This window comes from Glycine max, chromosome 14 (genome assembly GCF_000004515.6).
Source record: "Glycine max cultivar Williams 82 chromosome 14, Glycine_max_v4.0, whole genome shotgun sequence".
Taxonomy (NCBI): domain Eukaryota; kingdom Viridiplantae; phylum Streptophyta; class Magnoliopsida; order Fabales; family Fabaceae; genus Glycine; species Glycine max.
In genome coordinates this window covers 13604214-13676302 of record NC_038250.2, presented here as the reverse complement: position 1 = coordinate 13676302, position 72089 = coordinate 13604214, and the positions used below count along the sequence as shown (strand labels likewise).

Below are 72089 nucleotides of genomic sequence, written 5' to 3'. Positions count from 1 at the left end.
CAGAAAAACTCATTTCATGTGATAAGCTGCAACATATATGGATCAAGGATTCCATATACAATAGACATCATTCAATTTATTTTACCAATATTATAGAATTTCAATGTACCCCCAGAAAAGTAATATTGGTAAATATTACAAATCACACTAATTTTGAACGATTACCTAACATCTTTGATCAATGGACTGCTAATTGGACTATTAAAGGCAGCTCAAGTATCAAAATACACAATTAAGGAAAACTTGCACAAGGTGTCAAACAGCATTCAAGAAACCAAGTACAATTGTACAAGTGATCTTATTGTGTCCTTATCGCCTCTTTCTGTTGAAGGAGTTGTGAAGTTCTCATATTGATTAATCAACTCCATTCATATTAAGGAGTGACAAGAAAACAGGATTTCATAATAACAAAAATAATACAATAATAATATTGTTCTTTTCTTCAATTTAAAGTGAGATTGTCAAATTTTGCAAGAGCTACTTTCTTGACAATATTGTGACAATAAGGAACTTACATGAAGAAAAACACTAATTGGATGGCGTCCACAGATTGTATTGTCATACTCCAACAGATATTGCTTGAATGAATCTGGATCTCCTGTTTCTATGATATCCATGCCCATCTTGTCTAAGGCCTCAATAGATTTGTATATAGGCCCATGTTTCTTGTCATAGTGCATGTAATTGAATCTGACACCAAAGGTCAGTCAGAAGGTTAAAGGAATGAATAAAAAACCTTAAATGTACAATAATCAACATCTGCTTCAAACAAATAACCATGAACAATAAGCAGAGATAGTGCGATATATATTGGTAAGAAAACATTCAAACCACCGAAGCATATCTTAACAAAAACTTCCATAATCACCAATTAAGCTTATTTTTTAAACAGCATAAGTATCACATAAAGAAGCCTACGGAAAACATTACCAGACTGTGAATGTTTGTTTTTGTGTGTGTTTTGTTAGCACATAGTAATAAGACTTTTTTTTTATTTTGTGGGGGGGAAGGGGGAGGTAGTTGAATGCGGAAAAACAGTACATACCGAGATCCCCAGTGACAAAAGTCTGATGAAATAGAGAAGAAGTTATTGGAATCATCAACATATTTGGCAAGAATCTGCCCATACATAGCTTCATTTTCAGCACTAACAGCACCAACTAAAATGGGTACAATTTTCACCTGGTGCCTGCATCAATATTTGAATTTAGTCCCTGCTGCATAGTTTCAAAACAGGAAGCTCAATATAACAAAACTTACCCTTCAAATACTTTGGCAAGATATGGCAGGTGCATTTCCATGCTATGTTCAGCTTCATCAACACGAATATCCATCAGCTCAAATTTCCCCGTAGCTTTAAGCTCCTCAGTTACTGGTAAAATAACAAAGTGCCAAATGTGAGCAATGAGGAAAGAAAGAATCAATATCAAAGTCAAAATGAATCAGTTCTCAGTAAATCAAATAATCTACCATCTTCGCAACTCAAAGAGAACTAACATCACAGAAGTTTGACTTCACATATCAATACCATTAATTTATTTCCATTTTCACATTCATAGATAACCCCCTCATTAATATTCTGCAAAGAAAAGCCTACATTCAAAACAAAATGTAACATTGTAATCCTTGGTAAGAAGATTAACAAGAATGATCAATGAACTACATTAACAAAGGAGGTTTGAAACTGCAGACAATATCATGTGATGCAGCAACAGCAACATCTCAGTCACAGTGACTACAACAACCACACTATCAACCAATCCATGATTGTGAATCACACTGGCCACAATTGGCCCACTTCAGCCCACATTGTAACCACAATTTAAAACCTTTAAAAAAGATTCCATAATCCGGTACCTTCCAAATCAATAGGCAGGTCCCCTATGGGTGTCTTGTAGACAGTTGCAGTCGTAAGAGCACATTTTGGAGTGTAATAGTGGTGAGAAGGACCAAGAAGGAACACACGTGTACTGAAACCGCCATAAAATACAGAGAAAAAAAAAATCCATAGTTAGCAGGGATAACAACAGCACAAGAAAAAAGAGCAAGGAAGAAGCAAGAGGGCACATAGGAATATGAGAGTAGTAAGAAAAGCAAACAAGAAACAAACCCACATATTTGATGGATCAATGTTTCCGAAGGCATAAGCAGCAGCTCTTCCTGAATAGGAATAACCAGCATGTCTAAAGCATCATAACATTCCGGTTGCACCACATGAACACATTAGGATTGTTACTTCATCTCAAAAACCAACATCACCAAAACTCAGAAACCAAAATCAATAATAAAAAATAAGCCACTTCCACTTACGGTGCTATCACTCCCCGCACATCAGAAGATTTGGTCAAACCACACGATTGCAACCACCCTTCAAGCTCCTCTGAAAGCTGCTTAGCTGAAAATAAACATTAAAATTAAAAAAAAAATGTTACTTAAAGTGAGACTTTCCTCTCTGACTGAGAAGTAGAAGAGTGATAACTGACGAGTGAACCAAAAGAACATGAAGCTGAGAACTTTCACTGTTCAGGAAGAAATTCCGAACAATCAAACAATTTCTTTATAAAAAAATTCAACCCAGTTGGAAGAATCGTGGGAAAAATCGATTGAAAGAATAAAAAACTGATCTTTTGAACCTGATCGGCGAAACTGAATCGAAATTGGTGAATCGTGAATTCTAATTTGAGGGACTTACGATTGTCGGTGTACCAAGAGCCAGCATGGGAGGGTCTCCTAACCTTGGTGCCCATGATTGAGGATTTTAGTTTGTGATAAAACCCTAAAATTGAAGAGAAGGGGCTGAACGATTGAGTGAGAGTGGGAGTGACACGCTTCAGGATTCGTTTCTTTCAAAATAGTTTAAGCTGTGCAACAAAGTGACTGAATGCAATGTTCTAAAAACTGTTTTATTCTTCTTTCTCTGTCCAACTGCTTCACAAGTTGCTTTTGGAACATTATATATAACCTATTATGTGATCTTATTTATTATTTTGAGATTAATCATGGTGATGTTTACACTATCTTTTAATTATAGATTATTCTTGATAAGATTTTTAATATAATTATCATAAAGATTAACAAACTTATCATATATTATCATATATAATTTAATAGATTATCAAAGAATAATCTATTTTGTAACATATTTTAAAGTTGAGATTAAAGAGTATCACACGAATTTAAAAATATAATTATATAATAAATTTCACTTGAAGATTAGAACAATTAACTATTTTAACTAAATTTAATGCTCCTAATGGTATTTATTGAAGAATTAAGTTATTGATATTAATGTTATTTTTATATTTAGTTTTGATAATTAAATAATAATTTTGATCATTTTAATATTATGTAATTGTAAAGACCAATATCATAAAAAGAGAGCTTGAATTCTCATTTTAAGAATTTTCTCATTTTTATTTTTTTTGTAAAGGTTTTGATAAAATAGTTAGCTATTTTTTCACAAAGAAACTAGAGACTAGATCACACATTTTAAAATAAAAAATCAAATTTAAACCTTAGATTAGTTTAAAGCACAAGTGATATAAAATTATTTTTTAAAATATTTTAATATAATGTATAACTAAGAGGCAATGGTTCAAGAATCAATGGTTCAACAGAATCGATTTTAATAAACTATTTTTTAAAATATTTTAATATAATATCCTAATAATATTGAGAGAGAAAACATAATGTGCATAAATATATAATAATAAAAAATAAATTTCACTTAAAAGTGTTATAAATTATAATATTTCTTTTTTCTTTCTATTTTTTAATACCAAAAGTAAAAAAATAATTTAAAGCAAAACTGGTTAACCCACACCGGGTTTACCGATTTTCGACCGGTTTTATGATGAATTAATTTTCATGAAGCATCAGTTGGACACATGACTCGTTCACGATCAAACCGGCCGGTCCAATCCGATTTTCAAAATAGTGCTTTCAAGTCACCAGGAACTGATGGATCTCAACTTGTCTTCTTTCAAACTTATTGGGATGTTGTGGGTTCGGAGGTTTGGGAGATGATAGCTCAAAATTTCAACATAGGTAATATCAATTCAGCCTTGGTGGAAACTCTTATTTTTCTGATTCCCAAGATTGATAGCCCAGTGAGCCTTGGAGATTGTAGGCCAATCGGTCTATGCAATGTCTTGCTCAAAGTTATTTCAAAAGGTTCTTGTTCTCAGAATTAGACCTCATTTGAATTCTCTGATTGGCCTCTCCATAGAAGCTTTATTCAAGGAAGAGGGACTTGGGATAATGCTTTGATAGCCCAAGAGATTGTTCATAGCATGCATAAAAAGAAGGTTAAGTCTGGATTCATCATGTACAAAATTGATTTTGAAAACACTATGATCAATTTGATTGGGATTGTATGAGACTTACTTTGGCTGAAGTTGGATACCCTTCATCTACTATTAATTTGATTATGAATTGTATTACTTCAACTTCTCTTTCTTTGAGATGGAACAGTGAGGTGTTAGAGAGTTTTGCTCCTAATAGAGGTTTGAGACATGGGGACCCATTGTCTCCTTAGGGTGTGTTTGGTTTGTATTTTCATTTTCTAGAAACTATTTTCATTTTCAAAATATTTGAATTCTGAAAACATGTTTGGTTTGACTTTTTATTTTCTATTTTCAGGAAATAAAAACACTGAAAATTTATGATATATTGACTTCATGTCTTTTTTTATTTTTAGATTTGCTTAAAATTACATTCCTTGCCACCGCGTTTTTATTTTACCCAAAAAATAAAGTTCTTGTTTTCAGCTGAAAACACTGAAAATGAGATTTTTATTGTTTTCATTTTCTGGTTGTTTTCTGTTTTCATTTTCCCTAAAAATGTTTTCAAAAATCCAACTAAACACATTTTCATCACCATTTTCTGTTTTCAGTGAAAATGAAAACAGAAAACAACCAAACCAAACACCCCCTTATTTGTTTGTTCTTTGTATGGAGAAATTAGCTATTTTGATTCAGCAGCATGAGCAATCTTCCACTTGGCACCCTATGAAATTTTTTGCAAAAGCTCTAGTTATTTCTTACTTATTTTTTGTAGATGATTGTCTGTTTTTTACCTCAGCCAAGACTTCTAAGGTGAAGATGGTCCATAAGGTTTTGGATATTTTTTGTAAGGCTTCAGGTCTTAAGATAAATGTTCAAAAATCCAGAATTATGGTTTCTAAAAACATCCCTAGAAGAAAGTCTAATAAGTTTGCAGATGTTCTTGGTTTTCAAGCTACCAAGAATATTGGTAAGTACTTAGTCTTTTAGTTACTTGTTGGTAGATTGAAAAATAATGACTTCTCTTTCCTTCTTGTGTAAAACTTTAAGGGATTTCCTAGACTATCAATTATAGGAAACAATAGGATCTTGAAACCTATGATTCTCACAAACAATCAATAAACAAATAGATAATAATGCGTATCTTTCTCCATAGGAAGACTTCTCTCCGGTGTACTTTGATTTCCTTGAAATATGAGAGAGATAAGATTTCACTTCCTTAGACCTTTCTTTTCTGCCTCTCTCCATTCGTGATGACTATGGTGAGAGAGAACACTTTTCTGTCAGGAAGGGGACCTTATTTCACGTTAGTGGGTATCAATCCCCTTTTATAACTACTACTCCCATCAAGTAGCAGTTACCTCTAGAAACTTCTCCTAATTAACCCAATTACAATTTAGCCCTTAATTATTAATTATTTATTTATTAATCCCTACATAAGTCACATGTCTCTCACATGAGACATTAATTCTAACATTCTCCCACTTGTCTCATGTGACATTAATAAACATTATGGACTAAATAAATAAATAGATTAACTAACATAATGCACATTAAAATTGACTAAATTGTTCTATACATTGGGTACATCATAATTTCATGATTAAGAATAGGAACCACTTCGATTCATAGAGGTTGTACATTATCTAATCGACATAGTCCCTTCCATGTACTGCAAATTAGTCTTCTCCTTAATATGACCATTAGTTAGGAGTAAATAATTGGTCCAACATAATGTCTTCATTCAAGACAAAACCTGTTAACATTACTCTAATACAAACATGCATGCAAACATAAAGAACAGGTAATCAGAAACATATCATAATTGAGCTCAGAGTGTCACTAAAATGCATAAGATAAATTACACTTAATGATCATTAATAACAATAATGCTCATACTTCCAACATGTTCTTTAATATCTTAGGCGGTAATCCCTTATTCAAAGGGCCAACTATCATAAGGTTTGTGCTAATTTATTCTATTGACACACTTTGTTTCTGAATTTCTTCCTTCACGACAAAATACTTCAATTCCACATGCTTAGCACTCTTAAAGTACTTGTCGTTCTTACAAAATAATGCTGCAGAGTTATCACAATACATTTTCAGCGGCCTAGCAATACTATCGACAATTCCAAGCCTTGAAATAAAGTTCCGTAGCCAATTAGCCTGAATTGTAGCCTCAAAACATGCTGCAAATTCATCTTTCAGATGCAACAACAACTGATGCATACAAAATAGCTTCCATTTGTTTTCGCTCCATATCATTTCTAGGACATTGTGCAAGACTAAATTTGTCTCCTTTCTAGATTGGAATAAGTGATGCTAATCACATTTCCATCCTGAATCTCTCTAGTACTTTATTGATATATGCTTTCTGAGATAAGCCTAACAATCATTATGATCTATTACAAAATATTTCTATCCCTATCACATAGCTTACATCACCCATATCTTTCACTTCAAAGTTTCTAGAGAGAAATTTCTTAGTCTCATGAAGAAAACCAAGATCATTAGTTGCAAGCAAGATATCATCAACATACATAATTAGAAACATAACCTTACTCCCACTAACCTTTAGATACATACATTGATCAATAGTATTTTCCTTAACTCTAAAGGAAACAATGGTATCATTAAACCTCAAATACTATTGGCAGGAAGCTTTCTTTAAGATTGTATATTAATTTCTTTAGTTTACACACCATGTGTTCCTTTCCCTCAACTGAGAACCCCATTGGTTGGTCCATATAAACATTCTCCTCTAAATCTCCATTAAGAAAGGCGGTTTTCACATCCATCTGATGTAGCCCTAAGTCATAATGGGCCACTAATGCCATGATAATCCTGAAAGAATCCTTTCATGAGATCGATGAAAACGTCTCTTTATAATAAATGTCATCTTTCTGAGTAAATCCCTTAGCAACAAGTCTAGCCTTGTAACATTCAATGTTGCCATGAGAGTCACGTTTAGTCTTAAAGACTCACTTACAACCAACTCTCTTACAACCCTTTGGTAATTGGAGAAGGTCCCAAACATCATTATGTTCCATAGAATTTATCTCTTCTTTCATGACATTTAACCACTTCTCAAAATTATCACAGCTTGTGAAAACGAAACTGGATCATTATCATTAATGCTTAAGTCTATTTCTGTTTCGTGTAGGTAGACTACATAGTCATTCAAAATAGCTGGTCTCCTTTCTCTTTAAGACCTCCTTAATGCTACTTCATGTGGTTCTTCCACAATAGGTTCATTATGTATCATGGGCTCATTATTGTGTTGTGCTTCTTCATTATTGTTTGTAACAATAACTAAAGGAGCAATCACCTTACTGCTAGAGGCACAAGCTAAAGGGACTTGCACTCTAACTTCTTTAATTTCCACTTCTTGTGAAACTGTACTCCCACTAATTTCACCATTTTCAATGAACCTTGCATTTCCAATTTCGACAATTCTCATACTATGATTAGGACAATAAAACATATACCCCTTTAACTTTTTTGTATAACCAATAAAATATCCACTGATTTTTTTATGCATCCAATGTCCTTTCTTGCGGATTATGAATCCTTATTTCTGCCTAGCAACCCTAAACATGCAGGTGCCTTATACTAGGTATCCTAGGTGTCCTATTTGTCCATAGTTCAAAAGGTGTCTTTGGAACTGCCTTACTATGAACCATATTCAACAAATACATGACAATTTTCAAAGCATACATTCACAAAGATACGGGTATAGTCAAATTGATTAACATACTCCTAACCATATCCATTAAAGTTCTATTACGCCTTTCTGATACATCATTTTGTTGTGGTGTACCGAGCATTGTGTATTGCGCACAAATGCCACGTTTCTGAAGAAGCATAGCAAATGGACCTGGGTGTTTCCCAGTTTCATCATATCTTCTGTCATACTCACCACCTCTATCATATCTAATAATTTTCACATTTCTGTCTAATTGCCTTTTTTACTTCATTCTAGTAAATTTCTAAGGCATCCATTGCCTGAGAAATCTCAGGCAGTAAGTAGACATAATTGTAACGTGAATAATGATCAATAATGGTGATAAAGTATCCTTCCCTTCCAAAAGAACTAACATCAAAAGGTCCACAAATATCAGTATGCACAATTTCAAGAAGCTGAGTGCTTCTTGTAGCTCTTTTCTTTGTACGTTTTGCTTATTTTCCCTTAATACAACCCACACAAATATTTAGATCCGTAAAATCTAGATAAGGAAGAATTTCATTCTTTATTAATCTTTCCATTCTTTCTCTAGAAATGTGACCTAAACGTTTATGCCATAAGAAAACAGATCGTTCATTCACTAAACTATGTTTAGTGCCAACATTATGATGCAGAGTTAAAACAGTTTCAGCATACAAACTGCCTAATTTCAATTTATATAAACCATAAAAAAAAAATACTAGTACCAATGAGATGATTATGCTTAAATAAATTGAAACATCCATTACCAAAATTAAAAGAGTATCCAGTAACATCAAGTTTAGATAATGAAACTAAATTCCTAGATAAACTAGGTACATAAAGAGTTTTCAGTAAATCTAAACGATGTCTAGTGTCGAGTTTTAAACAATAAGTCTTAACTGCTTCCATTGGAGCTTTCACTCTATTCCCCATGAAAATGAACTTCTCATTTGAGCTTATGATTTGGATTGTAAAGAATCTCTGCATAATGTTAGAAACATGAGTCGTACATCCAGAATTAATCCATCATGTATTATGGGGAACTTTAGTTAAGTTTGATTCAAAATATACATGAGCATTAAGCTCATCTTTCTTTTCGAACCAAGACTTACACTTTAGGCAATCCTTCTAGAAACGTCTTGATTTTCTACAAAATTGACAATTATTACCCTTTGATACCTTTTTCTGGATTTGCAAAGAGTCGTCATTGATCTTTAATGACCATTTGCCTTTATCATGTTTCTTCATAAATTTCTTTCCAGCTCTTTGATTCCCTTGGTGGCTTACATAATGAACTAAGTGACTTCCTTGATTCTTAAGTCCCATTTCTTTATGAACTAACATACTGTGCAATTCATGCACATTCCATTTATCTTTCATGGTATTATAGCTCATTTGGAACGGGTCATACTCAGATGGTAATGATTTTAGAATAAACTGAACAAGAAAGTTCTCATTCACAATCATTCCCAAGGTCTTAAGTCTTACTGCAATGTTTGTCATCTCAATGACATGTTCATGCATAGTACGAAACCATCAAACTTCATGGTGGTCAATGTACTCATTAATGTCCCAGAAACAGACTTATTAGCTGTTTGAGAGTGTTCTCCCACTAATCCCATAAACCTTTTAGCACTTTCAATTTTAGGAAGAGTTATCTTAATACTGTCTGCAACAGTCATTCTCATCAACAATAGACTGAGTTTGTTAGATCTTTCCCAAGCTTTATAATGAACTTTCTCTTCATTGCTACTATACTCACTTTGGCTTTTTGTTGATGCCAAAGGGGGAGAGAAATGGGATTAAATCAAGAATTCACATGAATAATCAACTTATTTTTAAAGATAAGCATAAATTCAAAACACAAAGGGGGAGAATTTATGTGAGTGATCGACTAGGAAAAAGTGTGTGTGTTTCTTGATTTCAAAAGTTGTCATCATCAAAAAGGGGGAGATTGTAGAAGCAAATCTTCATGGTGAATCAAAGGTGATTCAAAGGTGTTTTGATGATAACAATGATGATGACAAAAGATGATGACAAAGGTGATGACAAAAAGCTCAAAGATCAATCAAAGAACAACTCAAGTGAATCAAAGATCAATCAAAGAACAACTCAAGTGAATCAAGAACAATTCAAGAGTTCAAGATAAGAATCAAGAAGAATTCAAGACTCAAGAAGAAAGTTTAGAGTCAAGAATCAAGATTCAAGGTTCAAGATCTCTAGAATCAAGATCAAGATTCAAGACTCAAGATTCAAGAATCAAGAGAAGGCTTAATCAAGATAAGTATGAAAAGTTTTTCTCAAAAATTGAGTAGTACATGATTTTTCACAAAACATGTTTACCAAAGAGTTTTTACTCTCTGGTAATCGATTACCAGATTGCTGTAATCGATTACCAGTAGCAAAATGTTTTTGAAAAAGTTTTCAAATTGAATTTACAACGTTCCAATTAATTTCAAAAAGCTGTAATCAATTACAATGTTTTGGTAATCGATTACCAGTGCCTTTGAACGTTGAAATTCAAATTCAAATGTGAAGAGTCACATCCTTTCACATAAAAGCCTTGTGTAATCGATTACACTGATTTAGTAATCGATTACCAGTGGTTGTTTCTGAATAAATCAAAAGATGTAACTCTTCAAATAGTTTTTGACTTTTTCAAATTGGTTTTTAAGTTTTTCTAAAAGTCATAACTCTTCTAATGGTTGTCTTGACCAGACATGAAGAGTCTATAAAAGCAAGGCTTTGATATGCTTTTCAATACACTTTTACACTTATTCAATCAATCTTTTACAAGCCCTGAATCTCTTTGAACTTCTTCTTCTTCTTTGTACCAAAGGCTTTCCAAAGTTTTCTGGTTTTCTAAACCTTGAAAACTTGTGCTATTCATCTTTTCATTCTCTTCTCCCTTTGCCAAAAAGAATTCACCAAGGACTAACCGCCTGAATTCTTTTTGAGTCTCTCTTCTCCCTTTTCCAAAAGAATAAAGGACTAACTGCCTGAATTCTTTTGTGTCTCCCTTCTCCCTTGTCAAAGAATTCAAAACGACACAGTCTGAGAATTCTTTTGATTCTTCCCTTTCCCTAATACAAAAGTGTTCAAAGGACTAACCGCCTGAAAATTCTTTTGTATCCCCATTCACAAAGTATCAAAGGTTTAATCGCCTGAGATCTTTGTCTTAACACATTGAAGGGTACATCCTTTGTGGTACAAGTAGAGGGTACATCTACTTGGGTTGTTGACTGAGAACAAGAGAGGGTACATCTCTTGTGGATCAGTTCTAGTGGAGGTTATATCCACTAGGGTTTCAAAGAGAATAAGGGAGGGTACATCCCTTGTGGATCTTTGCTTGTGAAAGGAGTTTTACAAGGTTGAAAGAAATCTCAAGGACTGCAAGTCGCTTGGGGACTGGATGTAGGCACAGGTTGTTGCCGAACCAGTATAAAAACTCTTGTGTGTTTATTTCCTTCTTCCCTACTCTTTTACTTTCCGTTGTGCATTTAATTTCCGCTTTTGCTTTCTGTTAAGTTTCTCTTCTACTCCTCATTCTCTTAACAATTTAGTAAAAACCTTATGAGAGTAATTTTTAATTAGTAAAGGTTTAGGAATAATTAATTCAACCCCCCTTCTTAATTATTCTAAGGCCACTTGATCCAACAGCTACTAGCATCAATAATAGTAACAAACTTCTCATCCAACATAGCAAGATCATGATCCAAAACACCGAGGTGAAATTGGACTTGCTCATTTCAGTCAGAGAAGTTAAGCCCATTAAAATTGGCACAGATGATGCATTAGAATTCAATGAATTCAGAACATGTATTACATAATAAAATTCACATAAGTGTTTTGAGACATAAAATACATGTCATACATATGATTCATTCAAATAACGGTCAATGTATATTGATGTTCTCATTTGGGTGATACACCAACACACAACATACAAACATAATGATGCTAATAAAAATTCTTAACATTAGTTGGCAATTAAATATGCACCAATTAGTAGTATCTATTTCCTTTGGGTATATAAATAAAACTAATGATGCACACAAATCGCCTACAATTATATTCATTAACTTTAAGAACAACTAATCAACCTTTGGGCGATCCATAAATGCCTTACAACAATGAATTTCAATTACCCATAAACCAATAATCATATAATTTAGCATCCATTATTCTATGAGTAATTGAAATAATCATTGATTTGGAATTAAATAACCTTACAAATTTGGCCACTTTGGTGACTAGCAAATTCAACATACATTTAATTCCAACCAAATATATATGGCTTGCACATACTTATTGCTATTAACAATTCATAGTCATTTTATCAATTTCATTTCAGGCCATAAAATAATATTCACATTTATTTGTGTTTTGAATTCAAGCACGTTCAAAGAAATGTGCAGCATATACATATCTACTGCTACCAATAATTGCAAAGCATTTACGTTAATTTAATTACAGAACATAAACTTTCAATCCTTTAATCACGTTTAATAATCATTTTCGGGGAAAAAAATAAGCAAGTGGGATTGGAAATAACAAAAATAAGGTTGCAAATAGCAATCTCCAAAATTTCCGTGCCAACGCAGTTTTTACAAAAAGCATTCGAAACTTGTCGTGGGTTCACTTTCTCCACATTATATGTTAAAGGGAAATATATATATATATATATATATATATCAACAGCAACTGCCATTGATAACCCAGAGGGATTTTGCTTTTTCTTACTTTTCTTCCATTAAGAAAAAAAACGCACATGGTAGCAATCACGAGAACATGATGATGATTGATATCATGCCCATAACTCCATAATTTTTTTATTGAATACAATTAAAATAATATAATTTTACGCATTCATACTTATGATTTGAAAGCCAACTTAATTGATACCCTTTTCAATAAAAGATTTCATACTTGCAGCGGAAAAAAAAATCCTTAAATTTCATAATTAGGGTTCATGCATAATTGGGAGAAATTAAATCATTCTTGGATAATCATAAATTTCATAACATATGTTGTGATACCACATGTAAAACTTTAAGGGATTTGCTAGACTATTAATTATAGGAAATAACAAGATCTTGAAACCTATGATTCTCACAAATAATCAATAAACAAATAGATAATAATGTGTACCTTTCTTCATAGGAAGACTTTTCTCCGATGTACTTAGATTTCCTTGAAAGATGAGATAAATAAGATTTCACTTCCTTAGACCTTTCTTTTTTGCCTCTCTCCGTTCGTGATAACTATGGTGAGAGAGAACATTTTTCTGTCAGGAAAAGAACTTTATTTCACGTTAGTGGATATTAACCCCTTTTATAACCACTTCTCATAATTAACCCAATTACAATTTAGTCCTTAATTATTAATTATTTATTTATTAGTCCCACATGTCTCTCACATAAGACATTAATTCTAACATCTTGATCACGTGAATGATAAATTAATTGGCTCGAAAGCTAACCTCTTATACAGGGCGAGAAGAATCACATTAACAAAGTCAATCTTGAATGTTATTCCTGTTTATGTGATGCAAAATTTATGAATACCTCAAGAAATGTGTGATCCTATTGATGCTACCTCTAGGAGATTTATTTGGGGAAATGCTTCTAACCATTGGGTTAATTGGAACACAATTACGCAGCCAAGGAAGAATGAAGGCCTAGGAGTTAGGAGGGCTAGAGATTCTAATGTTGTCATGCTAGGGAAAAAGGTTTGGGCCTTGCTTCATGATCCAGACAGCTTATGGGTGCAACTTCTGGCCAATAAATATTTGAAAGGTGATTCGGTTTTGAAGGATAAATAGTACAAAAATTGTTATTATACTTGGGCTTCTATTAAAAAACTTCTCAGTTATTGAGTCTGGGATTTAAAATTCAATTGGGGAACGAAATGTTTTTGTTTGGTATGAGAAATGGTCTTCTAAAAGTGTTATTGGGACTTCTTTACATTATATTCACATCCAGGATTCGATGCTTCTTATAAAAGATATCTTCGAGGATGGAGGGTGCAATTTAAACTTATAGGCTACTCCTATTCCTGATTGGCTGAAACATGAGCTTGAAAGTGTTGTGCTAAATGATAATGTGGAGGATATTGTCATTTGGGATAATGCTTGTGATGGAGAATACTCAGCTAAATCTGCATACTGTTGTTTGACTTGAGCCCGATCCCCCACTACTGCTACAACAAGAAGCAAAGCTTGGCTCTGGTCTCTTCAATTACCAGAAAACTTCAATTTCTTTCTTTGCCTCCTTGATCACCAAAGTATACCAGCTAAATTATTTTGTACTAACCGCCATTTCGCTTTAGATTCCTCTTGTTGTAGGTGTGAAGCTTCTGTTGAAACCATCTTTCATTTGTTAATCCACTATCCAGAGTCTGACAGAATTTAGAGAATGCTTCATATGGATGTGCATCCTACTAACACTAATGATGTTCCCAGTTGGCTGCACAAGCATATCAAGGCATATTATGGTGCCTTTTTTGCGGTGATCTGTTGGCACATTCGGAAGGCTCGAAATATAAAGATTTTTCAAGATAAAGTTCAAGTGGGTTGTTCTCAACCAAATTCAAAACCTCAATAATTTAATTCATTAAACTTTGAAGACTAACCACAGGGAACATATCCCAATGCCCATATCTTGGAGCCCCCCACAAGAAGATGTTATTAAACTAAACACGGATGGAAGTTCCTATGGTACCCAGGTCGATTAGAATTTGGTGGCATCCTTACAAATGACAATAGTAGTTGGCTTCTTGGCTATTCGAGATTTTGTGGAGTTATTGCAATTCAGAATGTTGAGCTTTAGGCAATCCTTCACGGTATCGAATTGGCTTTGACATAACTTAATGTGTCTCTAAGACTCCAAAGTGGCAATTGATCTCATCAATAAGGGTGTTTCGGTTTTCCATCCTTATTTTCCATTGGTGGAGCAGATTCGATCCTTCATGTCTATGCAAGGCAATATAACCTTCAATCATTGCTCTAGGGAAAGCAACTTTTGTGTTGGAGTTCAGAACAATTATCTTCTTACTATTTGGAACCCATGTCCAACGGATGTTTCTTTTTCCCATTGATAAAAATATATATTATAACTATCTTAAAAGTCATATCAATAGTATAAAAATTATTTTACACTATCAATGCATGACCATTAATCTCTATTTTTAAAAGCTCTTTCAAACACTCTCATAAACTCCTACAGTAAAAATAAGATGTTGATGAGCTCTTCCAAACAAAATCTTTATCTAATATCATAAAATAATATCATTATGCACCTTTTTCTAATATATTTATACATATTTTTCATTTTTCCTTGTTGTACTACTCGGACTCGGCAAGCTTCCATACTCGATGGTCGGCCAAGTGGCTTACTTGATATCCAGAGAACCTTGCAGAGCTAATTAAGGTAAGAGGTAAACTTTATCTTTTATCAGGAAGATAAAGATATTCCATAAAATCATAAGTTATTTATCATTAGAGGAAAGATAAGATTATATAATTCCCTAATTATATTACCTAATGAGGGAAATTGATATTAGAGATCCAATTTTCACCTCTATAAAAAGGGTCATCAAGGTTTAGGTAAACCAACTTTATTCCTATCTATTCTTGATACTTGCTCTTACCTCTGCATGGCTAACCTGAGTGTTAGAGTGTCTTCTCAAATACACCATGCAACCGTTCTTGGAGGAGCTCATGGAGTAAGATCACCATGAGGATCTTCTGCTAAATCTAGTAAGAACATTTGGCGCCCACTATGGGGTCGAAGGAAAACTTTCCTTTTGATCACAATTCTTCAAAGGCAACAACTGATGATGACATCAGGTCGACCATGGAAAACGACCACAAGGACAGGAATCCACTGTACTAAGGATGCCTCCCAAAGGTGACCCTCAAAAGGGAAATCTAGAAAATATGGCAAATTTCTCACGTAAAGAGCTTGATGATCACTCATTGATCATCGTCTTGCAAAGAGAGATGAACATCTTGAAGCAAAATTGTGACACCCTCTACCCCAATTGCATATAAATGGGAAAAACATATAAAACGTGAAATCTAATTAAATCAATTTTATTCAATAAAATCGTAAGTAAATCCATGTGGATAAAAAGTCCACATTTGTTTCACTATTACAAATAAAATTTCTCAAAAACATTTCCAGCGCAAAACAAAGCCATTCAAGTTTACAAAAGAACTCAAGTTAAGCAGCATAATAAAATAAAGTAAAATAATATGTTTGGAAAATCACACAATTGAAATAGAAACACATGCCCTAATGTCAGATCCTATCAAAGCATTGTGTCCCAACGTCCTCCAACATGAGGTTCCTTAAAGCAATCCACCTAGCCATCTACTCCGATGAGCACAAGTTTTAAGATTATCACATGATCCAAACACAAATAACACATAAGGAGTGAGTCATCACATTCCTCAATGAATAGAGATAAATGAAAGCATACAGGTATGATATAAATATAACAATAATATAATTATAACAATAAAATAGGTATAACAAGCCTCAACTTTGACACAGTTCGCATCATTTCAACACTCAACATGTAACATCACTTGTCCTGGAATTTAATCACAAATCACATTCAATGTCTTCACGATTAATCACATATTCAAAACAACACATCTCAAATACAATATCGCATCTCACACTTACACAATTCATTACATAACATCACATAACAAGTCACGATGATCATTACACAAGGTTATGCAATAGGTACACTAAGACTCAATCCTATCTGCAATGTGATATCATGTTAGTGAAAAACAACACCAGGGCACCTAGGACTACATACCAAGACATGCCACACAATGGATATGTCAGGTAACTCTCACTAAGTGAAAGCATAAGGTGACCCGTCAAGGTCACTTTGTTCTACGAGAATGCTCTAACCACATGGGATCAATATAGGCTTAAAAGAGCACTCAAACCAAGTGTATTTACCCCCAAGGCCTAGATTTCGAAGAATCCGTTTGGGTCTCACCTTCCTGATTCAAGTTCAACCCTAAAATAACTTTTGCACCCAGATATTCCTCGTGAATTATACAATACTCATGACTTCACCCTTGTTTTCAAACACGTTTAACACATTATGCTATAATTTAACACCTCAGGTTCCTAACTTGGAACCCTACACTTTCCTTTTAACACCTCGCGCATAAACATTTTTCTCACGGTAAACACCAGTCAGGTTATTGTATAATTCACAATTCACAAGTAATATCACATCAAGTATTAACCAAACACTTATTCACAACCATATTCCATATCCACAATTTAACATCTCACAAAGTCACAATCCACCATCACATGTTCACATGTATTTCAAAAATTAACACATACTCAACTTTCCACTTATACTCAATCTCAATCACAATTTCATAATCCCAAAATGGCATATTATTATGCCTCATGAATCATATACACATCACACAGTAGTAATATTTAATTGACACAAAACACACACATATATCATACAATAGCAATCTTCCAACATTTAAGGCATATAATCATTCACTTATTCTTTCATTTAATAGCAACCAAACGTACATGTATAGTAAGCAAGTATATCATTACATTTCCTCTTAAGTTACTACAACATTTGTAGAGCAAAATTAAAAGTACACAGGATGCACTAATCCTATTAAGTTCATATTTATCTTGTTTGAAATTTAATACAATTATCTACAACTCTTATGTTGATCAAAAAAACCGATTTAACCATTAACTATGTCTAAACCAAATATAAACATTGGAGCATTGCTTAATCCTGACAGCTCGACCTTTGCTCAATGATTTGACTCTCTAGGAGGCTATACAACTCCAAATTGGGTGAAACCAACGGAATTTGTTAGCTAACATCTAGGGCTACAACTTTCCTTAAGATCAAAAAACCTAATTCAATCACTTTATTAGTAATTTTTAGGATAAAAGTTAACTCACATTGTAAAAAAAAATAGGATGGGCTTAAAACAATTGATTTTCACTAAGCACTGGCATGCTATCATCAAGCACAATTGTGCTTCACGAAAAACCTTCATTTTGTGAAGCGAAAGAGACACAATTCATAATTCAAAACACACCCAAATTCAAAAAGAATATCAGAGAATATGTGATCATATCATGGGGAACAAAACCCCTTAATCAATTTCAAGAAAATATGCAAGAATCAAGAATTCTCAAATTTCTAGGTTTCTAACATTTAAAGCCAAACACTCAATTAAACCTTCCAATTCACATTATGGCATCAATTGACCCATCAAACATGGGCAATTTGTAGTTATCATTATACAAAAAAAATTAAAATGCATAAAATACCCCAAAATTAACCCCAATTTGATCCTCTAAGGATTCCTACACATATTCGCTCCTATCCAAATTACGATAAACTCATCCCATACCTTTAATTGGGCTCACGTGTGTAGTCCGACAGCGATAAAGGCGTCTCTAGTGGTTCCCTAAGATTCCTTGAGCTTTTCCTTTGGTTGCTATGCTAGGATTTCCAAACATTAAAGAGAAGGACAAGAGATTGGACCCTCAATTTCATTGTTTCTGTATAAGAGTTATTTCTATTTCTATATACATTATTTCACAAATCCCAATAGTGAAAATGTGAGAAAATTAGTTCGGCAGGTAGTGTACAAATTTAAGGACGATCCAACGGTTAAAGAGTACGGGATCATATATTTATTAGGACAGATTTGGGTGTATGCGGGAAAAAGAAAAGGTTTTGGGAGAGCAAGAAAGGAGAACGAATTTGGGAGGAAGAGAGAGTGTAGAAACATATCGTAAATGTAAAAATGATCTAATATATCTCTTATAACTAGGGTAATCAGAGCCTATTATTTACTCAATTGGACATCCCAAAGAGCAATATACAACCATTCCTAGAATAACTCATAGGCTTCTCGGGAGAAATGGTTGGCATAAGATACATCAATCTACTGACCACGTTTAGGGATGAGAATGGGTCAAAAACCATTAACGTAGGTACCTCCTAGTCAATGATCTTACTTATAAAATATTGATTGGTTGACTTGGACTTAACGAGTTAGGAGCTGTCATTTCAACTCCCCACCAAGCGATGAAATTCCTAAACGTGGGTGGAAAAATCATCAATCTGAAAGCTGACCAAGTGACATCACAGGAATGTTATGTAGAAAGCCTCAAAATCACAAAGGGAAAAATAGGTCGCAGAGCCTAGAGTACACCAAGTGGCATACACCTTTTTTGTAAAAACCATAAAATAAATAGAACTTGAAGCTAGACCGATCTCCCAAAGAAAAAGAAAACTTGAAGCCGAGAGAGGAAATACAATTGAAGAAGAAGTGAATAAACTCTTGAACGCAAGGTTCATTGAGAAGTACAATACACCACGTGGCTGGCTAACATGGTAATGGTGAAAAAGGCCAACAACAAGTGGAGAATATGCATGGACTACACTGATTTGAATAAAGCATTCTTAAGGACTCGTATCCCCTTCCAAGTATTGACTGGTTATTAGATGGAGCCTCTGGATTTCACATCCTTAGCTTTTTTTACGTGTACACCTGATACAACTAGATCTGGTTAGTATACGACATTCATGACAGACACTACCAACTATTGCTACTTAATTATGCCATTTGGTCTCAAGAATGCTGACGAGACATATCAAAGACTGATGGATAAGCTATTCACCAAGAAACTTGGATGAAACCTTGAGGTCTATGTTGCGACATGGTTGTCAAAAGCACAAATATTGGCTCTCATGCAAAATACTTAGCAAAAAACTTTTACAAAGATAAGAAAATACAACATGAGGCTAAACCCAAAAAAGTGCATTTTCGAGGTGCAAGGAGGAAATTTCTTGGGGTTTGTGCTGACTTACAGAGGAATCAAAGCAAATCATGAGAAGTGTGTGACTATCATTGTAATGAGAAGTTTGAAAAACTTGAAGGAAGTCCAAAGACTTATTGGCCAGTCAATAGCTTTATCCAAATGCTTGCTAGAAAACTCTAGGAGAAACTTTCATCTTAAAAAGTTTCCCAAAATTTGAGTTATCCATATAGGTAGATGAGGGAGGCCCAAAGTCATTCATCCCAATGTCACTTGTGGAAGACCACAATAAAGGAATGGGATGTCACTTCCATAGAGAGGTCATGTCATTGTGATCAAGATTGATTACTTGTCCTAGGCTAGGAACATCACCTTTTGATGTTGTTGAAGAAACATCAGCTTCCACAATAGTAACTCTGGCTAGTGGGTTGGCAAGTATGAAATAAATTTAAGACTAATTCTTTCTTTTATATAAATTAGAATAACTATATTGAATAATAGAATTTTTTGGAGTCATTCTTCAACAAAAGTGTTTTAAATAAAAGCATTCAAAGGTCAATGAGACTTTTCAATTTATTAATTATTTATTTATTATAATTTAAAGTCAAATGTGAATAGTATTGGATAAGAAAAAAAATTTAATTTTTTGTATTAAGCTTTTTTATTACCTGGATATATTTCAAATAAGTAAAAAAAAAGTCATGAATAATATTGTTAAAATAAATTTAAATTTTTTTATTGATAGAAAATTTTCTTAGTGAGAGAAAACTCTTCTAATAGTGATTTTTTTTATCTGGACCTCAAGTATCTTTTATTGGAGGCATCTTGTTCAAGTTGGGTAAAATCATTATTAAAAACTCTTTCTTTTCAAGTATTTAATACAACTACATATTTAGTACTCGAAACCGAGATATATGATTAAACTAGAACAACTTCATGTCAATTGATTAACGCATTTGATGTAACATCCCAATTTTTCATGTGTGTGTGGTAGACAATGTTATTGCTTTGTTGTGTGATTGTGTAGTATTTTTAGACTATTGAAATGGTAGAAAATGAGATGTTATCATAGGATATCTAAGCAAGTTTAAGCTCTTAACTTTTTAACCTTAAGACTAGAAAGAATAAGGATAATTAAGAGAAAATCCTCTGGTCAAATAATGGTCAACTCATTAATGACCTAGATATTAATAATTGAATTTTGGTCTAAAAATAGAAATTAGAAGCTTGAAAGAAGAAAATTAGTAATTAATGTAAGTAAAGTTAGAAATTAAGTGGGGATAATTAAGGTTAATTAATGGTGATCTAGATTTCATAGAATTAGAAAAGGGTAATTAAGTCATAAGAATTTAAAGTGGAGGTATTTTTGTAAATGACTAGACAACTAGTTTAAAATTAAAATTTTAGTATAATTAGTTGGTGACTAATTAAATTGTATGATTATATGATGTAGCATAATTAAAATAAGTTAGAGTTGTAACACCTTAAAAAATTACAACTCAGACTAACAGAGAAAACTTTGTATTGTGTCATTTGTGCATGTATGAATTTAATTTTAATAGTTATATGTTTTTAATCATAGAATTTTGTGCTATATATGTCTATATTTAGTCAAAATAATTTGTTTAGTCTAGCTTGACAGGTATATGGAAACTGCCTTAACGAAAATTTTATCTATAACAAAATTACATTGTACACTGAGTGACAATGTAATTTAGCTCCGTGTGAAAATGATCTCTATGTGAGGTTCACTCTGATTACACATAATCTTAGAGAGATTAGCACAGTAATCAAGGCCTTTAGGATAGAATTTACTATTTTTTCTAAAAAGTAAGAATACGCATTTTTGGCAAAACTATACTTTAACCATTTTTAGTAGAAAATTCAAAAGGAAACCATGCCAATTATGGGCTTGATGTACACGGTTTCCATGGACTGCCAAGAGTCATTCATGAGTTAAATTTGAGTGATTAAGATAAGCCAACACCTTAATCCATTAGACCAACGCCTTAAGCACATTTACAAGCTTCATTAAAAACTGAAAACCTTGTCATTTCCTCTCATTTTAATATCAGCTTCTAGGGGAGTTTAGAGCAGCAAAACTTCTTCTTCTTTCTCTTGAGGGCTGGTCTAGAAACTTTGAAGCCTAGAAGTGTTGGTAAGCAAGTTCACCCTTCACTCTAGCCTTGTTCATTCTTCTTCATCACTTGAATCTTCTCTCATGTTCTTAAATTTTGTTGAAGCTTGTTTTTGACTCAAGATAACTTCATTCTTGGTTGTACCCTTCTCTTTCACGTGGAGACTACAATAGGTAAAGGGGTGGTAGGGGGGTCCACTTCTTGAACCCTAACCTTGTTGTCTTTGGAAGGTAGGTTTCATTGCATATTGTTTTGTTGTTTGAATTTTGTATATGCTGCCATGACTGGAACTAGATGATATGTTGTTTTTCTGGAAGTTATAAGGTTAAAAATGAGTTCTTTGAGTGTTAAAACATAGGTTTAGCCTTAAATTTCACTTAAATTGGAGTTTTTTTTTTTTTTGCAAAAGTTATGAACAAAACCAGTTTAAGTATATTTTGTAGGGTTAAAATCTTTCAAGAAATTGAACTAATTGTTATAGCTGTATGGAAAATTTTTCCTTAAGGTTTTGACCTCAAAAATGAGTTTTTTAGGTGTGAAAATGTAAGGTAGCATATAAGATTTATGAAAAAACCGATTTCCGGAACACTTAGAAATTTGAAGACGAGTTTAAGAGTGAAACTTTGTGAAACAGGGAACAAGCTTGATACTAGACATTACATGACTTAATTTGGTAATTCTAAGACTAAAAATAGATTTAGAATGAAGAAAACCTTAGCGAAAGTGTTAGGGAGCCCTGGGAAACACTCTAGGATCCACTATGAATTTGTAAGCTAAGACAAACAAAATTACTAAACCCATTAGGATCATCTTGTATTAATTCTCTAATTTGTAAGTTGATGTTGTATGTAATATTTGTGGATTGTATGATCAATGCTTAAATTAATTGCAATTATTCTCTGAGGGTTACTATTATGCCTTTAAATGTTATGGATACCATTAATGTGATTGTTGAGATATAAGGTAAATGTCATGTTCAATGTTGAGATTGATTGTAGGCATGCTCGATGACTATTATTACGCTTTAAGTGAATATATTTCCTACTAGTGTGACTTTTAAGATATGAATGAACAACGAAATTTTATTATTTCTTATGAAGACCTAAGACCAAGAGAGTGTGAACTCCAACACTTGTATATATGGCGTGTGATTTATATTTATGCAATATGTTGATATTCACCTGTATATGCTTTGGTTTGAGTCAAAAGTGTCCGACCCTTGGTGAATTGCTTGTTATAAATTTTATGATGTTGTAAATATAGTCGTTATGCTTCCTAATTTTTGTTAGATTTGTGTGAAAAGTTATTTCTATCACTTAGGGGCCTAGAATGGTTCCCTGAGAGTAGTACATACGCTTAAGCCTCATCTCTATATATATGTGTGTGTGTGTGTGTGTATGAATGTTTGTTTTGTGTGATGTATGCAGCATAAAGATTGAAGGGAGAGTAAGGAACTGTTAGTTTTGTCCAATCTGTGAGATTACGTGTTTTGTTATTAGGTTTCATGTGTGAGAGTGTGGTTATGGTTAGATTTCGTCTATGAGATGGTGAGGTATATAATTATGGTCTATTTGTGAGATGGTGAGGTATGTGGTTATGTTCCATCTGTGAGATTGTGAGGTTTATGTTGAGAAATAGATTATTTACAAGGTACAGTGGGGTATGATGGGAGAAGAGGTTCGAAGAACCTAGAAGAATTAGTGAAGGGTGACTACCCGACATTTGGTACACTAATTTGGCGTGAAGAACTCATATGGCTCACTTTGCTACTCTTGACAGGCTCTAAAACTATACTTTTTGGAGTTGAGAGCTTAGGGATCGGTATATATTGTACCCGTATGTGATGATCCCTCCCAATTGTCATCCATGTGGTTGTGTAAGACCACCAATGCATGGGAGGCTTGGTGGCATTGTTGGGCCCTATTATGTGTCGTGTGACAACCAGTTGTGTTCAGTGTGGTTATCAATGTAGTATTTGACTATTTCAAGAGTGATAGTCAGTGGTGTTAAGTACTATAGTCATTTATTTCTAGTGTGATAGTTTTGCACTCTAGGGCATCAATAATGTTGTTTGCCTAAAAAAACTATATGTCATGCATATGTAAATGTATGCTTTGTGTGTGTGTTTGTGGCATTTAAGGAGGGGATGACTCACCCCTACATCCAACAACTTTCAGGTACCGACGTCAAAGAAGACCATGATGGTTTCATGCCTACGAAGATAGAGGAGTACAAATAATTGTCGTGGTAGTTGGAGTCTTTTATCTAAAGAAGATGAGGATGATTTTCGAGCATCCATCTTAGATACAAATTGGTACATTGGGTTGGATAAATGTCTACTCTAAGACTTAGGTTTTCTTTTGGATGTATCTGTTTTAGAGTTGGGTGTACCTAGGTTCAAATAGTCATATTTGTTATAGATTTACATGTTACACTTACTTTCAGACATTTATGGGTTGTAATTACCTTTTATTTTCCTACGACACGATATGATGGTACTTTTATTATTATGTATCAAGACTATGTTGTTTCACCCTTGTATTTAATTATTCTACTGGAAGATTCATATCTTTTCGAAGGTTGCAATTATTGTAAAAATGTTACGAAAAATTATTTTATTGTACTGACTTTCAAAAAATGATGTTAATGTACTTTTATACATTTTTAATGGAATTTATTTACATGAGTTTTATAATAAAATTTATTTATATATTTTTATTTTTTTTTAAATATCACTCGAGTTTGGAAGAAAGTACTAATTTATTGACATGTATTTTAAGAATAAAAAAATTAACGAGAGTTTTGCGAGTAATATTTTGAACTTAGGTGTTACATTTGATGGTTTACTCTTGGTGATTATGAGTGAAAATCACACTAAAAGAAGAGAATAAATAAAATATATAGAGGGGATTAATCGAGAGAGTGAAAAATTTAAGAATCTCACTTTTCATGTTATGCACTCTAATGTATTTATAAACAATATAAAAACATATATGCAGGCACACACAATAATGTATAATGTATAATGTATAATGCATATGCAATATTACATATCATATATAAGATTTATATATTCAATCTGTCTACGTTTAAAAAAATTGATATAAAATTTAAATTTTAAAAATTTATTAAGTATAAACCATTCAAATGTTTTTAAAATTTATAACGATAAGATTAAGGATAATAATATTTATGAATATTATATTGTAATAAAAAGAATAAAATATAAAATATATTTAATATTCAAGACATGTTAAAGTATCAAAGGCGTGCGCACGTTCACATACATCTCTGTACTCGCAAGTTATACGAGTTTACTTGAATTTGTGTGTTGCTTTTTCCTCTCCTCATAATGTTATCAAAAGTATAAACTTTAGAATATATCAAAGTGAAATACGAGGAAGGCAACACTTGTACAAATATATTAGTCTCCCGTAGTCTAACTTTACAACATTCTCTTTATGGGTAAAAAAAAAACTTTGCAATATTTTTTTTGGTGGAATACCATTCCTCCTGGTTTTATTCAAAAGGAATTCCTTAGGAACAAATTGGGTCTTTCCAATTACAGAATTGTTTGACCTGTTCATGGGCCTTTTTTTTTTCATGGATTTGGTTTATGTCCCATGTTTACCTTTTTTTAATATTATTGCTATGTGCTGCAAAAAATTAATATAATAATAATAATTTAGACTTGTATTAGATATATGTTGAAGAAAATGAATTTTTATCTTTAAGATGAATTTATATTTAAAAAATTATAATAAAAATTAACAAAACATATTTAACTCCAATCATTTTAGATTCAAATTGATCTACCTTTAGAACAAAATGATCGGGGAGTGTTATAATAAAATTGACTAAAATCAATTATTTTTTGTTCAAAATGCATCAAATTAATACACAAATACCCCAAACATGAGTAGGTACGAATTGAATATTTTGTTTCATAATTTTCAATCAAGTCATTATCGATAAGGTTGAAAAAGTAAATATGTAATATTTTTTTACATGAAAAGTAAATAAGAAACCGACAAAACATCTATAGTATTCCAAAAATATATTAATAATATTAAATTTTTTTCAAAGTAAATAATCAACAATTTTATTTTCATACATTATTGTGAAAAATTTTACACTATCAACTAATTAAAAATAACTTTAGATATGTCTTTTAACAATATACAATTAGATAATGAAAAAAATATACATTTTAATTAAATTCAATAATTAATTCCTATAGTTTTCATCCCATTCAAATTCGAATCTTATAATTTTTTGCTAGTCTATAATTTTGCACTTCTAAAATTTTGATCCTCAATATCAATATCATAATGACTAAAAACAATAAGAGAATTCCAAATAAATGAAAAATATAAGGGCGACTACCTAAATAGTAGAGACTAAAATCTAAAAACTTGTTCATACAAAGGAAAAATAATATCCCAAAATACAATGAAATAGGACTCAATTAAAATTGGGAGAAATTGTAAGAAATCATTTAGAAAAGGGTAATTTAAAATTTTAAAATTCTGAATTGTGAGCAAAGAGTGTGAATGAGCAATGTGATGTACCAACGGTCACATCATTAAGACAAAATCATTAATTTAATTGATCAATATACATAAGACATCGATGATATTCCTAAATTGATGTTTAATTTACACGATAAATGGATCTTTTTTTAGGGTTTTCTTTTGCCTCAAGTCAACGTTGAGAGGAGGAGGAGAGAAAGAAAGAATTGGTGTGGTTTGGAATGAATGAAATGACTGTGATATGAAAGAAAGAATGGGTGCTTTATTAGGGGAAAATAAAATGAAATAATAAAGAACACAGCACAAAAGCATGTGGAGTAGGGGAGGGTGGGCTTGAGTTGATTTAAAATTGTCCCACCTAAAATAGGTAGAAACGACGTTGTTTGGGCCCACGTCTTGTTTGGGTGGGGATATTCGGCGAGGGAAGAGAACAAACTAAAACTACCAAGGTAAGCTCGTTCTTGAATGTAGATTTGGGTGTATTTAATTCTCACGTGTGGACCTTTTCCTTCACATTAAGCAATATTTCTTATTTTATTTTTAGATCATATGTCTTTTTTTTATCAGAAACAATTGTGTTTAAAATACTAAGGATAATAAAAAATTTCATTTGAATATAATACCGTTATATATTTAATATTCAAATTTAAAACTATTAATTAAATTAAAATAATTATACGTCACTTGTGAGTTTGGTGTATATGCAGTATTTATTTTGGTATTTTTCTTTTCCTCATGTTTTTTTCTTTAACATTTGAGGCTTTGACGACTTTTTAATGAGATCAGAGGACACACGGGACAATAGAGATACTACTCGACCGTTTTTATTGTTGTCCTTGCCTTGGCGGTTATACTAGTAGTGGTACTGTATATTTGTTGGCCAATTCTAATTACTGCGGAAATTTGTTAGAGGTATATTCTTTGTTATGTATTTTTATTATTTGCTGAGATTTATGTAAAATTATGAAATTATAGATAAATTGTGTTTGTCTCTTCCATTAAATGCTTTCCTGTAATCAGGAGGATTAAATAGTCGGATGTTTAAAAGAGTGGAATAGGCAGAAATTTGAAAATATCATACTGATATTAGATAATGATAACACTAATAAAAAAAATTTCTAAATCAGTTATTTTTTATTTTTTATAATGATTTTCAATTGTCTATAAAATTATTGTTGTGAAAAGTCAACACTTTTACACAGTTTTAAATCTTTTTATAAATTCAATTTTTACATTGTTTTACATAGAAACTGTCTTAGAATATTTTTTGTTTTAAAAATTTAAAAAATTGAAGATTTTAAGACGATTTTCTTAAAAATCATTTTAAAAAGACAGACGTTCTAAGACGATTTTTTTTAGAACTGTCTTAAAAAATAAAAAATCTTTCTACTTTGTGACATAATGTTTCAAACAATCATCTTAAAAAGTCTATTATCTAAGACGATTTTTGAATGAACTGTCTTCAATCTTCAATGTTTAATCATGAGTTTTTATTTTGATTTCTTTCACTCTTATTAGAGACAATATTTAGTGATTGGCTTGTAAAACACTAGCATTCACACAAGAAGTAATTATTTAGTAATTACAACACAAATGTAACTAAATGCACCAAAATCATTCAATTGAATAAAGTCAGGTTACCAACTTCCAAAAATTTTCAATAAAATATGAATTGTTCACAAACAAAAAGAAAAAATTAAAGAAGGGGTAAGTAAAAAAATTCAAAAGACAAATGGTCAAATGCACACCAATTAAAAGCAGACACCAAGATGAAAATTGAAAAACTATCTTCATCTTTCACTGGAATAAATTACCTTGGAACAAAAAAAGTTGAACAGAAAGACTTTGCCATATTAAATGGAAAATGAACCAAAATGGACAACGATATGAACACTTTACAGTCTAAGAGGAGCTCGAACCAGTCAAGCAAAGACTGCCCCTTTACGATCTCCAACAACCTGGAACAAAATAGTTGATATTGAGAATCAATTCATGAATGAAGAAAGCAAAAATTAGAAATTAGTCTTACTGATTAAAGGACACAATAATGCATATATCTTTGCTAATCCAGATAAGAGCAAGCAAACCCATCATAAAATAACAGAATTCCAAGACATGCCTTTATAATTGGATAGCATAACCTTCTTACTAGTAAACTTACAAACATGGAAATTCAACACGTAGTCATCTTAAACTATTGCAATCTACTATAGTACTATTAATTAGAATGTTAAAATTTATTTGATATACAAACTACACTGCAATCTCTGTAGAATTTGATAATCATTTATAGCTCAAATCTAAAGGCAAGAGAATTCTATTAAGGTACCACAACCATATGTCAGTATTCATTTGTTCAATAAGTTTCAATAATAAAAAAAAAGGTCGTTGTCACCTAATGTAATAGTTGTTTCTTTCTGCTTTTGGCAAATTCAAATCAACAACAGCTTGTTCATGTTTAAAATTTTGTCAAATTGGAAAAACCATGAAAGTTTTAAGTAAGTTGAAAGTAAGCATGACGTAAAACCTATCTCCAATTCAATGTACCACTCCATTTATCAATCAAATAAAATCCAAGCAATCATCAACTAGTCTACAAAGAAAGGGGAAAAAGAAGTGTTTTTGACTGTTCCTACTTGTTTATTTTATACAAAAGAATTCGCAAATGAAGAATATACACAATTAATTATCACAACTCAATGAGAGGTCAATAATAGATAACTAATTGCATCATAGACCTTCAAATGCAAAGCTCTACTCTTAATTTATAAGCAAAATTGAAGCTATAGAAATGAGGCAGAGTGTATGCAAGTAATAATAATAATGTGTGTGTGTGAGTGTGTGTGTGTGTTCTCTAGTGAACTTGCATAATTTATACATGACTAGATACAAGAATATAAGCATAAAGATGAAGCCTAATTATATTCGATTACATGATAGCATGACAATCTTTTTAATTGTTCAATTTAGAAACTATTAACACCAAAAGAGGCAGTGAATGAAAATGATTTAAAATTGCAATATATCTAAACTCAACTATTTCTTAAAATAAGAAAAGAATAACTCTTCCACCCATATACTTCTTCCCCAACAAAAAAGTTACCAACTTCAAACAGAATCATGCCCCACATAAGAGGGAAGGTCAATTTCTCAAATCAAACCTTTGAATCAAGCTTCTGCCTCGGGTCCCCATAACCACAATATGAAGTCTGAAGATATATGACAAATGAAAATACTTGTGGCCAAATTGCCAAATGTAGTTTCGTTTGTGGTTAATAATTTCAACAATTATTTTGTGTAACTACTGTAGGATTTAAATAATAGTTTGAAAAAGGAAAAAAGAAAATGAGATGTTAACCATTAGTACTTGAAAGGCCTCAACAGCTAATTTCTCCATAAGCCCTTGGGTTATCTCGTAAACAACTTGGTTCTTCAAGTCTAGAAAAAATTATTCAATAAATTTCCACAATAAAAAAAGAGAAAAAAAGAGAAGAAAATGTGAAGGAACCGAAAACGACATGAAGAAGATGGATAGTATTAGTGAATCTGCAAAGGTTGATGAGAGCCCAACTTAAACCATATTTGCTATTAGGCCTATGATCTATGGCTATTAGTATGTCCCTTCCTTGTCTCCTTTCCCCTGTATCTTTCTAGCTCTGGCTCCGCAACCATAGTTATTAGAGAAGGAAGCCTCACTTCTCTGGCAGTGGTGGTGCGCGATAGAGACGACCTCAACAAAACCCCAAAACCCAAATATGATTGGCCAAGGCGGCATGCAATAGATTCAATGCCCTCACTCATCATCATCGCCGAAGTTGAGTACAGCAACGACAGCGAGCGCAAAAGTGACAGCGAAGGAGATCGTGAGAGTGACAACGAGGGAAAGCACTAGCTAGGTTAAGTTGAAAGTAATAAGGGTATGAGTGAGAGGGAAGATGAGTGTGTCCTAGGTCGAAAATTAGAAAGCATTCCATGATGGTTTTGTTGTTAAACAACGTTGCATTCCTCATCCATGACATTTTTTTAAATAGCCGTCTTTGTAGATTGATATTCCACAACGATTTTATCGAAACCAATGTCGTCACATGCCACTTATTTACAAAATTACCACCGCATCTTCATTTACGATGGTTTTATCAGAACTGACCTTGATTAAGCGTTGTGGAATGGATGTTATGTAGTAGTGCAAGGATTACAAGTGCAGTTTGAATTTTATTTAAATGTATTTTCTTAGGATAATTTGTTTATTATTATTATCAGTTGTTTGTTATGCAACAGAGTACAGTTGCATACGAATTGTTTAGCAATAACTATGTATTAGCTTCCTATATATATATATATATATATATATATCATCATCATCATTGGATCCATGATTAATAATATCGAAACCTATTTTATCCATTCCTCTATATGGTAGCAACAGCTTTTGCTTAACAACACAAGATCATAAACCCTAATCATGAATTCTTCTGCCATTTCTTACACAAACACCATCCCAATCAATGACAACCAATTGGTGGTTATCATTAACACTCATGCCTCCATCAAACTCAATGGCACCAACTATCCAGCTTAGAGAGTTCAACTCAATGTTCTCCTTGTCGAGTACATCTTAGTTGAGTTTATTGATTGCACAAACACATGCCCCGCAGCCAATCATCAAGACTTTCGCTAGTGGAGACGATAAGACCACCTCATCATGCAAGTCATCATCTCTTCTGTGGATTAGAATGTGGTTACCATGTTTGGCAATGTCTTGACCTCCAAACAAGCATGGGACACCTTTAAAAAGATGTTTGCGAGCAAAACTAAAGCTCACATCATGTATCTAAAAGAGTGTCTATCGTGTTGCTCCAAGGAGACCAAGACTGTCTTTGAATACCTTTATGGCATTAAGTCTTTATCTTATGAGCTTGTCATTATCACCTCTCCATTTTTGGATGATGATGACCCTATCATTCATACTTTCAATGGACCCGAGCCTAACTACAAAGAGATCACTACTGCTCTTTGCACACGCAAAAACCCCATTGGCTATGAGGAACTCCATGATCTCCTCACAAACTTTGAAAGCTACCTAAAACATGATGAATCCAAACAAGACTCCGCTACAGTCACTACTACCTATGCAACTCACAAAGTTAAATCCTTTTTCTAAAAATTGTGGCTTCACATCAGGCAACAACTCTCCTCTCTCTTCTAGATGACCCATGTCTCCTGGCTCATCCAAAAGAGTCATTTGGTAGTACTGTGAAAAGTTTGGTGATAACTGCAAAATTTCATAGTCAATTTTGGCTAATAATGATTGTAATTTATTCACTTTACTATTATTTTTAATGAAATAACGAAGAAATTAACATCTTTTCAATTTTTTATTAGCAGAAGTCAAAAGAAGAAGACTTCAAGTGCTTTAGAGGAAAATTGATGCAAAAACTGGAAGAAAAAAAGCTTTGAAGAAAAGTTGGAAGAATTGTACAGCTCGCTTAGCGTGCACTGCAGGCTTAGCACGAAAGCCCGCGCTAAGCGTGAAGCTATCGTGAAAAGTAAGTTACCTGGAGCCTATATAAGGAGGAGGAAGTAGAAAGGAAAGACACACCGAGTCTCAGAGCTATCCAAAGCCTGGGCCTATCCCTTAGGGGAAACCCTCCATCTTTAGTCATTCATCCCTTTCTATTAGTCATCCAGTCCATTCTTCCATCCACATTAGCCCCTGAAGTGTAAAACCTCTCATGACTATGAGAGGCTAAACCCCCATTGTTGGGAGCCTGACAGGCCACCATCCTTGTAATGTAATTGTTCTTATTATCTATTAAATGTAATTTTTGTTTCTATTACTTCTTTTATGCTCTTCATCTTTATTGTATGGTTTGATCATCCATGCATTAATTTTAGGGATTATACATTGGGAAATGATAATTTTTAAAGAACTAGGAAATGACATCTAAACAATTCATTGCTTGGGATAGAGTGACTTTGTTTTGCCTCTGCATACATGATACAATCCTACCCCGCAAGGGCATTGGATAGAAGACTTCAAGTAGATTGGGCCAAAGATGCAAGAGAAGGCCCTAGGGTTCTTATGAGCCTTAGGGTAGATTTCGGGTCCATGGGCTAAGTACGAGCCCACTTATCTTTGTACATATTACAATAAGGTTTCATTAATTTTGGGTCTTGTATTTAGGGCTCCATAATGTAGGTAGGGTATCCTAGAAATATAAGGATTTTCAGCCCTTGTACTTTAGGACACCTAGACTAGTTTTTGTATTAAGGGTATTTTTGTAATTTCACATGCACTAAGTGAATATATGATGTGTGTGGTTGGAAATAAATTTAATTGAATTGGTAGATGACCAATCCAATTAAATTTTAGAGGGGGAGGTGAGCATTTGCTTACTACACCCCATTGCCACATCATATAGTCACACTTTGTGCATGTCCTTCATGCTTTACATGCCTCATGACACCTAAGCACACTTAGTGGAGAATCTTAGAATTGATCTTGGATTAGTGGGCTGAACCATAACTAAAATTCACTAATCATAATTAGTGAAATTTTGGCTCCACAAATTTGAATTTCAATTCAAGTAAACTTCATGATGTAAGCTCCATTGGAGCTTGTAGGCCTAGGATCTTCTTCATCAATGGATTCCTTTGCTTCTTGGAAGATGAATGGCAGCGGAATGGAGAAAGGAAGAGAGGGAGGAGATGCCACTTCAAGGAGAAGAGGAGTCTAGAAGAAGCTCACCACCATAGGAGGCCATGGATAAGAGCTTGGAGGAAGAAGGAGATGAATGAAGGGAGAGGGATAGAAGAGCACGAAATTTTGTGCTCTAAATGAGCTTTGAAATCTGAAGTTTAATATTCAAATGATCAAAGTTCCAAAAAATGCACACACATGACCTCTATTTATAGCCTAAGTGTCACACAAAATTGGAGGGAAATTTGAATTTCAATTCAAATTTTACTTGAATTTGAAATTGAATTTGTGGAGCCAAAATTTCACTAATTATGATTAGTGAATTTTAGTTATGGTTCAGCCCACTAATCCAAGATCAATTCCAAAATTCTCCACTAACTGTGCTTAGGTGTCATGAGGCATGTAAAGCATGAAGGACATGCACAAAGTGTGACTATATGATGTGGCAATGGGGTGTAGTAAGCAAATGCTCACCTCCCCCTCTAAAATTTAATTGGATTGGGCTTCTACCAATTCAATTAAATTTATTTCCAACCACACACATCATAGATTCACTTAGTGCATGTGAAATTACAAAAATACCCCTAATACAAAAACTAGTCTAGGTGCCCTAAAATACAAGGGCTAAAAATCCCTATATTTCTAGGGTACCCTACCTACATTATGGAGCCCTAAATACAAGACCCAAAATTAATGAAACCTTATTCTAATATGTACAAAGATAAGTGGGCTCGTACTTAGCCCATGGGCCCGAAATCTACCCTAAGGCTCATAAGAACCCTAGGGCCTTCTCTTACATCTTTGGCTCAATCTACTTGGAGTCTTCTATCCAATGCCCTTGCGGGGTAGGATTGCATCATTCCCTCCCCCTTGAAAAGGATTTGACCTCAAATCCTGATGTTCTTGAAACTCTGGGCTTTTTTCCTCAACACCCGTAAAAAGAACAAAAACATACATATTAGTGGTGTTTGGGAAGTTGAAGTAAGGTAAGGTCTGAAAACCCATTTCCTAGGCATCTTCCCATGAAGGAACATGGTTCCTCACCAACTCAATGAGTGGTGCTACAAGTATAGAAAAATATGGGACAAACCTTTTGTAAAAGTTTGTTAAGTCATGGAAGCCCCAAATTTTCCTTATACTTGGTGGAGTGGGCCACTCAAGAATGACCTTTATTCTCTTAGAGTTCATGGGAACCCCTTGATCACTATTTAAAAAATTAAGAAAAGTAATGCAATAAAACATACCTTTTTTTCTGTATTTTCATGTTGATTATTCCTACCAAAAAGTATGACAAACCTAAGGTTTCCCATATGAGTACCTAAGTTTGTATTAAAACCAAAAATAAGAACAAATCTACCTAATGAGTCCCTATGTACACACACCATGAAGATGTTAGGTGGATGAATGATTTTACAAAAGAGGGTTGCACCACTCAAAACATTCATCATACCACCTATTTTAGGGACTTGGTGCCTAATAATACCTATTTTGGGCACCAACAAAGCACAAGGATTTAAGCTCTTGCGAACCAAACCCTCATCCAACAACTTCTTTACTTGAGGAATAAACTCAAGCCCAAGAGGTGTGGCAATGCTAGCAAGTGTCTTTTTACAAAAGAGAAAATGTGGAGGTTGTCTAAGAGGGAAAATTTCTTTAATGTTTGTCTTTATTGTAAAATGAGTTTCCTTCTTAGCTAACCTCTTGGAGGAGACACTTACCTCCTTACACTTCTCTTTAACCACTAATGGTTGTCCATCTTCTTGGGGGTAGATTTCTTCACTAGATTCTTCCCATTTTGCTTCTTCACTTTCACTAGAGGAAGGTGAAGTAGTAGCCTCATCTTGGCTACTATAAATGTCTTGGCCCCTCATAATCATGGTTTTTGTGGTGGGGCATTGAGAAGTAATGTGTCCTCTTCCAAGACATTTAAAGCACTTTATAGAGCTAGTTTTCTCTTGCATACTAGCCTTAGGGGCTTGCTTTTCTATTGCCTTCCCCTTATCATCTTTGGGCTTAGAAGGTGTCACCCCTAAGATGCCTTAACCTTGGTCTTTCTTTGGATAAGAGTGAGAGCCATAAGATTTTGAAGTAGACTTCTTTTTAAGTTGTTGCTCTACCCTTATTTCCCAATCTAAGTTAGCCTCTACATTGTCCTTCCCATGGAAGTATGAGAGGTTAATGTTAGCCTCTTGAGGCTTTCTTTCCTTTTCTCTTCTATGGGAGTGAGGTCTAAGATGTGACCTATGCCTTTCTTCGTAATAGTCACGAAGTTCTTTACTTAGGCTCTTGCAAGAGTTATGACTACTATAGGAGGCATGTTTTTCTCTTTTCATTTCTTTCATTATTTTTCTTCTTTCTTCCTATCTTATTTTCTTTCTTTCATCTTGACTTATTTCTTCCACTCTTTTTTTCCCTTTTTCTTTTCTCTCTTGTTTTTCTTTCCATAACTTGAGGGAACTCAACTCATCTAAGATTCTAGATAAAGGTTCTTTATGACTAGTACCCTTGCCATTAACACTAGATGAATGATGACTCATGTTGGTTCCTAAGTTGTGGTTCTTTCTAGTTGGAGGTTTTAAAACAAAAGGTAAAAGAAACTATGGTTGAAACTAGCCAACATAAACACTAAAAGAGGTGTGAAAGATAAGGTAAAAAACTAATTGGTAAAAGGAAAGCTATCTAGGTGGTTTGACAATGGAAGGTAAAGGAAATAAGCTATGAAAGTAAGCAAGAAAAGTAAACTAGGTGAATCCTAAGAGTGTTTTGATGACCACATTCAAGGTTCCCAACAAAACACTCACTATCCTAAGGAAAAATTTCCTAAAATTATTACACACAAATGAAAGTTTGGTAACCTATTGGAGGATCCCAACACACTTCCAATGAAAGACCTTTTTGTTACAAAACTTGAAAGCAATGAAGGTAAGTAAATTGCAAATTACAAAATTACAAAACAATCCTCAATTTTGGTGGTTGTTCTCTCTTTGGTGATTCACTTAATTTGGAGTGCTTCTTAATCCAATAGCTCTTAAGGTGGTTGGCCCCTTGCTTCTTGACTCAAATTCTTCAAGGGATGACACCAATCCTCCTTCCAATTCCCTATATGGCAACCCACAAACAAGGAAACAAGGAGACAAGCAATAACCAAAGACCAAAAAAAATGAAATGAAAGCTAAACCAATGGAGTTTTAACAAGACAATTTTTCAAGGATTATTCAACAATTAAAGTAATGAAAAGGACATAGAAGCAAGCTAGGACTCAAAGAAAAACTTAGAATGGCTCTAGAGTAAAGTAAAAAAACTAAAAAAAAAAGACTCAAAAAACCTCTAGCTTTGGCACTTGTCTTCACACTAATTTTCAATTGAAATTTCCAATTATAGAATAAATTTTGAGCCAAAACAAGAAGCACACTTCCCTTTCACCTTTTTTTTTCTGCATACTGATTTTCCTTCCAACTTGTGTGATTTTTCGTATTTTTTCCTTTTATCCAAATCACTTGTTTCTTTTTTTCTAACTTTTTTCCAGATGTCTAGAAAATTCAGTAAAAATTTAAGCTCAAAATTCGAAGTAACCAATTCTCAGTAATTTTTACAACTTTGTATGTCCAAGCTGCCAAAACCAGCGATTTTTTTTAAGCATGGTATATTGATTGCCTTGGGCTTACTTTCAACCTTCCTATGTATGTTGAACTCACTAGGATTGTTTACCATAGTTTTAGGAGTTAAATATTCACTTAGGATCAACATTTTAGCCAGCAATTCAATCACCAAAACTCAAATTCACAATAGACACAATCATAAGGAAACCTAAAAGTTCAAGAAAAGGTTCACAATCAAAGACTCTCTAAGAATTTTGCGTGAACATGAAAGATTTGACTCAAATCAAATAATAGGCTAAAAGAATTTCATACACTCATGAACAAATGAGTTAGACAAAAAACAAGAAAATAAAATTCAGCACAACATAAGAAATCTTATGTGACAAGTTTCATGACTAGACATGACTTATATGACAAAACTACAATAGGTGAACAAGTCACTCTAGATTTTTTAGGTTTTCTTCTACTTTAATATTTTTGTAAGAATTTTATGGTTTAGGTTTCAGCCACAAAAAATAACAAGACAAAACTCAAAGGAACCTAAACTCAACACAATTCATGGTTCAAGAACAAGAACAAGAAAATCAAATCTAGCTTCTATAGCAAGTTTAATCGGAGGAAACTCTAAAGAATCATGTTAAAAACATTTAGAACAACACATGTGAGGAGATACATGGAGAAAAATGAAGAAACAACAATGGAAGAGAAGGTAAAGCAAAAAATTAATGGAGGTTTAAGGAGCACCTACTTGAAGCTCTTGTGCTCTGATACCACATGATGTAAGCTCCATTGGAGCTTGTAGGCTTAGGATCTTCTTCATCAATGGATTCCTTTGCTTCTTAGAAGATGAATGGTAGCGGAATGGAGAAAGGAATAGAGAGAGAGGAGATGCCACTTCAAGGAGAAGATGAGTCTAGAAGAAGCTCACCACCATAGGAGGCCATAGATAAGAGCTTGGAGGAAGAAGGAGATGAATGAAGGGAGAGGGAGAGAAGAGCACGAAATTTTGTGCTCTAAATGAGCTTTAAAATCTGAATTTTAATATTCAAATGATCAAAGTTCCAAAAAATGCACACACATGACCTCTATTTATAGCCTAAGTGTCACACAAAATTGGAGGGAAATTTGAATTTCAATTCAAATTTTACTTGAATTTGAAATTGAATTTGTGGAGCCAAAATTTTACTAATTATGATTAGTGAATTTTAGTTATGGTTCAGCCCACTTATCCAAGATCAATTCCAAGATTCTCCACTAAGTGTGCTTAGGTGTCATGAGGCATGTAAAGCATGAAGGACATGCACAAAGTGTGACTATATGATGTGGCAATGGGGTGTAGTAAGCAAATGCTCACCTCCCCCTCTAAAATTTAATAGGATTGGGCTTCTACCAATTCAATTAAATTTATTTCCAACCACACACATCATAGATTCACTTAGTGCATATGAAATTACAAAAATACCCCTCATACAAAAACTAGTCTAGGTGCCCTAAAATACAAGGGGTAAAAATCCCTATATTTCTAGGATACCTTACCTACATTATGGAGCCCTAAATACAAGACCCAAAATTAATGAAACCTTATTCTAATATGTACAAAGATAAGTGGGCTCGTACTTAGTCCATGGGCCCGAAATCTACCCTAAGGTTCATGAGAACCCTAGGGCCTTCTTTAGTAGCTCTAGCCCAAGCCTCTTGGAGTCTTCTATCCAATACCCTTGGGGGGTAGGATTGAATCAATACATCTCCATTTCTAGGGAAAAAGCATCTAAACAATTCATTGAGTGTCTTAGTAGATGTGGATGGAAATTGGGAAAATATTTAATAGAGAAAAACATTAATATTGCATCAAGGGTAATTTGGCATGCTAGGCCCCAACATTATCACATTCTGACTTCATCTTTTTGCATTTAAATTGTTATTTATTTTTCATGTTATCTTTTTCTTTGCCTTACTCCAAATTTCACACTTCCAATTACTTGTATTTTCTTCTTTTACTTCTTCTCATTGCTTAATAATTGGGCTTGCATCACTTAAGTACAACCAAAGTCCCCATGGATTCAACACTTGGACTTTCATTTTAATCTTTACTACTTATGATAAAATTGGTACACTTGCCAATGAGTTAACAAGTTTTTGGCCTCGTTGCCGAGGACTTTGGTTCTCGTACTTGGTTGTTACAAATCCCAATTTGAGAGCAATCATTCTTTAATTTTTTATCTTTTAATTTTCTTTATTTAATTTTTCAAAAAAAAAAGTATTTTCAATTTTTCTTTATTCTCTTATTTTATTCTATTTTTAAAAAAAATTAAAAAATTGTTTTAAATTTTATTATGTGATAACCTGCATGGTAGTGTTTCTCTTTCTTGTATGCGAGGTACATGTACTGGGGAAAATCTTATTCCCTTGAATCTAGAGATTGAAGCGACTTGCAGAAGGAACAACGCTGCAAAAAGAAGGAGAGAGCTATAAGAGGTGCAGATTAATCAAGGAGAGAGAGGACCCTCATCCAAATTATCCTCTCCCTCTCTTGTGACCAGTCCACATCCCTTCTTTGAAGAACGCATCATGGTAGAGGACTTCCCATAGAGGATGACGCTAGAGGACTACTCTAGCTCTGCTGCACCTTAGTACTTCACCAACATAGCTAAACTGGACATTCAAGTGGCCAACATCACTTATCCACATTCCCTCATCCAGTTGATTCAAGGGAATCTATTCCATGGCTTGCCGAGTGTAGATCCACATGCGCACCTTGCCACATACATTGAGATCTGCAACACGTTGAAGATAACAGGAGTTCCAGAAGATGCCATCCGCCTAAACTTATTCTCTTTCTCCTTGGTCGATGAAGCAAAGAGATGGCTTCACTCATTCAATGGGAATAGCCTGCGAACATGGGAAGAGGTGGTGGAGAAGTTCCTGAAGAAGTATTTTCCAGAGTCCAAGACTGTTGAGGGAAAGGTGGGAATCTCATCCTTCCACCAACTCCTTGATGAAGCACTAAGTGAAGCACTTGATTGCTTTCATGGGTTACTCCAAAAGACTCCTACACATGGGTTTTGCGAGCTAGTCTAGCTCAATATCTTCATTGATGGCTTGCGACCCCATTCTAAGCAGCTCCTCAATGCCTCCACCGGTGGGAAGATTAAGCTAAAGACGCCAGAAGAAGCCATGGAGCTAATAGAGAATATGGCAGCCAGTGATCACACCATCCTCCATGATCGAGCTTACACAAAGAAAAGTCTTCTGGAGCTCACTTCTCAAGATGCTATGTTGGCTCAAAACAAGTTCCTGGCCAAGACCTTAGAGACCCTCATAGCAACTCTGAGTAATCTCCCTCAACAACTGCATGCAGTGCAATCTTCTCCATCTTCAATCGTGTACATTGGGAGATGCAACATCTGTGGTGGCACTCATAAGTCAGGCTCATGCATGGTCCAAGACGATGCAACTAACAAAGTTAACTACATAGGCAATCAGAATCATCAAGGATTCCATCAAAGAGGACCACCAGGATTCAATCAAAGAGGAAATTTCTCTCAGGGCCAAGGTTAGAGATCCCATCCATGGAATAATTTCAACCAAGGAGGTTCATCTCATCATCCTCCCAGGCAAGAGCCTAGCCTATATGAGAAAATCACCGAGCTAGAAGAAATGTTGGCATAGTTCATGCAAACTACCTTGTCACACCAAAAGAGCACTGATTTAGCAATCAAAAATCTGGAGGTACAGATGGGCCAATTAACTAAGCATTTGGCTGAAAGGCCCACTAGAATCTTTGGGGCCAACATCGGCAAGAATCTCAAAGAGGAGTGCAAGGTAATTTTCACTAGGAAGGAAAGTGCTAAGAAGGAAAAGAGAATTAAGGAGGATGCGAGTGATGAGGAGGGAGAAAAGAAAAAGAAAGAAGAAGGAGAATAAGATAAGAGTAAGGAGAGTGGTAATGAGGTCTCAACCACTAAGACCAAGACCAAGAGCCAGTTAGCTCAGGAGGCTAGAAAGGAGAAACCTTCAGTCCTAGTGAAGAAAGCTCCATATCCTTTGGTGTCATCCAAGAATGACAAGGAGTGATACTTTGCTTGTTTTCTTGACATCTTCAATAAGTTGTAGATCACCATTCCCTTTAGAGAGGTTTTACACCAGATGCCTTCATATACCAAATTCCTGAAGAACTTTCTCACAAAGAAAGGGAAATATATCAACAATGAGAGCATAGTGGTAGAGGGCAATTGCAGTGCAGTGATCCAGAGGAAGCTACCACACAAGCTCAAAGATCCAGGAAATGTGATCATCCCATGCTCCATTGGGAATGTGCCCAAGGCTCTCCTTGACTTAGGAGCAAGCATCAACTTGATGCCCCTGTCCATGTGCCAAAGAATCAAAAATCTAAAGATAGCTCCTATGAAGATGACACTACAACTAGCAAACTGTTCCATCACAAGACTGTTCGGGGTAGTTGAAGACGTCATGGTCAAAGTCCACCAACTCACTTTTTTGGTGGACTTTGTAATCGTGGACATTGAAGAAGATGATGAGATCCCCTTAATTATGGGTTGGCCATTCATGCTGACTGCAAAGTGTGTTGTGGACATGGGAAATGGAAACTTGGAGATGAGTGTGGAGGACCAGAAAGTCACATTCAACTTGTTTGGGCGATTGAGCACCCCAGTAATAACAAGACTTGTTTTAAGGTTGAAGAAATTAAGCAAAAAGCTAATCTTGTTGGGGGGCACTTGAATTTTGTGTTTCTAGAAGAAGATGAAGCCAAACCAGTTGTGAATCCTACTGAAGCTTCTAGTGTCTTCCTGGGGCCAAAACAAGTTAGGACCCGAGCCAATCCAGACATTCCACCAGCTCCTCCACCAACGGTCCCTCCTCCAGACGTCTCTCCTCCACCTACTGGCCAGACTTCTCTGCCTTTTTCTCAACCGGAACAGCTCCTACCTATGTTGCATAGCCTCCACCACAACCAGTACCTACTGATGTAGAGCCTCCACAATCTCTCCCTCCAGCAGCCGGTGATAACACCAGAGGTATTCCTAGCCCAAGTATCTTGGCCAGGAGTCCCACTTCCTTCTATTAGGGGGGGGTGACACCTCTGGCATTGTTGATGATGATGCCACAGATGTTGAAGCTGATGATGATTATGTTCTAAACATCAGTGATGCTCATAGAGCTTGGGATCCAGGGCCCACACAGGATTGAGGCCCATTTTGACCAGGATTATTTTTCTTTTCGTTTCTTTATTTTCTTCTTTAACTTTTCTTTTTCTTTATTTTTATTTATTTTAATTTCAACAGCTAATTCCTGTAGTTTAATTTCAGTCATTGAATAAAAATTGCATCATAGAGACAGGAAATCAATAATTGGCCACGACTTGTTCTGGATGAATTGATGAATGCGATATACTGTGTACTGATTGAGAAAATTTTGATTCTTGTGTGAGCAAGCATTATTATGAGTGATGAAGTATGAATCAAAAGCACAAGAGTGAAGATGTTAGCATGTCTGAACGGAAATCATAGTATGGTAAGCTTAAGTACTTCATAAATGTCCGGTGAGTTATGCGAACCTTTGATTGTGAGAGAACGACTGTCTTTAAACTTCCTAATTTTGCATGATTCTTAGACTATTTGAGTATATACAGAATGTGGAAATGATCAAGGCCATGTTTGTATTAAATTGTTTCAGCCACTTAGCCAGATAGCCACCCTATCATGAACTAATACATCCCTTGCACCCTGTTGAGCCTAAAGTGAATAAATTGTCATTGAAACCCAAGCTGAATGAAAGTGATATTGAATAACCACCCTATCTTAGGTTGTAGGAGAGCACTTATGGGTTAAGACAAATTTTCCCCTAATTTGGGGAAGGATTCTTGGGTGATTTTTGTTGTAGGGACATTAATAATAGCACACAACCAAAGGTAAATTGCAACATGTGATCAGTTACTATAGTGCCATTGTTAGTTCAAAAAAAAAAAAGTGTATTTCAAATAAAGAGTTGAAAGCAACTAAGGGCTAAATAAATTTTGTGTGTTGTTAAGAGTAGAAAACATAGAAGTTGGGGCTGTGAAATATGAGCCATGGGTTATCAGGAAAATTTGGGTGTGTGCTCTCTTAGAACCTAACTTTGAATCCAAATAAAAACCATAGGTTCCTTGTTAGCCTGGCCACATTACAAGCCTATAAAGTCCATAGTGATCCACAATATGTGTGTATGATTACATTAACTGAGATGAAGTGCAAATTTGGGAATATTATTTTTAGTTGTTGGATTAAAAACACTCTTAGTCGAGACACTTGTGTGCTGAGGGAAACACTAACCTTGTGAGGAATGAAGTGTGGTAAGTCTGCCTTGATGAAGCTTTTACTTGCTAACCTTTTTCATTTCTATGTGCATTCCTTCATGCTTCCATCACAAGATCAAGACAAATGCAAGCTCAGGGTCAGTTATTGAAAGGTTTGAAAAGGTTGTGCAGTTATCTCATGGGTTAGTAAATTCAAAACTTGTCTTTTGCTTAAGGACAAGCAAAGATTTTATTTTGGAGGAGTTGATAACTGTGAAATCTGAGTTAATTTGATAGTCAATTTTGGCTAATAATTATTGTAATTTATTCACTTTACTATTGTTTTTAATGAAATAATGAAGAAATTAACATCTTTGCAATTTTTGATTAGCAGAAGTCAAAAAGCAGAAGATTTCAAGTGCTTTAGAGGAAAATTGATACAAAAACTGGAAGAAGAAAAAAGCCTTGAAGAAAAGTTGGAAGAATTAGACATCTTGCTTAGTGCACACTGCAGGCTTGGCGCACAGAAAGCCCACAGCGAATCCCAAAGGCGCACTTAGGATGAAAGCCTGCGCTAAGCACGAGGCTAGCGTCAAAAGTAAGCTACTTGGAGCCTATATAAGGAGGAAGAAGTAGAAAGGAAAGACACACCGAGTCTCAAAGCTATCCAAAGCCTGGGCCTATCCCTTAAGGGAAACCCTCCATCTTTACTCATTTCTCCCTTTCTATTAGTCATCTAGCCCTTTCTTCTATCCACATTAGCCCCTGAAGTGTAAAGCCTCTCATAAATATGAGAGGCTAAATCGTCATTATTGAGAGCCTGGCAGGCCAACATCCTTGTAATGTAATTGTTCTTATTATCTATTAAATTCAATTTCTATTTCTATTGCTTCTTTTTTGTTCTTCATCTTTATTGTATGGTCTAAACATCCATGCATTAGTTTTAGGGATTATACATTGGGAAATGGTAATTTCTAAAGAACTAGAAAATGACATCTAAACAATTCATTGCTAGGGATAAAGTGACTTTGTTTTGTCTCTCCATACATCTCCATTGCCAGGGAAAAAGCATCTAAACAATTCATTGAATGTCTTAGTAGATGTGAGTGGAAATTGGGAAAACATTTAATAGAGAAAAATATTAATATTGCTTCAAGGGTAATTTGGCATGCTAGGCCCCAACATTATCACATTCTGACTTCATCTTTTTACATTTAAATTATTATTTATTTTTATGTTATCTTTTTCTTTGCCTTACTCCAAATTTCACACTTCCAATTACTTGTATTTTCTTCTTCTACTTCTTCTCATTGCTTAATAATTGGACTTGCATCACTTAAGTACAATTAAAGTCCCTGTGGATTCGACACTTGGACTTTCATTTTAATCTTTACTACTTATGATAAAATTGGTACACTTGCCAATGAGTTAACAAGTTTTTGGCCCCGTTGCCGAGGACTTTGGTTCTCGTACTTGGTTGTTACAAATCCCAATTTGAGAGCAATCATTCTTTAATTTTTATCTTTTAATTTTCTTTTATTCTCTTATTTTATTCTATTTTTAAAAAAAATTAAAAAATTGTTTTAAATTTTATTATGTGATAACCTGCATGGTAGTGTTTCTCTTTCTTGTATGCGAGGTACATCTACTGGGGAAAATCTTATTCCCTTGAATCTAGAGATTGAAGTGACTTGCAGAAAGAACAACGTTGCAAAAAGAAGGAGAGAGCTACAAGAGGTGTAGATTAATCAAGGAGAGAGAGGACTCTCATCCGAATTATCCTCTCCCTCTCTTGTGACCAGTCCACATCCCTTCTTTGAAGAACGCATCATGGCAGAGGACTTCCATAGAGGATGACGCTAGAGGACTACTCTAGTTCTGCTGCACCTCAGTACTTCACCAACATAGCTAAACTAGACGTTCAAGTGGCCAACATCACGTATCCACATTCCCTCATCCAGTTGATTCAGGGGAATCTATTCCATGGCTTGTCGAGTGTAGATCCGTATGCGCACCTTGCCACATACATTGAGATCTACAACATGGTGAAGACTTGTATTCTCTAGTATCATCAACACCAAACCACTTGAACATGTTTATGCATACGTATGAGGCCCAGGTCCCACTAGATCTTTAGACAATTTTTTGTATCACTTAGTACTAGTTGATCACTTGTAAAAGTACATTTGGTTGTACCCAATAAAATTCAAGTCAAATGTTTCAGTTATATTTTCGCAATTTAAAAGTGTTGGTAAGAAATATTTCAATCTTTTGCTTGTTCCTTTGTACTCTGATAATGATCGAAAGTTCATTAAACTCAGACTTTGCCTCTTAAACAATATGATCTCATACTACACAACCCCAATGCATACACTTGAGTTGAATGCCATAGCAGAGCGGCATCACTGTCATATTATTGAACCTGACCAAGCCCTACTACACCAAGCCAAATTACCACTTGAGTTTTGGTCGTTTGCATTCAAAACAACAACGTATCTCATAAATCGCTTACCCACACCAATACTCAACATGCAATCCCCATATCAATTACTCCACAAAACTAATGTCAATCCTAACCACTTACACTCATTTGATTAGCTTTGTTTCCCATGATTACGTCCCTACACCAACAATAAACTCCAAAACCGATCCAGCCCATGTATCTTTCTTAGTTACTCACCCAACCAATATGCATACCATTGCCTTGACCCAACACTACTAAAAACATTATTTTTTGCGACATATATTCTAAGACGGTTATGCAGAACCATCTTAGAATATAACACGGTGGCAATTTTGTAAATATGAGATTGTTAAACGAAGATAGTTGTACAAAAACTGTCTTAGAAACTACCGTTCTACAACGATTTTATAAAAATCGTCTTAGAATAGTTGTCATTCCAAGATGGATTCTCAAAAACCGTCTTAGAAGGTTGTCATTGTGATCTTTAAAGCCATTTTTTCTTTGGCTCTCGCGAAACCCAGTAGTACGTGGCTAGACTCACACTCACAAACCCTAATCATATTTTCTCGCTTCCCCCTCCCTTCAGTCGTGCTCGATGACAACAGCCTTGGTCCGGCGTAGGAGGCGGTTGTGGCTGCAAGGCCTAAGACTAAGCAAAAGGCTCAAGATTATCTTCAGTTTGCTCATTTACAGATTGTTCCGACACTTCTTCTATGACGATGACATTTTGGACATCGAAGGATCCGATTCTTCTGCACTTTTGTTCATCATAAATAGTTATCTCTCTTTATTTCCCCTATTTTTCCTTTTCGCAAATAGGAAAATTAATGTTTGTGCTTCTCGCTCCTCTCCTTTCTCTCCTCTTCGCTCACGCTCTCCACTCCTTCTTCCACTTCCTCTCCAAGAATGGACTCAAAGCCACGCTCCTAGGGTTTCTCATTAACTCCATCAAGTACAACACATCACTCCATGCAATGTTATTATATGCTAACTACTCTTTTCAATATGTTTTCTTAACTAATTTTTGCTCTCTGTTTCAATTCGTAGATTGGCCCCTGGCGTGAATGGATACATAGATGCCGAAAAACAAAAGGTCAGGTTCAGTGTAATTCTCTGTTGAATTAGATTCAACTGAACTTTGGTTGTTTGTCTCTTGAATGGATTCAACTTCGCATGCATGCCTTTGTTTCTTTCATCAAGCTCTGATTTTGTTTGTTGTGATTTATTTGAGTAGTGGAAATCAATTTGATTTGATTCTCAGAGAGTATATTCATTTCAATTGGTAGACCACATGAGAACTGTCCATCATTTAACAACTTGTATATGCTAGATGTAAGAACATGCACCTCATTTGTGTGTTGTTCTCTAAAACATTCACCTAGAGAGTTGATGATTAGATGGATTTCGGGTTACCCTCTTATTTGAATTTGCATTTATCTACTACTTAAAAAAATCTCTATCATTATAATACTCTTAAAAGGATAATGTAAACAAAATTTATCTATGACGGTGGCCTGGGATCATTTAGAGATTGTTCGATTTCTTTTTTTTAGTTTTAAAGATAAAAGAACAAAAAAGAAACATGTTTGAGCATTAATTTAGCTAATTTTAAAAAAAATGATCTTAAACAAATTTCAAAACAGTTTTAAAAGTTAAAAAAAAAAACAGATATCAAACAAGGCATTAATTTGTAGACAGGTAATAATTTTGATGCTTTGCTGACATATCATTGATGTAGGGACAACAAATATCCATATCAAGTCCTAGATTTATCTATGAACCCTATGAACCTCGTGAGAAAATCCCATTTTGGAAGAGGTTAGATCTTAGTGGTTTTAAATCTCCATTGTTTATACATGGCTTTTTATGTTGACATACTCTCTCTTTCTCTGTCTCATTCTCTCTCATACTTACATGTGTGAGTGTGTTTATGGGTTTATTTTAACATTTAGAATTTTGGGTAAAATATGTCTTTGCAGCTCAAAAGTGCCTATGCCACTGGGAAGTTAAGAAAAAAGGGTTATTCTTTTTCGGATATGGGAGTAAGCTTACTATATTAAAATACATCATCCATCTTATACCTTCACTTGTATAAATATAAATATATAAAAATAATAATAATAATTAAAGTTTGAAGTTATTTAAGATATTTTAATTTGAGTTAAAATTTACGTTTTTTATTTTTTTAATTTTTTTACATCAATAATTAATTTTAGTACTAATCATACAATTATTGGGACTCTGTCGGACAATCAAAACATTGTTTGAAGTTTTGAATATTGTTTCTTGTTTATTTATGTATAAATGTTATAACATAGCAGCTCATGCATGATGAGTATGACGGATTGGATTTGATGCTTTGTGGAAATTTGTCCTATTTTTTATAAATGGTGTACTTGACTATTATTTGATATTATAACATAGCAATACATACGGCTTTGTAGAATAGAATTGAAGGATAATAACTTCGGTTAGAGTTACAATAATGGTTTAGGTACTTGTATTGATATCTAGAATGCATAGTGGTACATGTATTGCAATGATACAACTATACAGTAAGACCATAGGGGATATGCCAATATATTTGAATTTTTGAAGATTATGTGTTTTACTATTTAATTGTAACCTTGCTATTTCAACTTATTTCACTTTTGGAAATGACTTGGTATTTATTCTTCTTCAATAATTAACCGTGTTCTCACTTTCAATATTAGTGTACTTACATCATATGCCAGTATCCAACATTATATTGATGACAAGAAATGTTGTTGTTCTCACTACTTGCTAGAACTCCTTTTCTAACTTACAATAAGAATGACAAAAAGCAATTCAACATTTTGAAGAATCTTAAACTGATTTTGGGAAAAAAATTAAAGGGGTTGACACTGAACTTTTGTAGTTTTTTATCTGTAGAATTCTCTTGCAGATTGCATAATAATTTTTAGTTTCTTATATGTTGCTTTGCTTTGGATGCAAATAGAATATGGAATAAATTGTATCACTATTTCATAATGAATCTTCATGTTTATAAAATGAAAATGAAATTTATGTTTACAGACTAGAACCTATATTTGTTTTACTTGGTGGTTAGTGAAATCCCATAATGCGTCAGAATGTAAGCAAGATAACTAGCATTTACATTTCGGGTAATTTAATTATTGTTATTATTATTATTTGGGACTCTATATCATCATATGTAAATACAAATTATTTTGTTTGATTTCAAGCATATTGATGCTCCTCATTAAGTAGGGATCCCTAGAATCTACTTCATTCATTAAGTAGATTATTATTTTAGGATTTGAGATAAACTATGATCTAATTTGTTTGCTTGCCTTTTTTTTTTTGTTTTTGTAACGTATTTTTTTCTATTTTTAATTTTTTTTTCTAAAAATAAAACATTCTAAGAAGGTTCTTAGATAAAATCCGTCTTAGAAGGACAATCTTCCAAGACGGTTCTTAGTTAACAACCATCTTAGAAGAGTACCTTTCTAAGATAGTTTTTCTAAGAATCATCTTAGAAAGATATCCTTCTAAAACGGTTTTTATCTAAAAACCGTTTTAGAATGATACCTTTTTCTAAAACGGTTTTTTATGAAACCATCGTCGAAAGTTTTGACTTTCGACGACATTGGCTTTAAAGACAGTTCAAAACAGTCTTTGAAAGTGGTTTATAACCGTCATTGTAGGGTCTTTTTGCAGTAGTGCAACCACCAATAAAATCTACACCTCACAACATGTTGTGTTCCATGATACTATCGTCCCATATTAGTCCTTATCTCGTAGACCAAAAATCGATATAGTACAACCATATCACCTCCCCCACCTGACATTATACTTATCGTACCACAAGAAACATCGACCGTAGTGTCATCTCCTACGTGTCCTCCTTCAGTAGAAGCTATGCCTGAGACAGTTTTGTCATAAGACCCTCCATCAGGTAATGAATCTCAACCCTCACCTTTAATTCAAGATAATTCTCTTGCCACTAACCCACCTACAACACCACCACGTCAACACCTAATGGTCACAAGATCTCAAAACAACATCTTCAAGCCTAAAAAATCTTTTATTGCATCCAAACATCTATTACCTAATAACCTTGAACCTTCCAATGTCAGGCAAACCATGCAACATGCACATTGGCATTAAGAAATCTTTGATGAGTTTGATGCAGTTACAAAAAATAGAACCTGATCTTTGGTACTAGCACCCAAAAACAAGAATATCTTGGGATATGAGTGGTTGTTTTGCATCAAAAGCAATCCAGATGGCATAATTGCGCAATACAAGGCGCAACTTGTGGCCAAGGGCTTTACAAAGTGTCCTAGTATCGACTTTCAGGAGATGTTTGCACCTGTTGTTAGGCCTTAAACTATTAAAATCATCCTCACACTTGCCCTCGGATGTCATTGGCCAATGTACCAAGTTGATGTTAACAATGCCTTCCTTCAAGGCTTACTCAAGGAAGATGTTTTCATGGCTCAACCTCGTGGTTTCAAGGATTCCCAACACCCAGATTATGTTTGCAAGCTTCATAAGGCTATCTATGGGCTAAGGCAGGCACTTAGAGCTTGGCATGATGCTCTCAAATCATTTATAACATCATATGGTTTCACAACCAGAAGAAGCAACCCTTCTCTCTTTATCTACATCTCGGGTAACATAACTGTCTATTTTTTGGTGTATGTTGATGACCTCCTTCTCACAGGAAATAACACTACATTCATAGACACATTCATTGAGTTCTTATCTAATCGGTTGTCACTCAAAAACATGGGGGCACCATACTACTTTATGGGTATTGAACTTATACCCATGAACTCAAGCATGTTCCTCTCACAACACAAATACATCAAGGATGTACTTGAGAAATTTGAGATGCAGGATGTGAAGTCGTCACCCACACCACTTGCCTCGACGACTACACTCATGTTGCATGATGGTACACCAACCAATAATGCTACTCAATATCAAAGAATTATTGGTGCATTACAATACCTTACCCTAACAAGACCTGGCCTCTCATTCTCCATCAACAAACTCTCAATATTCATGCACAAACCAACCTCCCTTCATCTTCCACATCTCAGGCGCCTTCTCGAATACTTGAAGTCAACTATTAACTTTGCTATTGTGATAAGGAAACCCCACTCCTTCAATATGATAGCCTACACAGATGCAAACTGGGGAGAAATCGTTGATGACAACACCTTAACTTTAGCATACATAATCTTTTTTGGAGGCAACCCAATCTCTTGGCTTTCCAAGAAACAAAGAACTATGGACAAGTCCTCCTCTAAGGCAAAATATTGAGTAGTTGCAACAACCACTGTAGATATTATATGGCTCACCAATCTTCTCTCAAAACTTTGTGTCACTGCTAGAACCCAACCGACACTGCTATGCGACAGCGTAGGTGATACCTACTTATGTTCCAACCCAATATTACACTCCCGGATGAAACACATAGCACTAGACTATCACTTTGTTCGTGACCATGTACAAGTTGGGAAACTTCATGTATTGCATGTCTCCACCAAGTACCAACTAGCTGACATTTTGACTAAGCCACTTGCCACATCACGATTCAGAGAACTTACAACTAAGATACAAGTTACTGATGACAACTTGATCTTGATGGGGCATATTAGATAATGATAAAAATCGCAACTTCAATTTGAATTTTTATTTAAATGTTTCAAATGTATTTCCTTAGGATAGCTTGTTTATCATTCTCAGTAGTTTGTTATGGAACAGAATGCAACTGTATATCGTCTATTTAGCAAAAAATGTGTATTAGCTTCCTATATATACGTCATCAATGGGATCCACGATTAATAATAAAAACCTATTTGTTCCATTACTCTCTATAATTGAGATTTACAAAATTTGTTTATGATTTTTGGTTGAAAAGAGGATTAAACAAGGCTATTAATTATTTTTGTCATAAGGTTAAAATATATTAGCATTATTTTTTCCTTCCTTTTTTTACTAAATTTTTTCTTGATCTCTTATCTTTTAAAAGATTTTTTCTATTCTTTAACTCCCAATTTAAGTTAATGTTATCATTTTAGATTTTAGGAACAATTTTAAACCTTTTTTATTAATTTAAAATATAAAACTTGTATCATTAATTCATCTACATAAAAACTATGAAACTAACTAATGATCGCAACAAAAATAAGTCATAAACTTTGTGAAAATCACTTGAAAAGGGAGTTTCACAGGTAACAAAAAAAATACATTAGACTTTTAGTCTCTCAGTTACTCATCGGACTTTGTTTTGATGCGATTTTTATTATGTTTGTGGTTTTCATTTCAAATATTAACTAGATTCGTAGTTTTCGTGTAAGTGAATTTAATAACCTATAAAGGTTGGCTTAATGATGGAAAGTTGGTGTAATATACATTAGATCATAGATTCAAACATCAATGTGATCATTATACATACACACAAAAAATGTAAGTGGATTAAATTGGACAAATTTCAAGTCTTGAATCACTTGAAAGGATAGAAAATCATGCCACAAGAAAACTCAAAATCAATCAGTGTTTTGAGAAAACCACATTAACTCAAATTTGAGAGTCAAAAAGACCAAAGTAAATCTTTTAAAAAATAAAGAACCTTAACAAAATTTAATAATAAGATGAAAGAACAAAATATATTTTAATCTAATCATGAGGAAGAAACCTATAATATTGTCATTGCTCATGATTATTTTGGTCGATTGATCTTCCAATATGAGTTTCAACAATTCTTGTTCTTTACATTTCTTCTAGTAGGTATTTGGTTATCAATCTTTAATACAGATGTAGTCAACAATTCAATCTTCAAGTCCATGTATATGAAAAACATTTGTTGGAAAACTAATCCTTTTAAGTGAACCTTGATACCTCAAAATTACTTTGAACCGAAGGATATTCCAAATTCAGTGAAAAATCATAATCAACATATATGGATAGAAAGGAATACAAAGATTTTGTAATATATTGGATACTTAAATATCTTTTTAGTTCTTGTAATTTAGTATTTTTTTTTTTGTTTTTCATTCTTGTAAAAAAAATTTTTTTGTTTTTAGTTCTTGTAAACTATGTTTTTATTTTTTGTCCTTATAACACTTTAAATAATATTTTTTAACTATCCAAAGCACTATCTAAAATGTTTTAAGGTCTAAAAACAAAAAAAAACATAATTTACAAGAACTTAAAAAATAATAATTTGGCAGAATAGAAAACAAAAAAAAAGATTTAATTACAAATAGTAAAAAGATATTTAAACTTATATTCGATGCCTTGTAATTTACTCCTCTGCTTTTCTCCTCAAGGCTAACATCTCACCCATACAGCAATACCTAGGTACTGCATTGCATCAACATACATTGAAAATATTGTATAGTAGGCGTTCATAGTAGATTTACTACGATAGAAATCCTTAATAGTGTGTTTGGATGGAACAATTCAGCAAGGGAATTCATTTTTTTCAAGGAATTTAAAAGGATTCATGATAAAATAGCTTGTTTGGATAAAGTATTTGAAAGAAGATTTAATTTTTGGTATTTTTATGAATCATTTTGATTGACTAAAACAGTGAGATTTCAAATTCTCTCAAAAAATATAGAATTTGAAATTCTTTTTTCAGAGATTTTCACTCTAACTCGCGTTCTTGCTTGCGATTCTTTCTCGCTCAACACTCACAACTACGAGTGACCAAAGTTTTTACGGTCAACATCAACATAAGTTGTTTTTCACTAACGTTGGCCGAGGTTTGGGTTATTTTCTCACTGATGTCAAACATGGGAAATTTTTGCTAACGTCGGCCAAGGATTTTTTTTGTCGTTGTAATCTAGGTTTTTTCAGTTGATGTTGACCAATGATTTTTTTGACTGACATTGACTAGATTTTTTTGACTGACGTTGGTCATGACTAACTTTTGAGTAGACACCTGCTAGGGTTTTTTAGCTGACGTCTGCTAGGTTTTTCCAGCGAACATCAGCCAAAGCTATTTTTTAGCCAATATCGGCTAGAGTTATTTTTTAGTCGATGTTAGCTAAGGTGTTTTGGCTAATGTCAACTAGATTTTCTTAGCCGACGTCAGTTAGGATTTTTTTGCTGACATCGACTAGGGTTTTCTGGCTGATACTAGCCAGAGCTATTTCTTAACCACATTAGCTAGGTTTTTTGGTTGATGTTGGCTAGGGTTTTTTTTGCTAATACCAGCTAGGTATTTTTGACCGACATTGGACATGAATATTTTTAGTCAACATCGACTAGGTTCTTATAATCGACATCCACTAGAGTTTTTTCGGTCGACATCGATCAGAGCTATTTTTTAGTCAACATCAGCCAAGGCTATTTTATAGTCAATGTTGGGTAGGTTTTTTGTTCAACATTGGTCAGGGTTATTTTTTAGCCAACTTTGACTAGAGATTTTTCATCCAACATTAACCAATGATGTTTTTTGATCGACATCGGGTAGGTTCTATTGGTGGCATCGACCAAGCTATTTTTTAGCCGATATTGGGTAGATTTTTTTGTCAACGCCTGCTAGAATTTTTTAGGTCGACGTTGGCTAAAAATAGTGTTGGTCAATGTCGTTTGAAAAGACCCTAACCGATGTCGACAAAACAAACCCAAGCCGACGTTGGTAAAAAAACCTAGCCAACATCGACTGAATAATAGACTCAACCAATGTTAGCCGAAAAATAGCCCCAGCTGACAAATATTCCCGACATACTTTGACAAAAAAAACCCTATTTGATGTCGACCGAAAAATAGTCTTGGTTGGTGTCGGTTTAAAAACATCACTGATTGTGGTCAGGCAAAACAACCCTAGTTAAAATTATCAATATTTTGTATTTATAAATTATTAAAAATTGAAAAATATTTTTTAATTAATATTTCAAAAGTAGATTGTATTTATTTTCTATAAAGTTTAATATTAAAATTTCATCTATTTAAAATATAAAATTGAAATTTTGCATATGGAGGAAATTGAATTGCCCTATCCAAACAAAAAATTTAAAACGGAAGAAATTTGAATTGATTTATCCAAATAAAGTATTTAAAAAATGAAAAAAATTAAAATCAAATCAATTCAAATTCCCTGAAATTTTGAAATTCCTGATCCAAACACAAGGTAAGAGTGTGTTTGGATAGATAATTTTAACTGAGGAAAGAATTTATCAGAGAATTTAAATTTCTTTAATCTAAAATTCATTGTTTGGATGTTTTTTATGAAGAATTTAAATTTATGGAATTTTAAACAACTAAAAATGTGGAATTTTAATTTTCTTCTAAAAGGTGAGAAATTGAAATTCTCTTCTTGATAGAAGAACCTTTCAAAACGTTCGTGTATTTCCTTTATAACCTTCATCCTTCTTCTACCTGAAAGTTCCCGAAATCCCGTTCTCAAACTCACGACTCTTCCCTCACGCCGATGATCCTCTTCTTCAAGAAACACCATTTGAGCTCGTGAAGCGTTGATCAGGTGCGGGCGTAGGGAGACACATAGAATTGCACCCGCCAGTCATGGGAATAGTCGTCGCTGCCTATCACGCGGTGGAGATGCTCACTAGCACAGAGGACCTGGGTCATGCCCTGCGTCGTTGACTGAATGTTGTGGTCGAGTATGGTGGTGTATGCTATTATGTCCCGGTTTCCCTGGAACTTCCCATGCCGCATCAATATTCTTCTCTTTGGAAGCACACCAACCATATCTTTTTTTTTTTTTTGCATTCATTTTCTTTCACCCTCAATTTTAATTTTTTTTATCCAAACACAATTTTGAAAATAAAAGAATTTCAATTGAAATATTTGAAATTCTTAGAATTTAAAATTTCTCATAATTTTAAATTCTCTCATACAAACACACTCTAAAATATTTCATTGAACAGAACGAGTTGAGTACAAAGCTGGGGTACATACATGGCAAAATAGTTCCAGGTGTTGGGTATCAGCAATCAACCCAAAATCAACCGCACAAAGGGGGATAAACAGGTGACCACCTCAGTGATACATATTGACTATACAACATACTTGTTTGATATTTCCAAGCTATTAAAAAGTAGATTATTTATGTGTCCATCTTTTCTTTAAGGGTGCTGCAAAATAAGGTGATATCAGGAAGATCTGTGCTTGGCACACAAATGCATTTTATGGGAAGCTTCCAGTTCCAGACCAACAATCACAACCCATCTTTTCCTTTGTTTTTCTTTCATTTTTCTCTTCCCATCAAGGGTTCCAATCCATTTTGTTATGTCTGTTCTTGAAATGTTTGTGAAATTAACTTTTCTGCATCAGGAAAACATCCATGAAGATAAAGGGTTATGCATACGATTCCCGCCACAAGACAACCAGCCCATTATTCCTGTCTCCACGGGCTGTGCAACATCCTTTTCACGCTTGTGTAGCACTCTAACAAACTCATCAAAACTTAGGTTTCCATCCCGATTTGCATCAAACAAATGGAAAACAATTTCAACCACAATGTTCGAGAGAGATATGCCATATACCTGAAATTATAACAATCAGACAATATAAGAATTTGTTGTCCTCTTCATATAATCTACAAAAATTGCCCAAGGAAAGAATACTAGAAAAACACTTTGGTTAATCTAAAGTCCACACTCCAGATCATGTAATCAAACAATTGATAGCAGAAAAAAGGCTTAATTGCAAATTTGGTCCCCCTATTTATCTCAACTCACAAATTTGGTCTCCCTGTAATTTAATTCACCAATTGAGTCTCCCATTTTTTTGCAATCCAATAATTTTAGTCCCCAATCTCGAATTTGAACGTTGTGTGTCATGTTTTTATTGGACATTGATTAGGTGCACGAAATTCAATTTCCAATAAGAGCATGACACGTGACGGTCAATGTAAAAAATTAACGGTCAACGTCCAAATTTGGAGTTGGGGACTAAAATTACCGAATTGCAAAAAAATGGGGAACTCAATTGGTGAATTAAATTATAAGGGGACCAAATTCAAAAACTAAGACAAATAGGAGGACTAAATTTGCAATTAAGCCCAGAAAAAAAGATTTGTAACATTGTTTAGATGATATGAATATCTTATCCTCTATTACTACTATGTTGAGCACAAAATCAAAGATAAATGCCATACATGTGATGCTGCTCTCTGAAAATCGTCTCTTGTCAACAGGCCATTTACTTCTCCAAAACTGAAAAGGGCCAAAGAAAATGGCAGTAACTTTTTCCGTAGCTCTGCAAAGTTTTTTAAGTCCTCAAATGTGAGACGTGCATCCTTAAGGCGTGGATCATCATTCAATCCATCAACCCGTTCAAGCAACCTGCCTAGATGACTCATGTCGGCAGAAGCAACCATGGAGAGCGCAAAGTCCTTGGCTGATATGGTTTGTCGAGATTGGTAGTCATAATGAGCAAACTCCAGCCTCAGAATCTGCATAAAATATTACAATTGTCATGCATAACCACTTCTAAGGTCACTATAGAAAAGAATCTACATAAATGAATGGAAAAGAATAATCTAGTATATATAAAATTTATGGCAGGGATTCAAATCCACACAATCTTTTATGTAGAAGCATAAGTGTCAAGTTATCTCAATAAATCACAACCACATGTCACATACCGGTAGATAAACCCCCATAAGTAGTTAGTTACAATAGGTTGATTAGTTAGCATTTGTTAGTTATGTGAGATTGTTTGAACAAGGCCTGTGCCTATGAATAAAAAAAAGGGGGGGTTGAGACTTGAGAGAGGGGATCTTATCAAGTTGGAAAGGTTTGGACTCTTGAAGAGTGGGAGGAGGTCAGTCTTTCGAATACCCTGGCATTAGAGTAAGTAATTCATCTCTGGCTCTGTTACCAGAGTCCAGAGCGGTACTAGAGAATATTACACATTTTATCCCTTTTCTTCTCTATCCTGATCCAGTACTATCCCATAGACACACACCAAGCAGAATTCTAAGTATTTTCACTATCCTTGTGCTTGCTTTTCCCTTTCTAAGATCAAAATAGATCTAAAAGATAGCATGCCAGACCCACAAGTACAATCACCATATCTGACAAAGTTCCAAAGAATTATTGGCTTCCAAACAACTAGTCAGCATGATTCCTAATTCCTATAGTATTTAACATAACTAAGAAACTTAAATTTGCAAACAATAAAATTTCTTAAAACTATCTCAGATTACACATAAAAGCAAAATCAGTTTTTTGCAGTTCTTAATGCTATTATCACAAGTCTCAACTACCTCCAGATTAATGATATTAAAAACATAAAAGTATAAAGATCTTTTTCCACATGCATAATTATGCAATATATCATAAATGTTCAGACAACTTATAATACATGGTTTTCAAAATATGCGGAGCAGAAATGACAAGCAAACCATAGCCAAAACACCAGAAACCAAAAATCAAACTTATGATTTTACCTTTCCCTGCATTTTGGAGAGGGTGTTTAAAGAAAAAAAAAATTACCAAGACAAAAGACAAGAGCTTACCGTGCATTTGGAGGATGAGGAATCCTCCCTAACATAAGAGCGAAACACCGAATAAAATTATATAAACAGGATTAAGAAGAAAACTTAAGTGGAGTGTAGCTGCTTAATCCCTCAAAATATCATTCCCTACAAAATAAAAATAAATCAAACCCCATAATGACATGTTGTGATTGAAGCAACTAGAAATTTACCTCATCATGCAACTCTCAAAAAAATTTCAAATTTATCATGCTGGAGGCATCCATTTCCATCTTTATCAAAAAAGTATTCCACTCTCCATCTTCCACAGAATCACTCACCTTTAGGCCAATACGCAGTCCATCCCTGTGGTGAACACCCTGTCAATGACAAGATCGCATCAATGCCATCACTTTCTTGAATTCTTCCTTATTTATCTCCCTTCAAAATGGGGAAAACGAATTAATGTCATCAGAAGAGAGGTATAATTATAACAGTGGAAAAGCAAGCACCCACAGGGATGCAAATCCAATTCATATGTAGCTAGAATTACAATGCAACATTTTGTGTAGCCTTGAAATTGATGCCATCACAAGTTCACAACAAACTAATTGCAATATCCTCATGCTCAAAAAAATTACTGATTAATATAATGGTTAAAATGAGTAAAGAGAAGAATATACTGTAAAAGAAAGAATCACAATTTACAAAATATTAACTCGGGCTATATATACATTGAGACTACCAAGTGATACTTCACTTTCAAAGGAGTAGCACGAACAATAACCCATTATTGTGGACATCAAACATTTTAAATGCCACTGAAAAGCTTGATTCCAGGATGCTGAGTAGTGTTACAAAAAGGATATACCTGCTCCAGAGAAAAATAACAGCATTTGGACACACATACAAACATATAGATCATGAGGAGACAGATTGAAAAGAAAATGCAAAATAGAAGAAAAATAGCCAAATAACCTTAGTTAAAGTGGCAGAAAGCCCCTTTGAGGACTGCTTCATCCTCAAATCAAATCCTACATAAGCTGCCTTGCCTCCACTTTACCCTATCCCCCTTCCCATAACAGGTCTTAGACATCCTTTGTAATTAAAAAGGAAGGAGAAGAAGAAAAGAAAGGACATGTTTAGTTTGAGAAAACACTTTCTCTTTCCATTTCATATTTTCACAAACAAATACAAAATCATCACCTCATTTATAATTTGTTTAATGTTTTCAAAAGGCTGCAAAAAAAAAACACGAAAACAACACATTTTGTGAAACCTAACACACAAACTGCATACAATAAATAGCAAATTAGCAATTTGCCCAACTCCCCAATCACCAAAAAATAAAAACTTGACAGAGAACACAACATTAAGACAGAGGAGACAACTCTTTAAAAGATATCAGACCATCATTGTTTACATCAAAAAGCATAAAAAATTTGGAAGGAGGGCAGCGTAAATGGCCTGGCCTCCTTTCTCCTTCCAAGTATCCATCTCTAACAAGGTGGGATTCAGATGGAGGAAAACAGGAACCACTGCCCGCATTAGGTCTGCTGGTTTCATCAGAACTTCTCCTTCTGAACTACGATCAGATGCAAAGTACTCAAAAACCTTAATCAAAAGAGTAGTAGACGTTGTCAATGCAGTGATCATTTGAAAGCATATTACTTTGTGTAACATTAACCCAGTAATGTTATATTCTATTGTTAATCCTCATAATTCCCTACAAGATAATAATTAAACGAATTGGAAAAGCTATCTAATATCTTTTAAGAAAATAATATGCATTCAATAGTTTCTGTATCTAGTATGCAGGATGATTTGCACGAAGATGTTAGAGCCTTACAGGGGGGTTTAGAATTATTTTGTCAAGTAAAATTTAACCCAGCTTTTTCTGGACTTCTCTTCTCCTTTAAAGGAATTTAGGAGGAGCCAATCCAAATTCATTTTCTGAAAAATTATTAAAACATTATGCAGCTTATTTTTTATAAAAATAAAGGGAAAAAATAGCACTCATAGGAATGTTCAGTGAAATTATTTTAGAAAGAAAACAGAGAAATGTATACTCACTTTCCCTTCCTATGTATCTTCTCTTTCCACTCCAACCCACCCAAAAATGGGTGAACATTAATCATCCCTAAATAAAACCTAGCTTTTTTCTGTTTCCTTGTTCCCCACCCTCTCTCTCCTCCCATGTTCTATCTCTCTCCTCCCCTTCTTTCAAGTCACTTTTTAAGTAGAAAGAGGTACATCATCCATGATCAGCACATTATGGTTCCAACCAATTTCCGTGCGATACAACTGAGATTTCTGAATTCGCAAGATAGAGAGTAAATAAAACAAAACTGAATTATGTATAGCATGGACATTGGTCTAGACTCTAGACCATAGTACTCCGAACCATGTAATAATTTCCTTTTCTATCAGCTAGAGAAATTAAATTCGTCATACAATTTTTACTTTATTTCTAAAGTTCAGAGATTTAGCTTTAAAGTAAAAATAAATAAATCTAGACAAATCAACCGCAATTAAAAACATCAGTTGAATTTTTGGGCACGTAGAAAGATATTACAGTATTATGTTAAGATTAAATCACTAAATATTTACAGTCCGGAGGACTTCGCAATCTTATGCGTTTCTCATAGTTGAAGAAAACATTTCTCCTGAACGCATCTGCACCACACAAATCAATTTTAATTTTTAAAAATTAACAATACCAACTTAGAAAAAAAATTAAAAATTAAATATATTCATATATAATTATTACTTCATTTATCATATGTAATTATTAGTAGTGTACAAGTTTGATAGTATTAAAAAGTTGCGTAATTTTTGTTAATATCATTTGTATCAACATTTTGTGTCTTGCATAATAATAAAAATTTAGATAAATTGTTACTTTTGTCCTTGGTAGAATAATGCAGTGATAATTAGTTTTTGAAATAAAAAAATTGTGAAATAATTTTTGAAAGTGTAAAAAGTATTTATGTCATTAAGTGTGAAAGGTTAACTTTAATGGTCTGCATCAAATAGTGTCTAAACTTTATAATTTAATATTAAATTGATCTTAAAAAATTATAACTTAATGAAAAAATGATCCATGAAAATTAATGTATAAATTGAATTTAACTTCCCACTTAATGACAAAAACATTTTTGACACATTTTTTAGCATTTTGAGGATTATTTTAGAATTTTTATTCTTTCACATATTAAATTCAATAAATTGTCACTGTTTTATATTTTGAAGGACAAAAGTCATTATTTATCCTAAAATTCATATTTACCCAAGCAAAAATAACTTTCATCAATGATATTCGATTACAAAAGTCATTTTAAAAATATTTACGAGATATGAATTATAATTTAACTAAATATTATAATTTATATTCATCATAATATATAAATAATATTAATGTTGTTTTTTCGCACTGTTAATGTTATTTATTACTAGGAGAAATTCAAGCACTACATGTTTGACTAACCACATATTATATTTCTTTTAGAAAACTGTTAAATTTTTTAAAAAAGTTTAAAACAGTTGTTATTATATTATAATATGCAAGAAATAAAATTATTATTATTTAAAATAAATATTAAACTGTTGCAGTAAATAGCGTTTAGAATATTATTGATGATAATTAATATATTATAGTTATAATATTATAATCTTATATATTATAGTTTTTATTGTTTTATTTAAATATTGTAATAATTAATATATAGTATATAAATATATTCCATGTGTTACTTAAGGTTATTTTATAACACCTCAAATTCTTTTTTTGAAATATAACTTTAAAATTATTTAAATAATATATTCTGCGAAATACGCGTTATTAAATTTAATTTTTATTTTTAAGTTGATAAAATATCTCAATATTTCTTTCTAGAAAAAAGGATCACGTGCGTGCATATATATATACATATATATATATATATATATATATATATATATATATATATATATATATATATATATATATATATATATATGCTTGATTAAAGTAGGTGTTGTCAAAATGCATTCTCTATTTAAAAGTCATTTCAAAAGTTGTTGTCGTTTTTCTTTCATCCTCACACAGTGCTATGATAAAGTATAACTTATAAAGAATTAACTTATACAAAATTAAATGATGATAAACTAAAAAAAAAAACGTAATCATACATATTGAATCTCAGTGATCCTTAGGATATAAACATAAATGTATTGAAATAGTTTCTAGTGTTTGCAAGAAAGATAAAATATTCACTGTGCATCACATTATTATACAGTATCACCAAGAGGATTAATACAACAACATATCATGACATTGAGTATAGAAATCTCTCTACCCCACATATACCTCAAAAAGTGGAAAACAATCCTACACTCAGAACACTCACTACTGAAGACACTTAAACTACCTAGGGTGAAGTCATATCCTCATATGGGTTGCTCGTCTCTCAAGGAATCTCATTCCTTGTCAGACAAAATCATCTCTTCCTTGGATATCTCTTCATCACATACACCCTGGTAGAAAACAATCTCGAATGACGTGAGATCCTCATCATCAATAAAATCTCCAACATCCGCATAGACTTTAACGATCATATACTGACAAAAGGTAGATATGGTGACCCTCCCATTAACATCATGCTCAAAGAAGTGTCGCATGAACCATAGTGGGTTGTGTGACCGCTCAAATCCTAAGTAGATAATAATATGGTTAATGTCACACCGAGGAGTACACTCGAAAGGAACATGATACGTAACGAGTGCCTCTACGGTAATCAATGGTATCTGGGGCTCATCTGACAACAAAAAGTGGCGTCTGATGTAACCAAAGTGCATGTGAAAGGTGTGTCCTTCACTCCTCAAACGCCACAAACACACAAACAAAATCATAGTATTCAATTTACTTAACCAGTGTGTGTGATTGTCTAAGCAAACAACACTCTCGTGTTCTAAGCGCATAACTATCCCACTTATTTCACAATAGGGCCAAACCACTACCACCAAGCCTCCCAGGTCATGATGATCTTACACTTTTATGTGGATGATAGTCAATAGTGATCTCCACTTACAAATACATTGTACATCAATCCCCAGCTCCCAACTCAAAAAGTATAGTCTCAAAGCCAGTCAGGAATAGCAAAGTGAGGCTTGTGAACTTCCTGCGCCAAATGGCGGGTAGTCACCACTCGCTTATTCCCCTAGGTCCCATGAACCTCTGTGCTTACTACACCCCAGTGTACCTCTGTCCATCATCTACTTTCTCAACGCAACCTCACCATTCATGGATGGCATAGAACCTTGGATTCTTTACTCTTCTTTTGGTTCTCTTGCTCTTATCGTCGCGTCGTGTGTGTAGCCCTCATGCCACGTATGAAAAACATAATCAAACATTCACACAACAAGAAATAGAGGCAAGCATCAAACATACTACTACTCTCAGGAAATCAATCTCAATCTCTCAAGTAATAAAAAGAACACATCTATTAGTAGACAACATAATAGCTAAAATACAATCAACCCGAAATTATAACAAACAATTTATCAAGGGTCAGACACCCCCAGACCCAACCCAAAGTGCGTGCAAAAAAGATCGTCAATATATGTATAATGTCACATCAAATATAATTTGTCGAAGTTCACACTTTCACGGCCTTATTCATTCAAAACAATAGTAATTTAGAAATAAATGTTCAGCATGCTCAATCATGTTATTCAAAAATACAAAGCACAAAGTGCTTAATTCTAGTGATTTTATCAGTCTTAGTCTATTATCCTATAATTTTGCCAGAATCAATTCTTAACATTCCCTACTTCTTCCCCAAGATTTTTCCCATGTTCTAACTCCATTTTAAGCTTAAAATCACTAAATTAAGTTATCTGATACTCAAATTCCCTTGTTGTTCAGATTCACCAAATTTTATTCCTAAACTTTAATCAAATTTTCTAGGTGCTCTAAAAATTGATTTTTCCTAAACCTTATGTGTGACCCTACATTTTCATACCTAATAAATTCATTTTTGAGGTTAAAAATTCCAAAACAAACAGCACACATAACAGTACTAACCAGGTCAAATTCATGTTAAAATTGTAGCTTCCTAAAAATCTCTTTAACTGATTATGCTCATCACTTTCTCTAGAAGATTCCATTTAAGACGCACCATAAATCTGACCCTAGGTTTCAATACCCAAAGAACTCATTTTGGCATCAAAATTTCAAGAAAAATAATCCAGCATACAGTTCCAGGACAAGGCAGCAAGCATAAAAATTTCAAGAACACAACTACATTTTTGAAGCTAAGTTTCCATGCATCACATGGTTAGGATTTAAATTGGAGAGACCCCCCTTACCTCTTGCAGCCTCCACGTGAAAGAGAAGGGTACAACCAAATGAACCAATAATGAACTTCTCTTGAGTAAAAAACAAGCTTCAACAAAACTCAAGAGCATGAGAGAAAATTCAAGTGATGAAGAAGAATGAACAAGGCTAGAGTGAAGGGTGAACTTGCTTACCAACACTTCTAGGCTTCAAGATTTCTATATCATCCCTCAAGAGCAAGAAGAAGAAGTTTTGCTACTCTACCTAGAAGCTGACATGAAAATGAGAGGAAATGACAAGGTTTTGGGGTTTTAATGAAGCTTGTAAGTGTGCTTAAGGCTTTGGTCCGATGGATTAAGGTGTTGATTTATCTTAATCACTCAATTTTGATTCATGAATGACTCTTGGTAGTTCATGGAAACTGTGTAAATCAAGCCCACAATTAGTATGGTTTCCTTTTGAATTTTCTACTAAAAATGGTTAAAGTAGAGTTTTGTCAAAAATGGATATTCTTGCTTTTTACTAGAACTAGTAAATTCTATCCTAAACACCTTGATTATTGTGCTAATCTCCCTAGGATTACTTGTAACTAGAGTGAAACTCACATAAAGATTACTCTTACATAGAGCTAAATTACATTGTCACTCAGGATACAACACAATTTTGTTACATAAAGAATCTTCGTTCAGATAGTTTCCATATCTCTGTCAAGTTAGACTAAACAAATTATTTACACTAAATATAGACACACACACATATATATAGCACGAAAATTATGCATTTAAAATTATATAAAGAATAAATTAAATCACACAAACACAAAATTAAATTACACTATAAATTTTCATTGTCTAACTCACCACATTGTCACTTTACACAGTGTAGCAAAATAAATTAAGAAAAAAATTTGCACAAAAATTATGCATTTAAAATTATATAAAGAATAAATTAAATCACACAAACACAAAATTAAATTACACTATAAATTTTCACTGTCTAGCTCATCACATTGTCCAAAATAAATTAAGAAAAAAAAATTGAAGGTGTTACAATTTCTAGTGAATTTCTAAACAATAAATGTTTAAATTAAAAAAAAATTGATGATTATAATTGATTTAATTAAATTTCAGGTGGACTTATATATGTTACAATTGAATTATTTAATATTACAAAAAACTTTTTTGATAATGTTACAATTAAATTATTTAACTTTTTATATTTTGTCTTCTCTAATTTTATATTTTTTTAACCCACTGCTTATTCTATAAAAAAAAAAACATTACTTCTCAACTTTTTTTTTTGTATTTTTAATTATTTAATATTTAAGTTATTTGGTTTGTTATATTAAAATTTTATGATTTTAATATTTATGTCATTATTTGTATATATATAATAATTATTATCATTAAATTTTTAAAAATATATTGGGAAAGATTGTAAAATGAAAATAAAAGCAGGAAAAACAAGTTTACCTAAAGGCTATATTTTAATTTCAGTAACTTTATCATCAAGTTAGTAGGTAATTAATTTTAGCCCTTCCTATTAATAAATAGGAAGGGTCTACCTAATTTCAGTAACTTTATTAACTTTGTCAACTATGGATAATATTCAAAAAGTAGAGACTTGAGAGGGTCTACCTCCAGTTTCCACGCGTTGCGCGTCCCTTACCAGACCAAATTGTGAAATTACTGCAAACTAACGTTTGGTCCAAAGTGTGTAGTCTGTAGCGTAGAAGAAACATGTTTAATTTGGGATAAAAATTTAAATTTAACATGAGATAATATTCAAAGTTGTTTGTTAGAAAAGAGAAGAAAATATGAAAATTTAATATTTTTCTTTTTATTTGATTATGTAGAAAACAAGAAAAAACATGTATATAAAACAACTTAGGCATTCCTTTTTTTTTTTTTTTACAGCAACTTAGTCATTCCTACAAAAGGAAAAAGTATAAAAAAACAAGGACACTTTTTTTTGGTAAAAAAATAGTTAATACAAGATGTAATCTGAAAAGAATAATTCTAAGTTCCCCTATAATGTCATTTTGCTTCCTTTGTATGGTAAATATTGAAAATTAATATATTGTTCTCTTGCTTACTGAAAATTAATCCCCCTATAATTCCCAGTTAAAACAAATAAAATTATTATTTGATTACGAGATAATAATTTAAAAGAAAGAAATAAAATAAAAATAAATAATGAGATAATATTCAAATTGTTTGTTAGAAAAGAAAATATTAAATTTTAACATTTTTCTTTTTATTTGATTATGTAGAAAATAAGAAAAACATGTATATAAAACAACGTAGGCATTCCTAAAAAAAGGAAAAAAGTATTAAAAACAAGGACACTTTTTTCGGTAAAAAAAAATAGTTTATGCTAGATTTAATCTGAAAAGAATAATTCTAAATTCTCTTATAATATCCTCTTGCTTCTTTTGTATGGTGAATATTGAATGCATTTTATATTTTTGAGACATTAAATGTATTGTTTTTATTTAAAACTTTGTTTATATAAAATAGTATAAAAAATTAATAGGAAATGTGGTATTACTCATTAGAAAAAGTCTTATAAAAAAGAGAAACAATTCATATAAAAAAATCCCATAAAATCCTATAGAAGAATCATGTAGTATTTGTCTATTGCATTTTTCAAGTATAAATGGCATCTATTTTTTCATAAAAACCAAAGTAAAAATGTCATCTATTTCTTTTTTTACTACCTCATTTTTGTTTTCTAGAATTCAATAATATTGTACATTTCACGTGAACTGGAAAAATTCCTGCAGCAAAATAGTTAGTAAATTTCAATAAAATTATGAAATTTTTAAGGCAGCATTTTCAACATCACTTGAAATAAATAATTTAATTAACATAATTCGATTGAGTGTACTTTTCAGATTACCATCGGGTGAAATTTTCACAAAGCCACCAATGGTCACTTTTTCTAACTTGAGTCGTATTGCATAATAATTGCAATTTTAATTACAATGAATCACATCATACGGCACCTAGCTGTCTTCATCTCATGAAAAGATTACTGTAATATTCAATATAGCTGGTTTTATCTCATGAAAAGATTTTTGTGATATTCAACTCAATCTTTCCAATATTGATCACTTTATTTTAACTATCATTTGACTTGTGAATAAGATCTCGATATATTTATTCTCAAAGATTTCAGTTCTTTCAACCTATTATCACACTAATTTTCTAAAATTTAATCACATTTAAATTTTTTTCAATAGTATATTATATAAAATTGAACTTAAAATTTTTTCCAGTAATTTTATGTGTGTAATATATTAAGAGATTAATAAAGTATAAAATAATTTTCTATTGGATTTTAATTACAAATCACTATTTAAATTTGAATTATTTCAAAATAATTACTTTTAAAATTAATAAAATTTTCAGATTCTTGTTAAAATCTTTTCTTATCATTTTTTGTTATTTTCACTTTTTTCTCTAAAATATTTTAAAGACGTCAAATGTGAGCTGCACCCTCCTTATTTTAAAGACGAAACCCGTCCGTCTCGGATAGCTCCGGCACCAAACATCTGCACAACCAAACTTGCAATTAAACAAATAAAATAAAATGAAAAATAAACATAAAAAAATAAACAGAATACCTTACACCAAACGCAAAGCAACTGGACGAAAGATAACGGAGAGGCAACGGCGGCAACAAAACCACCACACGACGTGACGAACGAACGAACGAACGACGGAACGTTAACGGCAAGAACAACAAACTCATCAATCCACACTCGTAAATTCGAATTCTGAAGATCAAAATTTCACAAATAAAATGAATTAAGATTCTGGTTATCCTTTAATTTTCTAGGGTTTATCTTTTTTTCGAATTGAATTTTAATCAAAAAGTAAAACTGTCCAAAAAAATTCTCCTTCCATAGCAAATGTTATGTACAATAACCAATTCTCCGAGTCCAGAGTCCAGCCTCTTAAATCTACGCCAACAAAATCTTCCAAATTCTCTGGCGACGCAATCGGAGAGAATCCGTCACCGGCGGCGGAGAAGCGAATGTTCCGGCGATTCAAAACCTGTAAGAGAGAGAGAGAGAAACAAATAATAACAATTCATAGATCTCATTCTTCTTCTTCAGCTTTTGACATGATTGAAAGACGACTCGGTCGCGGTTCGAACGCGGATCTTCTCCGCTGTTGATGCGACGAAGGACGAATCAGCGCAGTGAGGGCGCGTTTCACCCACTCGCCTTCGACGCCACCGATTCTCACGAGCGAGTTCTTCATCGCGGACCGCCGCATGTTGAGCCGGTTCGACGGAAACGAACCGGTTTGCGCGTTCTGGTTATTGTTCTTGTGGAGGCTGCACCGGAACGAACCGGGATGCGTCGTCGGAGAACACATGCACGTTTTCTTCTGAGCCGTAACGTGGCGGTGATGCTGGTGCTTCCTCGCGATGACGTGGCTCCGGTTCGGGGAGATGGACCGGTCGAGGGCGAACCGGACCGAATGCGAGGGAGGCGGCGCGGCGCGGAATAGGTTCACACGTGTCGGGGAAGTGGAGCGGGAAGCCACGTGCGAGTTGAAGAAGCTTGACGAAGGTGAGTGAAACGGTGCGTTTGATGTTGAATACGAACAGAAGCTGTTAGAATGTGAGAGAGAAGAAGAACGCAGCACTGGTCCACTAGATTTTGTTCTTGAAGAACTCGCCATTACGAGAGAGAGAAAAATAAGGAAAGGGCAGAAAGGACTTTTTGTATTCTTCTACTTCTTCTTTTGAAAGTCCCCTTTGGGGAGTTAGTTCGGCAAACCTAGCGAGTCTCGGAGGCTGGTCTTATACTGCGTAACAGATGCTTCATGGTTGTGATTAAAATCAAGTTCGAGGGTATATTCGGAAGATGCTAACTAACCATGGTTGAGTGGGGTTGGTTGAGTGTGGTTTAGAATCTGATCTAACGGCTTCTTAAAACGATGGAGAATCTGAACCGTTGAACTCGGTGTAGGAAGATTCATCGGTTACTTCAATGGCGGCCACGTGGGGATTAGTAACTAAGGTTAAATGCGCTTAATTATCGATTAAATGCAAATTAATTAACCACGGTCTACGGTGAATAATCTTCCCACATGACGCGGGGGCGTTAAGGCTTGACCAAGTTGCTACGACGTATAATTAATGGCCCAACTACTTTCATCTAATTTTTGCAACAACATACGAATATACGTATACGGTATACCATTCTAACACATTACGGTTTTTTCTATAATTGGATTTTTTAAATCTTAAATTACATTTTTTTGTTTTTTGGATTTGATTCCGAATGCTGTATAACTCAACCTTTTAAAATGTCTCAAGGTTTGGAATATGAATGGTGTGACATATCTCTCGTGACATGTTGTAGCGTTAGGTGAAGGTATCAGTATATTGCATATTTACTAATTTATTTTTATGGTGAATGACATTATTGTGATCTATGAAGGTTTCTATAGGCAAATAATTAGCCTATCTATTTATTCCAGCCTCCAATTGGAGATTTTTATTTATTTATTTAACTCTTTCCTCCAATTGGAGATTAATTCTTTTGAAACACAGATTATCGAATGACTAGTATTTTTTTATAGTTTAACTGTAACTTTATAAAACAGTTTTATAATATTATTAGTATGAATTTTAAAATATTACATTAAAATTTTATTATATACGATAAGTTTGTTATTAAATAACAGGGTAAAACATTGAAATTATTTTCATATCAATGCATAACTTATTTATTTCTCTACTTTTTATAACTCTTTTTTTAGTTTTTTTTATAAATCACATTAAATGTTAAATTATAGAAAATAAATCGTTATTCTGGAGTACACTTGAATTTAGCCAACGTTAAAAGAAATTAACCCATGAATATGCTAAGTTTTTAAGAAGAAGAAAAGAACCTAAATAAAGTTTCAAACAAAAACGTATGGGTGGAATTAGTGAAAAGCGGTAGTCATCTTTGCGGGGGAGAAAATGTCAGTAATGCTTTTTTTTTTTCAAACAAATAAAAGGCTTAAAAATAAAAAGAAAAGAAAACATTAATAACATCCTTCGTGCATTATTATTATTAATAAAACAAAAGTCAGCAACTGTAATCTACTAATAATATTTAATAAAATAAAATTTTCACAACTCAAACTGGATTTGATTGAAGCCTCAGTTAAAACTTAATACAAATAAAATTATTGTTTTCCCCTAAATTTAAGATTAATTCGATTTTATCATTAATTTTTTTATTCAGAAAAAAATCATTAATTTTTTTTGGTAAAATCTATTTGGGGTCCTTAAAATTTGAAAAATATTAATTTTGTTATCATAAATTTTTTCATATTAATTAGATATCCATAAAATAAAACATATTTTTATTGGTCATCAATGATAATTTGGTTAAATAGTAATCTAATATACTTAAAAAATTTACATGCATAATTTGAGTACATATGAATTAAATAATTTGTGAGTTAAAATCTTTAAAATTAAATAATTTTTTGTGGCTAAATGTCCCAAAAAACTATAATTTTTGGTCACTTCTAATCATTATCTTATATTTTTTTATTAGATTTGGAGAAAGATAAAACAATAATGGGTCTAACTGTGCATGAAAGTATAGAGAAAAAGAAAGTGATTAAATCCATTAGTCACATCAATAACCAATCTAATAGAGTTATAACTAAGAATCAATTATAAGATCAAAATACGAAAAATTAATATAAAAATAATTAAATGAAACTTTGTTTAAGAAAAAAAAAAAACTCACAATGACTAATTTTAAAGGTATTTATAAAAGTTTCAAGGATAAAAAAAAATATAAAGATTTGAGAAAAGTTTCAAGAATAAAAAAAAAAAAAACTAAAGATTTGAGAGTTTGCATTTACAACATGCTTTGCTATAAAGGCTAAAGAGAAAGGAGATTTGTATCCAATTTGCGCTAGATTATCATTTTCTTTTATCTCTATAATTTTGTTTTGATTAACATTTTTTTATTGTCTTTCTTTGGTTGTTTAAATAATTCAATTTGTTTTTGGTCTCTACTCTCAAGTTATCATGGGATCAACCCTCTATTCTATATTAAGGATGACAATAGAGTGAGTTTGACTACCTTCCCTAAGAATAAAATGAATTTAAAAGAAACCAGTATGAAAAATTAAAGTTCAATCCCATCTTCATTGACTATCAACTTTTTAAAGAAAATTTGATTTATTTCTATATAATTTTAAATAAATCATATGCTAAATTATTTATTACATTTTAATTCAAATAATATATATAAATGAATAAATATGGATTACAAAAATAAAATTCAATAATAATATAATTACTGTAATAAATTGTGTAATTTAAATTTTATCATTTATTTATTATTATAATTAAATGATTTACTATCTTTATACTTATATATCATATCCTTTTGGAAAAAAAAAGTTTGACCCTTTTTATAATATCCATTTCAAATTAATTATTTTTCTTTTACCTAAACATCCTTACATAATGTTCAATATTTTTAGTCAATGAACAATAAATGTTGTAAACTAATAAGATAAACTTTTTCCCTCTTGTAAGAATTGGGGAACATGACAAACTAAAAATTAATAAGATAAAATACATAACTATTATTCTCTCGACATATTAATTAATTAAGAGGAAAGTGATTACGTACAGTGAGATAATGAATTTTTTCAAAAAAAAAAGCGAGATAATGAATTTGATTAATATTAAGGGCAATTTTATTGAA

The 72089-nt window shown here is 33.2% G+C and overlaps 3 protein-coding genes and 1 pseudogene across 3 annotated transcripts in view; all 4 read right to left on the bottom strand.

Annotated features, from left to right (window-relative positions):
- Positions 1–2953, bottom strand: part of LOC100815790 (protein MEMO1) — a 3320-nt gene extending 367 nt beyond the window's left edge. Inside the window, exons 1-7 of the mRNA XM_003544559.5 lie at positions 2693–2953; positions 2311–2395; positions 2115–2183; positions 1858–1970; positions 1261–1372; positions 1046–1189; positions 516–690 (exon numbers count right to left, since the gene is read on the bottom strand). Of these exons, the coding sequence (XP_003544607.1) occupies positions 516–690; positions 1046–1189; positions 1261–1372; positions 1858–1970; positions 2115–2183; positions 2311–2395; positions 2693–2747 (753 nt within the window). The 5' untranslated portion in view covers positions 2748–2953. The remainder of the gene's footprint in view (positions 1–515; positions 691–1045; positions 1190–1260; positions 1373–1857; positions 1971–2114; positions 2184–2310; positions 2396–2692) is intronic.
- A 52189-nt stretch (positions 2954–55142) lies between these two features.
- LOC100817395 (calcium uptake protein, mitochondrial) lies at positions 55143–57210 on the bottom strand. The gene is made up of 3 exons (XM_014766710.3): positions 57193–57210; positions 56704–57000; positions 55143–56089 (listed from the first exon to the last, which is right to left on the bottom strand). The coding sequence occupies exons 1-3, from the start codon at positions 57208–57210 to the stop codon at positions 55874–55876; spliced, it is 531 nt and encodes a 176-aa protein (XP_014622196.1). The 3' UTR covers positions 55143–55873.
- A 990-nt stretch (positions 57211–58200) lies between these two features.
- On the bottom strand, positions 58201–59682 carry LOC106795797 (calcium uptake protein, mitochondrial-like; annotated as a pseudogene).
- A 7501-nt stretch (positions 59683–67183) lies between these two features.
- On the bottom strand, positions 67184–69146 carry LOC100814735 (uncharacterized). Its single transcript, XM_003544557.4, has 2 exons — positions 67971–69146; positions 67184–67898 (listed from the first exon to the last, which is right to left on the bottom strand). Exon 1 carries the CDS (start codon positions 69037–69039, stop codon positions 68449–68451), a length of 591 nt encoding a protein of 196 aa, XP_003544605.1. The 5' UTR covers positions 69040–69146; the 3' UTR covers positions 67184–67898; positions 67971–68448.
- Positions 69147–72089: the final 2943 nt, after the last annotated feature.

Bases quoted from the DNA above. Each gene is read 5' to 3' on its own strand.
- LOC100817395 (XM_014766710.3), bottom strand. The intron at 56,090-56,703 runs GTATGGCATTTA...TTATAATTTCAG, and splicing joins TTCAGAGAGCAGCATCACAT to GTATATGGCATATCTCTCTC.
- LOC100814735 (XM_003544557.4), bottom strand. From the start codon at position 69,039: ATGGCGAGTTCTTCAAGAACAAAATCTAGTGGACCAGTGCTGCGTTCT.